Source organism: Humulus lupulus, chromosome 1 (genome assembly GCF_963169125.1).
Source record: "Humulus lupulus chromosome 1, drHumLupu1.1, whole genome shotgun sequence".
Lineage (NCBI taxonomy): Eukaryota > Viridiplantae > Streptophyta > Magnoliopsida > Rosales > Cannabaceae > Humulus > Humulus lupulus.
Window position 1 is genome coordinate 151,689,452 of NC_084793.1, and position 72,089 is coordinate 151,761,540.

The window sequence follows — 72,089 nt, forward strand, 5'->3', positions numbered from 1 at the left end:
AGAGTTTAGGCAGCTGTTTAATGAAAAGTATTACTATGATGTAGCCAAGACAGCTAAGATGAATGAGTTTCTGAATCTCGTTCAGGGTAAGGCAACAGTAACCGAGTATGTAAATAAATTTGACGGGTTGGCCAATTTGTCTTTTGATCTGGTACCCACAGATGTAGCTCGAAAGGAAAGGTTTATCCAAGGATTGAATCCTGGAATAGCTCAGGGCATTAGAGTTGCCCCATTGCATGAAGTCTCTACCTTTGCTCAGGTGGTAGAGAAGGCTCTTGCTGTTGAGAGCATAAGTGATGAAAAGAAGAGTGTTAATGAACATGGAGCTCAGATGGTAGTATCTCCACTTATTGGAGCAAGCAAGAAGAAAAAGTGGAAGGCTTATCCGACATGCACTAGGTGCAAGAGGCGTCATCTGGGAAAATGCCGAGCAAAGGCATGTTTCGCATGTGGTATGGTTGGGCATATTGTGAAGAAGTGTCCTGTGTTAAGAAAGGATGAGCAAAAGGGGATGGACAGCTCGACTCCAGCTCGAGTGTTTATTCCGAGGCAGTCTGAGACGAAGACTAGTTCCTCAAGGGTGGCAGGTCAGTTTTCTAGTTCTGATTTCTAAGTTATGCTGATTGATTTTGGTGCCATGTTGTTCCTTTGTTTGTTGTATATATAGAAGTATAAGGATGACATGTAGATCACATGGTCATGTTGTGATGGGAAGATGATACTGTATTGGTGACTTAAGAAATAAGTGGGGTTGTGATAAGAAGGACTCATCAGTGGTTTGGATAAAGCTGGTTATGACTGGCTTTGGGTTTGATCTGAGATATGGATAAGTTAAGTAAGTGTGGTACAATTTTGAATGGCAAGGAAAGAATAGTATTTCTTGGGCTTGAGAGTGGAAAGCCTTGTTGCAGTTGGCGTTGTGCATAGCTTTGGTATGCTGATGACATCTGTATTAAGAGCTAGAGTTTTATTGCAGAGAGATGCATAAAACTCTTAGCTAGTGTGGTAGATACCACTTAGATTATGCCAGTGAGATCAGGACAGACTGGACTAGTCTGTGAGTTTCTGGATGTGTTTCCAGGGGATTTTCCAGGGTTCTTTTATGTGAAAGAGATAGAATGGTGATTGGATTGGTACCAGGAATGGATTCAGGTTTTAGGGCACTGTATTGAATGGCTCAGTAGGGTTGTAAGAACTCAAGGCTTAGATATTGAGTAAGATGGAATTCTCTAAGGTGGATCTTGGATCTGGTTAGGACCAGTTAAAGATCAGGGAGAAAGTTTTTTAAAAGATTGTGTTTGTATTAGATAAAATCACTGAGGGTGCTGAGTATGTCTTGAGAATTGGCTTAATGCCAAGTGTTTGTGAATCAAATGAACAGAGCATTCAAAGGATTATTTGAATGGGATTTGTGATTGTCTTGGACAATGATTTGTGGTATTTTCTCAGCGAAAATTTGCCAAGGTTAGGGAATGCCTTAGGTGCAGGAGTGTCCTTGGGTGGTAAGGATATTACAGGTGCCTTGGGAAATAGTTCTGAGTCTTCTTGCAGATCAGAACTAGTTAGTGGGTTGTTATGACATCTCAGTGACAGAGAAAAGTAATTGCCTAAGCAACATGTTGATTAAAAGTATCTGACCAGAACTAGAGTAGAGTTTCTGGTGGGCCAGGTGGCCAATCTATTATTTGAGATTATTATTTTGGGAAGGATAAAAAGGAAAGACAACTAAGTGAACCACAGATAAGAAAGATTGAATGGAAATCTTGGCTGGATTAGCTAAGGATCTTGCAATATCAGGTATGCGCTTATTGTGGTATAGGGTCGGATGGTAGCCTTTGAGTACTTTATAATGGAAACAAGATAGCATCGCGATGGTTTTTGCGGTGGGATTGCCTAGGTTAGTGGGCCAGTATGAGTTGGCATTGAGTCAATGTGGACCTGCAGTCCAAGTGAGTTTGTTTTTGTCAGTAAAGATAAGTGACACAGCTGATTAGTATTCAGATCCCTTTGAGAAAGGAAGAGAGTTATCTAGTGTTGAAAAAGGGTACCTTATGAAATAAGGTATGGTAGAGTGTATTCGTCATCCATTCGTTGGAATGAGATGGGTGAGATGTTATATCTGGATCATGAGATGGTTCAAGGGACCATTGAGACTATGCTCACTTCTTAGAGTAAATGGAAAAGTTTTGCTGAATTGAAAAGCAGGAACATAGAGTTCCAGGTAGAAGGTTATATCTTCTCCAAAAGTATCACCATGGAAAGGGGTGATGAGTTAAGGGCAAGTTGAGCTCTAGAAAAGTATAACAGTTTGAGTCCTGAATAGGACTGGTCAGGTTGACTTGATTCGATCTTGTTTTTGGCACTGTCAGTTGTGAACAGTGTATTTTGTATTTACATGCTGAGGACATGGGTTGAAAGAAACTCATGAGTTGGGATATGAGAAATTGGAGATTGAGGCTAAGTTATCCCAATCCAGTTATGAGACAGAAAGAATAAGGTTCTGAGGAATAAAGTATACCTTGAGTCAAGGTATGTTGCAGAAACAGTGAGGTCGAGGGAATGACCTGGGAAACTGAAATCAGTTGTGTGAAATTCATATTCCGGGCAGTTCAAATAAATTTCGAGTATGAAATTTCTATAAGGAGAGGATAATTGTAATGCCTGATATCCCCAATGCGGTTTAATGGCTGGATTAGTAGGCCGGGAGGGTCATACTTGTTTAATAATGCCATTGAATGAATATATGCATGTTTATGTGAATTATATTATAATATGATGATATATACATGCATGTGGGTCCACAATTGTTTATTAAACTGTTTTGGCAATTTGGGCCGTTTAGAGCATAATTGTGTATTTGGGTGCATTTTGTGATTCATGAATGAGATCCCATCATTATGGAGATATATTCGAGCAATTTGGCATGAGACGGTCATATATAATGGATTAGCAGTTTTGTCATAACGGTGTCAATTATTGGGTAATAAGAATGTTTATTTGATGATAAATTGGGAGTATTTGAGATCAAGAGGAAATTCTGGAAGTTTTGACTATAATATCATCGGGGGTGTTTTCGGGACCCCGAGCACTAAGTTTTATTTGAGGTTACTTAAGCTTGAAGTAGCTTGTCAGATAGAACCGTACGTTAGAAAACATTTCCTCTCTCCTTCGTTAGCTCATTTAACCGTTCGAAGCCTTTTTGAAGAAATCTCGAGTTCTAGGAGTCGAAATCAAGCGAGGATCGAGGCATAGCGATCCTAGGAAAGATTAGAAGCGTCCTAACCGAAGGATTTGACGGAAAACAACTCAATTGAAGGTAATCTAAGTTTAATTTTTGAGTTTATAGAGTTTCTAAGCTTTGAATTGGATTTTGTGAATCGTTGAGTTTTTAGTTCATTTGAACCTTAGGTTTTGATGGTTTTGGACCATTGGGAAGCTTGGGAACTTTGATTTGATGATTGGGTAATGTTTAGGTATGTTTTGGAGGATTTGGGAAGTTGAAAAATCGAGTTTGGGTGTGTTCTAGGTTGGGCGTCGCGGCCCTGTTCTTGGGGTGCCGCGGCCCTAGCTCGAAGAAGCAGGTGGCTGGGTTTGTCCTTGTTGGGCGCTGCAGCCCTTGCTTCAGGAATGGCTGGGGGCTGCGGCACAAGGTGCCAGGGACGCAGCTCTTGAGCAGGGTTGAGCCCGTTTGAGTGTTTTGGCCTCGGGAACATAGTTTTAGGCCTCGGGATTGTTCCTACTACTTTGATTAGTTTGGATTGATGTCCCGGAGGCTAGATATTGGTTTGGAACCTATGTTGTTCATTTTATTGATGGTGTCCCTTATTTGGTTATGATTAGGTGACCGCTAAAGGACTATAAGTCATATCATTCTCAAGGGTCATTCTTTTATTCATTCTTGCTCAAATCAAAGGTAAGAAAACTGCACCCCATATGTGACATGCATGGTTATTCTTGATGCATGTTGGATGTTTAAATGTAAACATTGATAGCATATTGAATGCTTGGCAATCTTGCTCATTTGCATATGGCTATTATTGAGGCATGCTTGATGATTAAGTGTGATGCATGTGATGCACGAGAAACATGTGATTAGGGCATGCCATGAGTATCGACTGTGAGATTGATCAGAGCTTGAGTCTCTGTGTTTGTGCATGATCATAATTATGCTAGCAACTGTTAAGTAAGCATGATGAATGCCCTGCGCTTGAATATTCGACATATGACATATGTTTGGTAGCAATGCTTACTTGTGCATGGTACTGACTCATTAGTCAGAATTGGCAAAGGTGTTAGTATCAACTGTGAAGCCGTGACTCATTAGTCATGTTCTGTAATGGTATTGGGCACTTGTCACACGGTGCTGACTCATAAGTCAGGACGGCCTTAGCGTGTTCAACGCAAGCCAATAAAGATTAGATCTAATCGATACCTTCATTGAATGACTCAAAGAGCATTAATGCCGGACCGACCTCAAGTTCGTTGAATACTATAAGCGCTAGTGTGACTTACCTATCAGTCACTCATCTGTAAAGTTAGAGGCTTACCTATCAGTCTCGTGTCTGTTTAAGGCTAGTGGCTTACCTAGCAGCCACTCTTTTGTTTAAAGTTAGAGACTTACCTATCAGTCTCTTGTCTGTTTAAGGCTAGTGGCTTACCTAGCAACCACTCTTCTGTTTAAAGTTAGTGACTTACCTATCAGTCTCTTGTCTGTTTAAGGCTAGTGGCTTACCTAGCAGCCACTCTTCTGTTTAAATTAGTGACTTGCTTGTCAGTCACCCAGTATGGTTTTCTAGAACCTCAAAGTGATATTCACTCATCTGCTTAAGAGCTATAAGCTCTGTGTGATTATAATGATAATCATTTGATAATGTTTAAATGCAATGTTGAGTTTTCTTGTTGGGCTTCGGCTCACGGGTGTTATGTGGTGCAGGTAAAGGCAAAAGAAAGCTGGACCATCCTTGAGTTGGAGAGCTTAGGTGACGATGTGTACATATGCAGCTGCTCGACCACCACGGCCGAGGTTTGAAGGAGAGGAACTAGGGCTAAACCCTGCTTTGCCGCTTAGATCGGTTGGTTGTAAATATTTTGTTGTAATAAACCTTTAAATTATATTTTTGGGATCCCAATGTATACAATAAACGTTCTAGTGAAACGTTATATCTTAACCGAAATTTTTAATCCCTAAACCGATAATCATACTTAGTTACACGTTTATGGCCGAATGACTCGATTAGCGAGTTTAACACTGTTTGCAATGTGCACCATAACGGTCCCTGGAGTTGGGGTGTTACAATTTTGGTCCCTTATGTTAAGGATACGTCCATATCCTTTCTGGTGCCCACGTCGTTTTCCGAAGACTGTTTGTACCAAAGACAAGTCGTCATCTTCAGGTGCACTCGAAGCTGGTGTGGAGCTATCAGTATCAGTTGACTGTGTCTGTTATGTCTCGCGATATGCAAGAAATCCATCATATGATACAATATAATGTAATTATATATTGTAAATAAAAAATTACAAATTTGAAAAATGTTTAAAAACACTTAACGTACCCAGGTTTTTTTGGCTATTTCTGTCGCCCACCCTATGCCTGATTTATGGTGAGTATCCATCCAGCTATCTGGGATCGGCTCAAGTTGCCCAGTTTCTAAATTGTGCAGTCATGTAAATATTTTTTTTTTAATAATAATTAAACGTAAATAAGAAAAACAAACTTAAAAAGAATTCATTTACTAACATTTTTATAGCGAAACGCTGGGATTGACTAAGAACCTCGGTAGCTGAGCTCTTTTAGTTTCTTCCTGTTTTCCTTGTTGACCACAGAACATTTATGCAAAAAGTTTCTATTAGTAATATATTTAATTAAGAAAGTTAAGTTTAGCAAGAAATTAATACCATAATTTTTTTGCGTTGGAAAAATTTATTAGCTTTTTGCCACTGCATATTTGTGCAACCACCATAACGATTTTCTGGCCCATTAATCGTTTAATGTTCCTTAATATCGTACTTCCAATCAGAATACTTTTTGGCACATGATGTATCAAGATCCCAGGCATGTGCCCTTGTTCATATCTAGTACACCCAATATCAAACAAACCACCCTAAATTACAAATATTTATTAGTAAATATGATATATAATTAAATAGAATTAACATAAATATAGATATTACTTACCTCCAGATGTGTAAGTATTCTTTGTTTCGAGGCATTTGGTACTTTTGACCATTGAGGACAGTCTGGATTTGTATACTGTTGAACAAGTAATCCCAGCTCTCTTGAGAAATTTGAGTTGTAATCTTCGGTCTCTTTATATGTTCTCCCTCGCACTTCCCACTCGAGAGGGAGAGGATGACCCAACTCTTCCTTTTTTTCTCGCGCATTCAATCCTTTGTGGCGTCCACGCTTGTTTGGAGGCGCTATTGTGTGAAAATTAAGTATTTTTAAATTAATATGTATTAACTATTAAAATTTACGGAGTGCATCAATGTGTAATGTATTACCTCGTTCACAATTAGATGGGATATTTGACGACCCACATGGAGGATCGCATCCTCCACCATCACCCCTGTGAGATCGAGCAATAACATCAGCCATATCTGAAAAATATAGATATTAAAATTACATTTATACTAAACATAATAACTATAATAATCAATTATTGTAAAACATAATTACTTCAACATATCATAAAATTACCACTTAATCATCACTATAATAATCTTCACTACCACCATCGGTTTCTATGTGTTCATCTTCCTCTTCATCATCTTCTTCTATGAATTCAACTTCCTATTCCTCCCCCTCCTATTCCTCCTCCTCCTCCTCCTCAATTGCAACATTATCTGTCTCAACAAATTGTAACGGAGCCCCCGTACGTTCAAAACTGATTTGTGGCAACAGACCAAGATCAACGAATAATTGGAAATCAGAGGAACTAGTGTTGTGCATAACATCTAGTTCTACATCCTCTAGTTGTTCTTCAACTACTTTTACCTGCTATTTTGTACGCTTTTTTTTTTGTCCACCTTCTCTTACATGCTTACCAGTAAGAGAATAGGGTATAAAACTCATTTGTGTGAACATATCTTGCATGGTTAATGGATTTGGTGGTAGTCTTTTTTCAACAACACCATATGTCTTCTTGTCCCTTCTAATAGCATGTTTGATTGGTAAAAAATGTCTATGGTCATAAAAATCAACCTTCTTTTGTAAACGAATAGAAGGTGTTGCCACATTGCATGTAGAGCAAGCATGATAACCTTGGTCGGTCCATCCAAAAAGGCTACTCCTTGCTGGGTAATCGTTTATAGTCCACATCAAAGCTGCTCGAAGAGTGAAGAAACTACAATCGACTGCATCTCGAGTTTGTACACCGGTCACCCATAATTCTTTTAACTCACCAATCAATGGTCTTAAGAAAACATCAAAATCTTTTCCTAGCGAATGTGGTCCCGGAATTAATAAGTTCAACATGAAATTAGTTTCTCTCATGCACAACCATGTTGGCAAGTTATATGTCATCAACACAACTGGCCACATACTATAAGAAAGACTCATATTACCAAAGGGATTGAATCCATCTGCAACCAATCCAAGGCACACATTCCTGAGTTCCATTGCAAACGTTGGATTATTTCGGTCAAAGTCCTTCCAAGCTTTCCCATCAGCAAGATAACGCAATACACCATCTTCTTTTATACGTTGCTCGTGATGCCATCTCATATGTTGAGCAATGTGCCTCGATGCATATTTTCACATTAACCTAGGGGTTAAAGTAAAATAACGCATAACTTTATAAGGCACTTTCTTGCCCTTGGTGTTCTTGTCCACCCACAGATCCTCCCCACAAACAGGACATTTTCTTTTTCCAGCATATTCCTTCCAAAACAGTGTGCAATCATGCTTGTAGACATGGATTGACTCGTAGCCCAATCCAAGTTTATGCAACAACCTTTTCGCTGCATAATGTGATTTTTGAATCTTATTTGGGACTAGAAATGCATCATGTAACAACTCCAGTATTCACTCAAATATTTTGTTGGGAATTTTGCCCAACACTTTGAAATACATCAACTTCATTAGGAAATTCAATGATGTGTAATTTAGACACCCAGGGAATAATGGAGCCTCGATCTCAGGAAACAAATCGTTATAATGTTGCCCACCCCTGTAGTCTGCAGTAGGTATCTCTTGATCACGCTCATTCTCTTCATATTTGTCATTGTCAATTTGCATAACATCATTGAGAACATCCATCATTTCATCTTCATCATTTTGATCTATCACTTTCCTCATTGGTATTATTTCATCCTCTCCATGACAATGTCAATTGGTATATTTCCGTAGAAAACCATTTAGGAAAATATGGTTTTCTAATACATCAATCATCTAAAATTCAACATTGACACATCTCCTACATGGGCATTTCATCAATCCCCTTGAGTTAACACACTGCATAGCTCTCTGAAGAAAATCCACACCAGCTTCATACTCATCAGATAATCGATCTGTCAAATTAATCCAACTCTTGTTGATCGACATTGTATGAGTATATCATTGCACAGAACAGTTACCATCAAACTGTTGGTATTAAATGATCAAATTAAAGGTACGCAGCGGAATATATGGACCCATTTTAATAAATATTAATACCAGCCAGGATCATACACACACACACACACATATATATATATATATTAAATCACATACAAATAGATCAGGGTTTACCTATTGTAGCCTATCAAGTGCCCTTGAGTCTTTTTGTATAAATCAACAATCTTCCTATCCAATGTTTTGAGATCTCACACCCTGATCTTCCAAACCAATCCTCAAATACACAAGGACGTGCGTGGGCACGTAAGATTCAAAAGGTTGATTTATGTGACTTCCTAGATGTACTCAACACATGAGATCTGGAGAGTTTTTGATAGAGAGAAGGTTTAGAAAAGTGTTTAGGTTTAAAAAAAAATATCACTATTTTTAGAGAGTCTAATCATTATACTGAATATCACGTATATCAAATTTATTAAGATATTTAATCTAATTATATAATCTTTATTTAATTCAAATTAAAACTGATTAGATATTTTCATTTAATTATCTATTTAAATCATATTTTAAAAAAATAATTAAATAACTGATTAAACAAATTTATTTGAAATTCAAAATTCAAATCCCAAGGATAAAAAACCCTGATGCTAGGCGCCACACACTGTACTGTACATTGTCTGTCACACAACCCTATTACGGTTGCCCTAATTTTCTCATTTCTTTATTTAATCAATTTTTAAGACAAGATATTTATTCCAACATAAATATCAGTTAATTCAAAATTAACTTTATCTTAAAATATCAATTATAAATTAAATAAATACATATTATAAATAAGATATTTATTATTTCTCTCTTTATATTAATCCAAACAAGATTAATATTAATTTTAACCTATAGTTTTTCAAAATAAAAATTATATAGTTAAATAATTAATTAATTCACAATTAATCAATTACCCATAATTATCAAATAATTACTTCCTTGCCCTGGAAAATTAATTCCTTTGCAATTTAGTCATTTCTCTTAATAAATATTTCTTTTAACATCCTTACCCTTGACAGTGTAGGACAAAGGTGATCTGGGGACGATAGACCTATAATACGAAGCTCCAATAAACCAGATTATTAATTAAACTCTTTAATCTAATATTCTTATTTATTAATTACATGATTACTCCACTATAAATATGGAATTTCATTCTAAGTATTTATAGAATTATATTTACAAAGTTTTCTCTAGTAGTCCATTGATATAATAAATATATGTAGTTCTATACTCCATTATTGGTTCGTTAATTAGAGCTAGTCAAAATTATCGTTTTACCATTATAATTACCTCTTGATCCTTAAGTACCATTAATTCACTAGCAAATAATTAATCTATAATCTAATTATAGATTTGAGCTCAATAATTATTCAGTTTTATAATCAACCCTTAAGGGAACTAATATTTGATCCGTTTAGGAAAGCATGAATTCCATTATTGTAATTCATGTTCCCAACCATCCATGATATTCAATCTCCAAAACAAAAATCATTAGCCTCATTATTTTAAGAGACATTAACGAGTGAATCAAAAGATCTAATAAACATAAACAGGAGTTCATGAATACTCAGGATTTAGACTGATCTACAAATGATCATCTATTATGACAAGAATTAAATCTTTACATCAAACGGCAAGTTTATAAAGATAATTAATTCTCACCGGTCCTGCCATACATAATCTCTATTATATACAACACATTTACTAAGATGTCTATCTACATTAGTAATCTGAATCTAGATTACTTGTATCTCGTATGCTTAGCAAACAATAATAGTAACCATTCATTAAAGATTCCTTACTTTAATATGTTACTAACTATTTTATTAATTCTTTCGTACTAATACAATATCATATTCTCATGAATGAATAGGGAATTTTCTTGATATTATTATATAATTAATTCAAACAATAATTATAACATTCAAATATAATAAAATTGTACTTTTATTTAAAATCAATAAAATGTCTTTACATGCTTTTAGGGCATTAATCCTAACACAAACTTACAATCAATTTGTGTGTGTCCTAATCCACATTTTCACTTGATTTATATAAGGGTAAATAACATATCCCATTCAGGTTTACAATATACATACAATGTGATTTGCACTTATAATATTATTACATATTTGTAAAAATTTCGGCAACACCTTCCCATAGTTCTCATAACTGCGCAAACTAAAATTAAGTCTGCCCACTTACGAGAACAAAAGAGATGCATACCAAAATCTCTACAAATGAAACAAGAAATAAGTAACAAATCACACTGTAGGTATATAGTAATCCCAAACTGTTCGAACTGGACAATTCAGATAGAGGAAAATTTAAGAGTCATTAATGACTCACCTTCTCTGAACGGGTCTAAGGATTTTAATGAAAATAGAAATAAATAAAAAATTATAAAATTTATTTTCATCATAATTAAAAAATTATTAAATTTACTTGTTAACTCACTAATGAAATCAATTAAATGTTTTCTTTATTGAAAAATTATTTTATTAAACATTTTAGTTAATATCCTAAATTTATAAAAAAAAAATCGACAACATAACAGCTATATTTTCATCTATTTTAAAATTAAAAAACATACAAACAACACCCAGAAAATACCCAAACAAAACAACAGAACATTGCAAACTCACTTTTATAACTAAAAGTCAAATTACATACAAAAAATATACTATTAAAGCATATTAAATCTAATTACAAAAATATACTATTAAAGTATAAGACTAACTAAAAATAATTAACTTAAAGGTAATCTAAAATACAATTTATAGGTTCTATATCTGTTGACCCAAGATTTGGCCAACTGACACGGAGTCAAAACGTGATTGATATGGACGAATGTATAGAGAAGAACGCAATGACAAAAGTAAAGAAAACACAATAATTTATAGTGGTTCGGCCCCAGGATCTGGTAATGACCTACGTCCTCTTAGAATAATATTGATATGAAATCAGAAGGGTGATCAAAGAACCAGGGTTCAATGAGTTTCACACTCTTCTCAAGAACAATACAGATTTACTTGGAGAATTACTATTGCTTCCTATGATTCCAAAGTCCAAGGAAAAAAGCCCCTTTCCCTTGAGCTATCTCTTCTTATTTATAGGCTCAAGGAGGGTTACAAGAGATTGTTACAGATATTCTTCCCTGAATAATCGGGTATCCAGAAGATTGTATGAGATAATTTCAGGATTCATAAAGATCTTCCCATAAACGTTGCCTTGTACGCGGAACTACCGACCAGACTGGTCGCGGGTAAGATGGGCTTGCCCTGCTTCTACTGTGTCTCCTGGTCGATACTCTAGCAGACGCTTCCAAGTATCAGCCACGTGTCAAGAGATTATTTGCCACGTCACAAATGCTAATTTGTTGGATAACAATATCTACTTAGTTTAATTTTGTACATAATTTTTACCAAAACAACAAAGAATCTATTTTAATACCAAAAAATAATTACTAATTAACCATCTAAAAATTTTCTAATCCCTAATCTCATTTTCACTAGTAAACATTTTTAAAATCTAATAATAAAAACATTCACACCGTTTATTCTTGTGAAAATGTAGACTCGAATCTACAGGGGTTCTAGATACACAAAAATCTTCTTTGTTGAATTTCTCAATAATTTTGTGCACATAATGTGACTGACTTAGAATGATCTTATCAAATGTCCTTCAGATTTGAATCCCCAAAACAACATCTACTTGACCCATATCTTTCATGTCAAATTTTGAGATCAACATACTCTTGTTAGATTTAATCATCTTATCACTGCTTCCAACAATGAGCCTGTCATCTACGTAAAGACACAAAATGGCATAGTCATTATCTGTTTCTTTAACATAAATACATTCATCGCATTCATTGATTTTGAAGCCATTTACCAACATTGTTTGGTCAAACTTCTCATGCAATTGTTTTGGTGCTTGATTTAAACCATATAAAGATTTCACCAATTTACAAACTTTTCTTTCTTGTCATGGGGAGGAAAAACCCTCGAGTTATTCTATATAAATTTCTTCATTTAAATCCCCAATTAGAAAAGTAGTTTTCACATCCATTTGATGTACTTCAAGATTGCGCAATGCAGCAATAGCAAGTATCATCCTAATGGAATTTATTCTCATCACAGGAGAATAAGTGCCAAAGTAATCAAGGCCATCACGTTGCTTATAACCTTTAATTACAAGTCGTGCCTTATACTTATCAATTGAACCATCAACTTTCATTTTCCTCTTAAAAATCCATTTGGCCCCTAAAGGCTTACATCCTGGAGGAAGATCTCCTAGCTCCCAGGTGTGATTTTGAAGTATGGATTCAATCTCACTATTAATAGCCTCTTTCCATAAAAAGCCTTCAGTGGAGTTCACAGCTTCATCAAAGCTTTGAGGTTTACCTTCTAGCAAATAGGTCAGAAAATCTGGACCAAAATACTTTTATGTTCTAATTCTTTTGCTACGTCTAGGTTCATCCTCAGACTCTTGATTTTGAGCCTAACTATTTTCAGCAATAGTCTTATGTGTTCGTTTTAACGAACTTGAATCTTCTTTTGATTTACATGGAAATATGTGTTCAAAGAACGGCACATTTATGGATTCCATTATCGTGTTTTTGTGTATATCAGATATTTTAGACTCATGCACCAGAAACCGATACACGCTACTATTATGTGCATAACCAATGAAAATGCAATCAATAGTTTTTGGACCTATTTTTACTATTTTTGGGAAAGGTACAACCACTTTAGCAAGACACCCCCACACTCTTAAGTATTTGAAGGAAGGTTTTGTTCTTTTCCATAACTCATAAGGGGTCTTATCTTCTTTCTTTTTGGGTATTTTATTTAAAAGATGATTAGCTTACAAGATAGCTTCTCCCCACAAGTTATGAGGCAATCCAGAACTAATCAACATTGCATTCATCATTTTTTTCAATGTACGATTTTTTTGTTCAGAAACACCATTTTTCTGAGGTGAATAAGGTGCAGAGGTTTCATGGATGATTCCATGTTTAGCACAGAATTCACGAAATGGCGATTCATACTCATCACCTCGATCACTTCTCAACACCTTAATCTTTTTGTTAAATTGATTTTCAACTTCGGTCTTATAAAGAACAAATTTCTCTATAGCCTCGTCTTTTCTTTTAAGCAAATACACATAGCAATATTTAGTGTTATCATCGACAAAAGTAATAAAATACTTATTGTCTCCCCTTGTTTGAAATTTTTTTAAATCACATACATTGTTATGTATTAAATTTATGGGTTCATTATTCCTTTCAATCATTTTGAAGGATGACCTTGTTAGTTTTGCCTCAACACATGTTTCACATTTATGATTTGAATCAGTATGAAATTTTGGTATATGATTCAAGTTAATTAATCTCTATAGAGTGTCATAATTAACATGTCCTAGTATTCCATGCCAAACATTAGAAGAATCAAACAAATAAGTAGAAGAGTTATTAACTTTATTGATATTTGGTTTAACAACCATTACATTGAGCTTAAACAACCCATCAGTTACATAACCCCTTCCCCACATACATTCCACTTTTGGATAGAACAACTTTGTCTGACTCTAATACAATACCAAATTCATGTTTGTTCAGCAGTGAACCAGACACTAAGTTTTTACGGATCTCTAGTACGTACAGAACGTTGTTCAGAGTCAGCTTCTTTCCAGAAGTCATTTTAAGTATCACACTTCCTTAACCCGCAATTTGAGATGTGGCAGAGTTTCCCATGAAAATACTCTCGCCATTATCCACCTGTTCAAAAGATTTGAACAGACTCTTGTCTAAGCATACATGCCGAGTGGCACCAGTATCAATCTACCACTCCTTTGAGTTGGACTTGACTAGGTTTATCTCAGAAACCATGGCTAATATATTTATTAGATCAACATCCTTGGAGATGATATCCACCATATTAGCCTCATTATTTTGTTTCTTCTTTGGCAGTCTACAATCTGTGGACTTGTGACCCGACTTGTTGCAGTTAAATCACTTATCAAGAAATTTGAATGGTTTTTTAGAGATTCCTTATTTTGGCCCAAACTTGAACCCTTCATCATTGGATTTGTAGTTCATCTTTCCCTTAGAATTGTGACCTTGTTCCACCAAATTTTCCTTAGCTACATCTTGTTTAGAACTACTTTTGTCATAATTCTTGTTGTCTTCTTCAATGCGAAGTCTAACAATCAATTCTTCAATGCTCACTTGTTTTTGTTTGTGCTTCAGATAACTCTTGAAATCCCTCCAAGCAAGGGTAGCTTCTCAATCAATGCAGCCAGTTGGAAGGTCTCACTTAGGATCATACCCTCAGAGTGAATCTCATGCAAGAAAATTTGGACTTCCTGAGCTTGACTACTCACAGATTGGGAATCTACCATTTTATAATCTAGGAACCGTCCAACCACAAATTTCTTTGCACCAACATCCTCAGATGTATATTTTCGATTTAAGGAGTCCCACCGTTCTCTAGTTATTTTCTTTGTATCAAAAGACTCCATACAAAGAGTTTTCTAAACCATTCAAAATGTAGTTTCGACAGAGAAATTCATCATTTATCCAGTCTTTAACAATCTTAATGACATGGATATCTTTTTCATCTTTTTTGAGATTTTGTTCATCATCAGTAACGAATCTCGCAAGATTCATCGTAGTCAAATAGAACAACAATTTTTGCTGCCACCTTTTAAAATTCTGCCCCTTGAATTTTTCAAGTATTTCCCCAGCTCTCAGAGGATGGTTTGTACGAACCACAGTAGAACCCCATTGGGTATGAGCTTGAACTACCAAGGCTGGTGACTCAGCTGTCATTTCATTATTCCCCCCATTTTGGTTTGCTTTAGTTGTCATTTTGTCTGAAATCACAAAACCAATAGTGTTATTTTCCTAACAACGAAAAAATTATACGAGTTCGCTTAGATCACACTTAAAGATAATTCTCAGGTTAGCCTGGAAGGGTCAAAACCTAACCATTCGTAGTCTAGCATCTCGTATAATATTTCTATTGAGTATTTATCCAACCCCAAATACAAATATCTCTATTAGATAATTTCCAAAGAATACTTGAAAGGTTTAGCCCCTGCCTCAGCAGTATAATTTTTTTGAAAATATTCAGTTCCTAGGAAAGGCTGGAGGGGTCACAAAAGATCTCACCTAATACCCAGCTTTCCTAAACGCAACTTCTCTAGTGAGATTTAAGTTTAAACTAACTTTTCACAATAACAATATCTTTCAATATATAGAAATAGAAATATCACTAACAGATATATTAAAAATTATAATAATATAAAATATATATAACATTCAAATATTATATTAAACGAGAATTTGTTTTAAGATTGTAGGAAAAACTATAACGTAATAAAATATAATATTTGAATAAACATAATATGATAAATACAATATTTATATCTACTAAATTAAAGATACACAAATATTATAATTATAAATAAAATAATATAAATATCAATTATAATTAATCTATACAATAATTATAATAACCAATAATAACAACAAAATAAAAATTGTAATTAATCTATTCAATAATTATAATGAACAATAATAACAACAAAATAAAAATCGAAGCCTGTGTAGCACAAAGTTTCCTTAAAACAAATTCGTCGCCTCCAAGAGGTTTCGATGTTTAAAACAAATTCGTCGCCTTCAAGAGGTTTCGACGTTTATCTCTCAAGATAGAGATACAACGGAGAACAACAAGTAACTCAATTAATCTACTGAACCAAATATGTCTGAACTCTACACACTAAGAATATACAACTTTTAATTAAAAAATTAATATAAATATAATTAATATATTTATAATACCTTAAAATAAAGGATTTTGATGTGTAAAATACTAAGCCAAGAGGCTTTCTTATATAGGCCAAGAAGGAGGACAAAATCCTCTCATTACTAATGTGGGACTAATTCCCACTATGTTTTTCAATCCAAAAAAATTCTAACAATAATTACATAAATACATAAGTAATAAGAGATTGGAACTAATTCTGAATCTCCTTCCTTGATGATCACTTCTCTGTTGATTGCCGCCAAAGAAGAAAATAAAAGCCGAGGCCTGTGTAAGACACAGTTTCCTTAAAACAGATTCACCGCCTCCAAGAAGTTTCGACGTCTATCTCCCATAATACAACAAAGAACGACAAATAACTCAATTACTTCCACATTAAGAATATACTAACTAAAACCATAATATAAATATAATTTAATTATGATTATATACCTTAAAAAGAATTTGATGTGATTAAACTACAAGGCCTATGAAACCTTAAATAAGCCAAGAGAAAAGAGAAAAAAGTCTCTTACAACCAAATCCCAATTAGTTTTTCCATTCAAAATTCTAACAAATGGTACAGACCAAGCACTTATTTTCCCTTTCTGGCACTAATTGTCTCCTTACTTCCATGGTTGAATCCAAATGATTTGATGATAAATATGAGTCATTTTGGCTACGAGGTTTATTCTTTGAAGTCATCCATTCTTGTCGATATGAGTTGCTCCCTCTTGGTCCTCAAATGGTGGTTCAACAAGTCTTCCATACTTTTGAGTTGGCTTTTGTTGGTGTCGTTGCTGGTACACTACATGGAGTGTTATCCAATACATGGATTTTTGGGACAACATTCCTGGCACTAATTGTTTTACTCACAGGCTTACAACTTTGGAATGTTTTATAGGGCTATATGGGTTGTCAGTGTGATTATTTGGTGACACCCGCAACAATTACAATGAGTCATGGAACTAAGTCGCACAAGCATAGAACTCATTTCTTCTCCTTTGTTCTTTTCATATAGCGGTGCACCATTCCCTTCCGGACGGTAATGACTCTTCAGCAACTACAATCCCTTACTCCTGAGAATCTGCTAAGATCACTTCCGTCAACTTGAGGACAAGGTGACTTTTAGGGAGTGGAGTAATGTTAGGAATATGGGATATGGGATTTATGAGCCCTGACAGCTGGTTGCATTGTAGAGTAGAGTACAGGTGGAAAAAAGAATGAAGATTGAGATGATTCTGGAATTGGGTATGAATGTTCTAGTTTGCTGAGCATAAATAAATAGAGAATGTCAGGATAGTAGTGAGGGTGGAACTATTTTGTAACCAAGGGAATTCTTTAGAATTCATTGGGAGGCTTAAGGGATCCTCGAATTTCCCCTTCTATCTTTCATTTTCTTGTATTTTTGAGATTGAATGTCAATAGAGAAGGCCCAATAGCCAATTTAGAAATTAGTTCTTAACAATTGGTATCAAAGATTGAAGGGGAAATTTGAGGATCCCTTGAGCCTCCGAGTGAATTCTAAAGAATTCCAACAGTTACAAAATAACTCCACCCTCACTACTATCCTCACATTCGCAAACTAGAACATTCCTACACAATTCTAGAATCATCTCAATCTTCATTCTTTTTGCCACCTTTACTCTACAATACAGCCAGCTGCCATGGCTCATAAATCCCATATCCCATATCCTAACAGATTGTCACATAAGCTAACTGCTTTCAAATTTGACCTTACTTCTTGCTCTCATATCTTTGGTCATATTTTTTAGAAAAATCAAATATTTTAGGTTCTCTTGGTTTTCTCTGCGGTGTTTTAATTTTATAAATTGAAGAGTGCTTAAAGCGAAAAGTTGAAGCAAAGTGGTTGATGGGATATCAAGACTGATCTTGAGGGCAGCTCAAGATCTAAAGCTGAAAAGAGCTCAGCAATTGATCTGGAGGGATTCCATTTGCACGGTAGAGTGGGATACAGACATGTTGATGAAGAGAATTCATTGAAATTTGCAAAAAGGTTTTGTACAAATTTGATTCAATGTTGCATCGTGATAATCTGATTTGTAACTTTTGATTCTTAGTGGATTTACTCAACTAGACTAGGTCCCATGGAAAAAGAGTTCTTCACCGAACCATGTGAAAAATTCTCATGTCATTTACTTCCCTTTATCTTTTATAGCTGTATCTGAACCAAAGTAAATAGATCTAGCAAAATGGTAATCTTGATACACTTAATGTAGCAACCAAACTTTGAGTTATAGTAGCATACTTTGACAAGAGAGCGTCGGCAATAGTTTATAGTACTCTATAAGGGTAAATGTAATTTTAAATAAAAAAACATTCACCATGTACTTTCGAACGTGAAAAAGGGAGCTGTTCATCATGACATATTGACGTGTTCGGGGAAAAAAACAAGTGAAATTAAAGCAATAAGATTCTCACAAGTTAATATAACAAACAAATCAATACACATTGATTACATCATTGTAGTAGGCAGTAAATACTTTCAATAGAAAAGTAAATCGACAAACTAGAGAATGACATGTAAAAACTCTGCTCTGAAACTTGATTATGGCTAAGCAATCAACAAGCTCGAATGCGACAAGTTTGACTTTAGACTTCACTTTTACAAGAACGACAATAAAATATCATTGCGAGGAAAAGAGAATCCATACCCCACGATATCTTGTTCTTTTCCGACTGAACCGTATGACACTAGAATCAACGTACGGCGACTTGTCATGCAGTCTCCTAAACATACAATATTATATTGTACATGTATGTATGTACGTACGTAGAAAGTTTTCTGCCGCCAACAGCCATTTAAAGGCAAGAAGATGGTTAAAAAAACTTAAAAACTCTTTGCTGATGGATCAAAGATGGACAGATTTTCAAATTGGTGGCAATCAAAAAATGATTAGTAAGTTCTTGTCCTTCACTTTCTACTTCCAAATATCACATCAGATATAATCAATGCCTGCAGTATATTATCTTATCCAATTCGTATATAAGCCACAGAAGTATTATCAAGTGTGAAAGCACCTTCTACATGGCCTCAAAACTTAACTCAACCTAAAATCACATAGCAAATATATCCAATCAATGCTTATCAGTTCTGCTGGAGGCTTCTCAATCACACAAGCAGCAATTCCCCATGCATATCCTCCACATAAGTTTTCTAAAGATACCAATCCTAATTCAGGCAACTAAATCTATCATTTATGTCTTATACTTTCAATTACCTGGAATTTCCCTTTGTTCTAGATTCCACCCACCCTCTCAAAAAAAAATCTTACTTTTCAGCCAAGGTAGATTAACCGACTTTTTTTTTCTCCCTCTAAAGTTGTAGATTCTCTGCTTCTCTCTTCAAACAGTTAGACGTGTTTAATCTCCAATATCAAGTTAATATTCCTAGTACTAAAGTCATTGATATTATCTAAACAATTTGTAGGTAAAAAAAGAAGCCCTTAAACCATAAGAAAGTCCAAGATAATCACCTTCCCCAACTTGTGAGAGAGGACCACTCATAGAGGAATAGTTCTCAAAGGGAAGAATCCACAAACATAGATATTACTTTCTCTTGGTGATTGACTGGATGATAAGGATTCTAAAAATTAGTAGATGGGTGTATTCCAAAGCATCACCTTTTCTTTATACGTATAGATTCCTAGAAAGTTGCTGGATGTAATTTTCAGCTAATGATCACCGATAGCCCCAATAGCCTGTGGCCAGTATCCCATGACCGTGACTTGTGCAACTTGAAAATGCGGGCCACATTATTGTCCATGCCATGACCTATTACATTTTAATCAACAATAAAGTTGCAAATGTCGGGAAAAAGAAAAGAAAAACAATAATGAAGTGGTGAGCATACAGGCCTAATTTGTTGAAGCATTCCAAAGAAGTTGGCAAAAATGACAAGAACATGTGTATTGTTTAAAAATATTAGATTATAGAAGAAACTGCATGAACAAATAAAGGCAAATGAAACTGAAGTAGAATTTTCTATTTTATTTTTAGGGTACAGTTGTTTTCACTAGCAGAATAGCAGTAAGATAAGAAATACACGTAGGTCAGAGGATGGTTCATTTGACTTGCGGAAACCAAAGCTTAAGATTTTCTCATGTTAAGTTAATCTCACTTGATGAAAACAGAAGTTGATTGATTTTAACAACTGTATGATCTTATGCCACCCATTTGTTGTGGTTTTATCTTAACATTACTAGATTGCTGGCATTAACATAATCAGCTAGTTCATGGAACTGTGTCTACATAATTTTGATAAGTAAAGAGATTAAATTTGGACATCCACACTCTAGAACCACAGGATTATCATGTAATGAAAGAATCAAACAGTCTGAATTTTCAACCACCGAATACCATTGCATGCCAATCTTCTCTTAGTTATCTCTCAATATGAGGACTTGGTTTAGTGGATTCTATAATGCGTGAATAGACTAAAATGAAGTCTAGTTGCAGGATATTTGCTACAGACCTATGGGTATAGGTTGGGGCTGCCCCTAACCAAGTTGCAGCTGAAAGCCATGGCATCCCACCGCCTACCTAGCTCTAAAATCTGATGCTTTGTTTTGATTTATTTTTTTTATTCCATAAAGATATGACGTCTTGACCAAGAAAGTGTTGTCATTTTCTTGATTAGATCTGAGTCGTACAACATAATTGACAATCATATGGTACGAATAATTCCTCCATTTCTATAACAAGCCTAATACTAGGACCTACGACATGGTTTTATTTATCGGTGCTCATTTCACTAAAACGGCCAGACTACATAGCTGTGTGATTGAGATAAGAAAGACCTGAAAGCGTCCTTGAGGAGAGAAATTAACGTTTAACAATACAGACAATGTAAGGATAGAGATTAAAATAATTTCAGGAAATTCACCATCTGGTTGGCATTTAAGCTAAACCTTTTCCACCAATCAACTTAAGCAGCAAGCGCTGTCACTAAAACTGATACCAATATCTAGAGCCTTGCAAAAAAAGCATTATTTTTAGAGGATGCATGGGAACCGCTAGTCAATGTAAGGACCGGAGACAACAAATATTCTCATTTTACTCGATCTAAAATTGCCTTTCCTTATACTTATTCTAAAAAGATTAAATCAAAACTCATATTAAAGCTCCTTGCATTAGGACCAATAAAAGATTCTTCTCATTATTGCAGTTAGGATGCGCATGACGAGCCTGATAGCAGTTGGGATATTCCAGTAATCACCCAAAATAATAATAATATTAATTGAAAGTGGAAGGGGGAAAAAACACGAGTAATCGAGGTTAATCTAATGTTACTAGACAAGGTAGGACTTCAAATCACTTTCCCCTTTTACCAAAGGTATAACCAAATATAGCAATAGAAAACAATAACTCTACAAGTAAAGCGAGATAAAATCAAAGAACAAGTCGGCCATCATTACTAAGCAATCTATGTCTCTCCAAGCCTCCTCCATACGAAAGTAAGCTAGAGATGAAAGATAAAAGATCATAAGTAAGTATCTTTGTTATATATGGCACTTTGTATTTCTCAATGTACGTGGAACATCTGTTAAATCAGCAATTAATATATGCAAGTTTCCACCACCCTTAATTACACTTGGCTTTGCTTAACTTGCATGGCCTGGAGCCCATATTCCTTCATAAACTATACTAATATGGTTTGTACAGACCCTTCACCATATTTCTATTATCTATTTTGGCATTTACAAATCTTGTAAAATACGAGTAGTTTAGGATCGGAACCTGGTTCTGATACCAACTCAAAAATGGGGTAATTTTCTGATATATTTTTTCTGTACATAATACATACATTTATAAACATACAAGGCTTCCCTAATCAGTGAAAAGAATCACTTGTTTAAAACAGAAAAATCATATTAACTACTTTCCTAAAATACAAATAGCAGTCAACTAATTAGCTATTTTACAGCTCTACAAGAATCATTCCTAAATCATTAATCTTCCTAAATTAGTTTAATTTTTTCCAACATTAAACAATGACATCGATGCTGAGTTTCAGAGGTTGATATCAGGTCAGTATAGCGTTGCACTTGCTAAGAGATTAAGAACAAATCAAGAAATTATTAACTTGGCTTTTCCTGATTCTAAAAGAGAGTACTCACAGATCTTAATTTAGTTTTAATAGTATCAAGTAAAATAAATATAATTCTCGGTACAAGTTTTCGAGTAGTTAAAAGCCAATGGACACCAAAAGTATCTGCTAAAAGAGGTCTCAACTAATAAGAAAGGGCAATATATGTTGAAATTTTCTCAATCTCAGAAAGATTTTAGAGCTTAATCATTGTACAAACAGAACCTGCCAGCTAGAGTGCTTGTAATGTTGTTCAGGACAAAAGTACATCAACAATATCACCTGTTTAAAGATCACAGAGGCTTTCCTTACTGCAGAACTATTATAGGACAAAGGAAATGGTTTTGGGATGCACACGTGAAAGTTATTTACGTGCACAGAATTTGATTGTGGCTTGATCTTGGGCCCATGTAGATCCTTGTAAGAGTAGAATAAAACAGACGTGTTGATCTGAATGAATCCTGGTAGATGAAAAGGCTCTTCTTAGGGATTTTTATTTGTAAGAACTGGCATGCTTATCTTTTAAGGCTCTAAGGAAAATTACTGTTTTACCCAGGTGGTAGGCAATCTCTAAAAGCCGAACCACGTGAATTTGCCAGTTGAAGTTGATTTGTAATACAAGCAAACGCTTTATAGATTAAAGCGTTCTGACGTACACAGAATCTATTATACTATTTCTGTTTTAATCTACATGGCTTAATTAGCTATACTGCCACGAAATGAATACTAAAGAGAAAGCAAAAATACACTTATTTCTTTATTTATTAATCATAACAGTTCTTGATGATATTGATTCTCCTATATTCTTCTTCTTCACCTTTGTCCTGCTTCATTTTGTGGTTCCTAAATAGACAGATCATTTAAATTTTAGTCCATCTTTGCAAACCAACTGGCGCTACCACACCTTCCCTTACTCTTCTCCCGCTTATAAAAACAGGCACTCCTACCTCTTTGCTCATCAACCCTTGACTTGAGTCTTTATCTCTTCATTTCCTTTGTCAGCCTTCTCAGTATAAGCTTTTTTCTCATTCAACTTAGAAACGTCGTCTCTTGTGCCTCTGGAGAACTTGCACTAGAGCATTCCCTGCTTTCATCGCTGAAACTTCCCTAACAACCAGTCTCAGTAATGGCATCTAGCTCAATATCCTCTCGTGGCTCTTGGACTGCCAAACAAAACAAAGCCTTTGAGAAGGCTCTAGCAGTCTATGACCAGGACACCCCCGACCGTTGGTACAATGTTGCTAAGGCCGTCGGGGGTAAAACCCCGGAGGAAGTGAAAAGGCACTATGAACTCCTTGTGGAGGATGTCAAGCATATTGAGTCAGGCCAAGTGCCCTTCCCAAACTACAGGACAACTGGAGGGAGTGGCCAAGGCAACACAAACGATGAAGAAAAGAGGTAGCAGTTTCAAACTTTCCACCTAAACAGATATATTATATACTAACTATTACTATATTCAAAAAGTAAATATCTTACCATGCTGGCTTTATGAAACCCCACACTTTTGACACACAATGGCACCTCTATAGTTAAAAGTAATCTTTCAACAAACTCTCGTTTCCTCGTCTAACTTCTAACCAATGTTACAAAAAGAGACCTTTCACTTGACTTAATTAGCCTTATCCTACTTGAGTGGAAGGTGGCTATGTCTCAAAACCAGATTTTCAAGTCATTTAATTCGAGTTCCGATTTACATTGATTTAGTCAGTCTTAAAGAAACACCAAAGTACCTTTCAATAAAATCATTTATAATTACTTTTCGCTCACCAAGACTATCTCTCAAATTGTATTCTTCAACTTTAGCCTAACAATGCCTCCTCAATACGCAGTTCTTTCTATGAACCTGCTGGCATAGCTTATGGCCCAAGGGCACTCCTATCCTAGCTCTAAAATGACTGTTCTTCATTTATTTATTTATTTTTATCTTACACACACTAATTATTTCTTTATGAACAAGCACAGTAATCATAGAATGACTAATATCAAACAAACTCAAGCTATAATATCTTTCATATTCGGCTATAATATAATCCTAAAGCTGATCAAATTATGTTTTCCATTGCAGGATGAGAAACCTCAAGCTTCAGTGAAAAGACTGAACCCAATCAGTCAGTCCCCCCTTTTATTAGCAAGAATAAAGAACATAATTTAAAGCTTTCATGTCTAAAAATGTACCCTTATTCTACGTGCATGTTAAGAATCACCAATGGTGTTTCTTACTATATAATCTAGTTGATTTACAGTTCCTGTTGTAAGAGTTTCCTAATGGAAATTATAATTTTATGAGTCAATTGTGTTTTTTCTTTTTCTTTCATCTCTTTTCATAAGCCATCGGACATATATCCTACATCGATGAAAATTTTGAAACAGAAAATATATATATATATATATAAATATATAAATTGAAACAGGAACAGAACAATACAAAGAGTAGTATCAAGAAAAAGGAAAAAGTGAAAGAGTTAGGAAAAATGAGAGATGTCTGAGGGTCTGATTGGTTCGCGATTAGAAAACTGTATTTTTGAAAAGTGGGATTCTGAAATAAAAATCTGAATTTAGTGACTAAAAACATGTTTCTGAAAATGCGATTGGTTCAATGTCAGTAAACTGTTTTTGAGTTTTAAAAAACTGAATCTGTGATTGGGATTAAATTTGAAAATATAACAGATACTGAATACGTGATTGGATTAGCTGAAAGTAAAATTTAATTATATTGATAAATTAAAATTTAATAATAGTGCATTAATTAAATTCATAACAATATTGCATTGTAATTAACTTTGATTTTTTTTATAAATTAAAGTTATATTTTTTTATGGCATGATTGATTAGTGATTTAAAAATTGTATTTTGAAAAAGTATGATTCTGAAAAAAGAATCTAGATTTAGTGTTTGAAAATATGTTTATGAAAATGTGATTGAATGTATTGTCCGTTAACTATTTTTTAGTTTTATAAAATTGAATAATTTTGTGGTAGAAAATCTAAAAATTGAATATGTAATATATATTTTTTATTTTTTGTATAATAATAATTGAAGTGAAAATATTTTATTTATTTATTTGTTGTAATTTTTATTTGATCAATGAATTTTTTTAGAAAATATATTGTAAATTAGAATTAAATTATATTCTGTTATATGATTTTATAATTAATTATTTTACTAAATTTATATGGATAAAAATTTTAAAAAGTAGATTGACTTGTAAAATTGACAAAAGAAAAAAAAATCAAGACTGTAAGAAAAATAAAAGAAAATTAGCAAGAATTTTTTTTTTTTTAAACTCAATTTACAATTTGTGGACTTAGAAAAATATTTTACTTTGTTAGCTATTTTTATTTTATAATATTTAACTTTTAGTATAGAATTGAAATGATAAATTTATATTTATTTATTAATAGTAATTTTTTTTTGTAATCTATATTTTATAAAATATTTTATCATTAGCTGAATTTTATTTTAAAAAATATATTATAAATTAGAATCAATTGCATCCCTTTGTATAATTTTACAATGAAATATTTTAACAAATATATATAGTTATGGAGGTGAATAATAATTTTAAATTGAAGAAAATACCCTTTTTATTAAAAAAAATAGAGTAAATATTTTTACACTAGAATTGTAGAAAGAAGAAAAAAAATTGTCAGTAAAGAAAAATTATTGTACAACATAGCACCTTAAAAAAAATGTAAAAAGTCTATTAATATATAAATTAATATTATTTATTAGAAAATAATATAAAGAGAGAGATAGAGAAGCAAGATTCATGAGATGAGCCTTAGATGAGATGTTATGAGAGAGAGAGAAACATTATGAGTCCTTGAAACAAGTGGTCAGGAAAAAAAAAAAAAAAACAGAAAACAAAAACAAAAACGTGAAAACATCATTTCCTAAATCCTTTTATAAATTAGAATTTATTTTTAAAAATAGTTTTAAAAAATGATAAACCAAACAAGAATTTTGTGTAGGTCCCACAATTTTTAAATTTTAAAAACATAAAATCAGATTGGAATTCTATACCAATCACACCCTGACCTAGCTTCGGCCATGGGAATGGGAGTCAATTCTGATTCGAGCTTTCGAATCTGGTTGATACTAAGAATCCGGACTTGATAAGAGTGAATGAGACACTTTTTAATCTTTATGGCATTTTACACATAAAAATAGGCGGGAATTATTTATTTATTTTCTTTCAAAAATAGATATGTACATTTCCCGGGATTAACAATTTTGACACATGGCTTTCTTTCTTGGCTCTCACCCTGTGGAATGGACCAGCCTAGCCAGAATTTGGACCCCTAAACAAGGCCATACATAATCATCACATAAAAAGCTTTTTTATTTTTCATTTCTCAAAATCTCTTCATTTTTTTTTTGAAGAAAAAAAACTGGCATATTCCTGAATATACTTGTCTAAATTTTAATTTAATAAAAAATACTTATATGATTGGGAACTAATATATGCATTTATAGAATATTGGAGAAAATCACTACATGGAACCACTTATTCCTTAATATTGGATACTACTACAATTTGGACATCAACCATTGGCCATGAGAGGTCGGTTCCACTATAACCAACTTAACACATGTTCATAAGTCGGTTTATACAGAATCGACTTATCATATATTTTAAAAGTAAGCATGGGAGGTCGGTTGCGTGGAACCGACCTATCATGTGAACATGGTAGGTCAGTTCTGTGTGGACAAACCTACTATGTCCTACTTTGCTGAAATGGTAGGTCGGTACTATGTGAACCAACTTATCATGTCACATTATTATTTATTTTACATTATATGAATTTTAAAATATATTAAATTATTTAAATTATAAATATATATATATGTAAGCTATTAGTGTATGCAATAAATGTAAGTGATTTATATTTAGTAATATTACATTATAATATTTTGAAGTATAAATAAATGAATTAAATTCAATTAATATATTTTAAAATTCTAATAATGTAAATTTTATATTTTTTAATATTACATTATAATTATATTTTATAAATAAAAAAATATTTTAATTTAATAATATTTAAATTTTAAAATAAATAAATAAAAACTTGATAAAAAAATAGTATCTTAAATAATTTTTTAAAGGACATGTTAGTTCGGTTCCGTGTCATTATAGAAATGCATTATTAAAGATACTCTAATTTGTTTTATATTATTGAAAATTTAAAATATATTAATTTATTTAAACAATACTGTTGACCAGATTTTGGTCAACTGACACGGAGTCAGAACATGCTTGATGTGAATGAATGTATTGAGAAGAACGTAATGACAAAAAGTAATAAGAACACAATATTTTTATAGTGGTTTGGCCCCAGGATCTGGTAATAACCTACGTCCACTTAGACTGTTATTGATATAAGAATCAAAGGAGTGATCAAAGAACAAGGGTTCAATGAGTTTCACTAACCTCTGAAGAACAATACAATATTCCAAGGAGAATTACTCTAATCTCAAATAATTCAAAAGCCAAAAAGTATGATCAACGCTGGTCGAGTATGATCAACATTCTAAAAAGCTTTTAAAAATTCTTTATCCTCACCTCCCCATTCTTCTGTTTGCAGACATTGATGCCAGATTTGTGGGGAGGTGAACGACCCATCGACGACGATCTTCTCGCCCAGCTGCTCGAAGGCAAAGAACAACTGGCCGACCGAGTCCACGAGATTCCCTTCTCACGATCCTCTTCCAGACCTCGTCCTTCTCCTCCTCAAATGGCCCGTTCCAAATCCGTAGGCAAGAAAAGACCTGAGTCTGACGATAGTCCAAACCTTTCTGCCCAGCCTGATTTGCAGGCTAGGGCTCCCTCAACCAGCGGTCGAGACAATCCTGTTCCTGACCCTAACATCCAAATTAGAGCCCGCCCCCGCCATCAGAATCTGCCTGATGTCGAGTGGTATATTTCCCCGACCAGCGTAGTGACCCTTCGGATGGTTGCTAACTATTTCAGGAAGTATCCCCTCACAGGGGTTTCCATCAAAATTCCTGCCGCAGACCAAAGGGCTAACCTCCCCGGAGGTATATACAGCGCCTGGTCTCGGTATCACATAGAGGCGGGGGCTTTCCTCCCTCTACGTCCTTTTTACCGGGGGGGACTAATTATTTCGATGTCGCCCCCTTCCAGATTACTCCAAACGGATATAGAATGCTGGCCGCACTCTATATCCTGTACAAACTCAAAAAATGCCCAGAACCTACTCCCCACGAGGTCAATTATCTTTTCGACCTTAAATCCAACCCACAGCAATATGGGACGGGTTTCTTCCACCTCTGTCACCAGGAGACAAACCGGACGTTCCTGAGTGACACTACGCACATTTCTAACGTGGGGCAGTACAGTAAGGAGTACTTCCTTACTCCGGATATAACCAGCAACAACCTGGCCTTCACCCGAGGAGGTAAGTACCGTCTTTGACTGATCGATACTTTTAATCAAGGAGTTTCCTTTCATTTTTCTCAAACTGTACTTTGTCTTTCAGGCCCATGGTTACGTCCGACCCCAACACCAAACATGGTGTTGAGGTCCAATAGACTGGCCAGGATGACAGACGCAGAAAAAAGCATCAAGTCCCTGGTTACTGATGAAAACCTGAGGCTGTCTGGCCTCCTGGCTCCTCGCCATGAAACAAGAGGGTCCGTGGTAGCTGATGCCACTGCCGAGGGGGTTCCCGAGCAGCAACCTCCTACGTCCCCTCCTCGAAGGAGGCCGACGGGGGTTACAATTAGGGAGCCCACGGGAAATCCTTCCGCAGAAAGGCCTTCTGCTCCCCAAGGCAAGGGGAAACAAAAGGCCAAAGAGCCAGTTGTGGACCTGGGGGAATCCTCTGATGAAAATGGTAAAGTTATCTTGCTTTTAAATAGCTTGCCAATTCTCTGTCATTTGTTTGACGGGGAGGGCAACTTTACATATACTCCAAATCTAGGGCCAGACTTCTTCATGCCAGATAGTGAGTGTGTGACTAATATAGTCAATAGTATAGCGACCAGTAGTTATAGCTCAGGTACTAACTTTGTGACCTTCTTTTCCGTTGAATAAAGAGTTTTCATCTGCCTTTATCTTACCCTTTGTATGTTTTTACTTGTATGTAGATATGGCCACTCCCAACATCTTCGACCTGTACAATGCTGAGGAGGAAGAGGAAGTTCCTCAGCTCCGGCGAAAGTCGTCAAGGAGACAGGCCGGCGAAACAAGCCAGAGACCGGCCAAGAAGAGTCGAACAGAAGACGTTCCCAGGGATGTGCCAGCTCGGCAAACTTCTACTCATCCTCCGGCTCCTGCTGAGAAGCAGACTCCTCCTCCCCCGCCGAACCCTCCGGCTGCGACCACCAGGGAACAAGACAAGCGGGAAGAAGCTCTTGGGACCAAACTCTCGAGCCATGCCTTATGAGCAGCTAAAGACCGCCTCGCGCACATCGCGAAGAACGACCGCGTCAAAAATGCACTAGTCGAGGCAGAGAGTATGGCAGTCGACCAAATCCTGAACAGGACTCTGAACGAAATAGCCAGCGTAAGTGCCTCTTTATCTCTTAGGCCTTAGTCTTTTATTCTTTGTAATAGGTTCTAACTTTATCTCCTGTCCTCAGGCCTTGCTGTCTGCAACTTCTGCTCGTACCCGCACCCAAGCCACCATTGAACAAGCTCGGGCAAAGGCCATCGAGAGGCACCAGGTGAAGGCAGCCGAGGAACTTTCGGCTGCAGAGGCCAGGCACGCAAAGGAGTTGGAGGCGCTGGCTCAGCAGAGGGATGCCGCGGTGACAAAGCTACAAAGGCAGCTATAATAAAGCAGAGGGAGGAGTATCAAGATGCCAGCCGCACCCAGTATCGGGAAGTCAAGAGATTGGAAGAGGAGCATAAGTCCAAAGACGAGGCCATTGCTATTCTTAAGGGCAAAGTAAAGCAGCTGGAGCTTGACAACTCCAAGAATCTGGAAAGATATAAGAGGACGACGCTCCAGTGTTTTTACAATTTCTGGAAACACAATCAGGGTGCCGACTTCAGCTATCTTTCAGAAGATGTCAGGACTGCTGAGCTGGCTCGCTGCACTGCTCAACTGGCTGAAGAGGAGGCAAGAGTCAGGGTCCCTGCTTCCCCAAGCATTGCTGTCGTAGAGGAAGAAGGAGTTGCTGAGGATGCTGCCAACCAGAATGCTGATAAAGACCTTCTTGCTCCCAATGCCTCTTGAGCTTTTTTAATATTTTTTCCTTCTTTTGATTATACGACCCACGGGTCGTGATGTAAAGACAATTCCTTTTTTGAATTTCCTGCATGGGCAGCAAACCTTTTCTTTTATTTGAACATTTACATCCAAGCAGTGATGCTTGCGGTGTAAGAGATTATATCATTGATGGACCCAAAACGGGTATGTTTTAAATATTTATACTCGCAAGCGCACGAATCGTATTTATAGAATAGTTTTCGTGTAAGCACGAGATCGAACCCAAAGGAGTTGTCTAAAATCAAAAAGAAAACTATTTTAAATCAAAAGTAATAAATTCTAACCTAGCTCCAAAGATTGATGAGTTTTAATAGTATGAACATAAAATAAAATATTGAAAAATAAAGCTATTTAAGAGAATAAAAATAAAGCAATAATGAGTTGACAATAAGTGTTAAAAGAAAAGATTATTAAGATACTAGAATCCACAAAATGTAAGTTTAATAATATTTATTAGTATATTGATTCCCAAGTTTTAGTGATAGTTAAAATAATTTAAACTATCATTTTCCAAAAAGATTTATAATTTTAAGCACGAATTTCTTATAAAAAGATAGGATTTTTCTTCACTTTTCAAAATTATAATTTCAAAGCATTTAGTGTAAATCAATCTAATGAAATAACAAATAAATCAATGAACATTATTTATAAGGCAAAACATAATATTTTTGTTCTAAGCATGGATGTGTACAATTTAATGACACATCTTACACAAAGAATATTATGTTTATGCACTAATGAAGAACAAAGTGTAAATATGTTCTAACAATCTAAAATACAAGATATTTAAGATGAAAGAAATATATGAAGAAGAAAAACTCATAAACTTTGTTGCATTACAAGGGAAATCAACATACACATAAATATTACCTAGTTACAAGTTGCTTCATCGTGATCTTAATAATCTTATGAAAAAGATTAGAAGCACATAACTAGAGTAGAAATTACAAAATAAATGACATACATACTTGCAAAATACTCTTGAAAAACCCAAATGGAAGAGAGAATGGTAGAGAGAAAATGGGAGAAAAAAGATGGTAACCAAAAATTTAGCCCCCAAAAATGGTCTTCAAAACCCTTATTTATAGCCAAAATGACATTATTAAAATAATCAATTTAAATTAAGTAAATTGATTAAATTAATAATAATATGGTAAATAGGGGTAAATTGTAGGAGTGATGATGATTTTGGGGTAACAGTGTGTAGACAAAAGGGTAAAAAGGTTGGCATTTTTGTCATAGGGGACAAATGAGCAAGTTGATGGGCTCAAGATGATTTTGGTGAATGCAGTGACAGGCGGCTGGGGAGCTGGGCTTCGGTGGCAGCTGTTGGAGGCTTCAAATGATGGGCCACGGGTTGGGCTTGGGCCGAATTGCTGATGAAGATTGCTGGGAGGAGATGGGAGTCCCACGGATGATGAGTGATGCTTCTGTAGGAGCCAGGCGAAATGGCTTCATGCGGCTGGGGGCTTCAATGATGAGGCAGGCGGATTGAAGGCAGCAGGACAGCTGGCCTTGTTGGTGCATGGTTGGAGGTGGCAAGTTGGGCTTGGAGGGCTTGGGCCGAGTGGAGCTTAAAGGGGATGCTTGGGCCCTTGCTTAAAAACATCAGTTTTTCTTTCTTTTCTTTCAAAACTAACATTTTTTCTTCTCTTTTCAAGAGCATTAAAATGCAACAATTTATCTACAAAATAAGTAAATATTAAATTAGAATCAAATATTTTCAATTGTAAAATAACTCAAATTAAGTCCATGAAAATACTAATTGAAATTTAATCTACTTTGGAAATTAAGATCAATAAAATAACATTTTTTTAAACTTATAATCTAACAACACAAATTTTAAATAATTAAATTACAACATATTATGATAAAATATCTATAAAAACATATAAAAAATCAAGAAAACTACAATAAGACTAATAAATTAAAAATTACATAAAAACTTAACAAGTTAATTAAAAACTCAAGAACTAAGCAACAATTAGCATATAAAATATGGTAAAATAACTCTATTTTGCAGAGTTATCAATCATGATGCTATAACATTTTTATTTATTATAACATTTGTTCGTATGACCGAACTTAGCATAGTACTTTGGCTTGATTTAACAAAATATAAATTTTGAAAAATACTCTAAGTACCTTAGCATGCTTTCACTCATTTTGTTCATGTGTTTACATACCTCATGGTATGCTTTGCTATCGATGTGCCTTATATGCCCCCCAAGTGATCGAGGAGCTTTAGGTCCTTGGTCACTTTCCTTGACCACGACCTGTTCAAACATTTCTACTCGGGAGAAAAAGTAATACTTATAATACAGCAAAACAACACACGTAATGAACAAATACTTGTAAATATAAATTCACAAAGGTTGGCAAGAATGACTGGCTGTGCACAGTCCCTTATAATCTCGTATTAATAATGGACTAAACATGTCTTTACGAGTGATTCTAAAATAGAATCTTACATATACGAGCGATTAGCCATACATCGTGGCTAACCCTCTTTGCTAAACTTGTAAAAAGTAAAATTTAATACAAGCCAGTCCTTTAAAAAGGACTGTTCACTGATAGTACTTGCGCAGGTGTTCTCCATTCCAATAATGTGGAACGAGATCTCCGTTCAAGCGTGCAAGTTTGTAAGTGCCCGGATGAAGGACTTCTTCAATCTGGTAAGGTCCTTCCCAATTAGGTCCGAGTACTCCAGCAGTGGGGTCGCGGGTGTTTAAGAAAACTCGTCGTAGCACCAAATCTCCGACATTGAATTTTCTTTCTTTAACTTTGGAGTTAAAGTACCGGGCGACTTTTTGCTGGTACGCAGCAACTCGGAGTTGGGCTTTCTCTCGTATCTCGTCAATCGAGTCTAGGGATTCCATCATCAGTTGGTTGTTCTGGTCTTGGTCGTATGTTAATCGTCGGTGTGAGGGGGGATCTAATTCGACAGGCAACATCGCCTCATATCCGTAGGCTAAGGAAAATGGGGTATGTCCTGTCGCTGTTCGGTGAGACGTTCTATACGACCAGAGGACTTCAGGCAGCTGCTCTGGCCACGCTCCCTTAGCTTCTTCAAGTCTCTTCTTCAGGGTATCTTTAAGAGTTTTATTCACGGCTTCGACCTGCCCATTCGCTTAGGGGTGTGCAACTGAAGAAAAGCTATTGATAACTCCATGTTTTTCACAGAAATCGGTGAATAAGTCGCTGTCAAATTGGGTTCCATTGTCTGAAACTATCTTTCTAGGCAAGCCATATCAACAGACAATGTTCTTGATAACAAAGTCAAGAACTTTCTTGGTCGTGATGGTAGCGAACGGTTCAGCTTTGGCCCATTTGGTGAAGTAATCGACTGCTACGACTGCGTACTTTACTCCGCCCTTCCCTGTAGGTAGGGATCCAATCAAATCTATCCCCCATACTGCAAAAGGCCACGGACTTTGCATCTATTTTAATTCGTTCGGAGCTGCTCGTGGAATCTTGGAGAACCTTTGACATTTATCGCATCTTCGTACAAACTCCACCGAATCCTCGTTCATAGTTGGCCAGAAGTAGCCTTGCCTTAGAATCTTCTTTGCCAAACTCTGCCCCCCAGCGTGATCTCCGCAGAAGCCTTCATGCACCTCTTTCATGAGTTCCTTAGCTTTTTCCGGTGTAACGCATCTGAGTAGTGGCAAGGAATATCCTCTTCGGTACATAACACCATCGACCAGTATGTACCTAGCAGCTCGCCTTTGTAGAGTTCTGGCTTTGTTTCTATCCGTTGGTAGCGTACCGTTTGTCAGATACTCCAAATAAGGTGCCATCCATGTATCCTCCATTCGAATCTCCATACTGGATTCAACCGCTTGTATGCTTGGCTTACTCAGTTTTTCCACCGGCACAATGTTCAAAGTGTCAGCATCCTTCGCACTCGCGAGTTTGGCTAAGGCATCTGCGTTTGAATTCTGATCCCGCGGAATTTGCTGAAGGGTGTACTCCATAAATTGGGCTAGCAAGTCTTTTGTTTTATTCAAGTAGGCCACCATTTTTAAGCCTCGTGCTTGATATTCTCCTAGAACTTGATTCACCACCAGCTGTGAATCACTGTAAATATCAAGCGTTTTTATGCTCATATCTTTCGCCATCCTCAATCCAGCGAGGAGTGCTTCGTATTCGGCTTCATTATTTGGTGCAGTGAAGTCGAACCTAATAGCGCAGTGAAATCGATGCCCTTCCGACGTTATCAATATCACTCCCGCTCCAGCGTGGGATTCGTTGGATGACCCATCCGTGAATAACTTCCACGAAGGAGCTTTGTCTTGAGGCTCAGGCGCTTTAGGCTGTTCGCACTGTTCGCTGTCTGGGAGTTCGGTGAACTCTGCAATAAGGTCGGCCAAGACTTATCCCTTGACTGCTGCTCGCGGTGAATAAGTTATATCGAACTGCCCTAATTCGACTGCCCATTTTAATAATCGCCCAGCCGCCTCTGGTTTTTGGAGGACTTGTCGAAGGGGCTAGTCGGTTAGAATTGTAATAGGATGGGCTTGAAAGTAGGGGCGCAACTTTCTAGAGGCCAGGATTAGGCAATATGCTAACCTCTCGATTGGTGGATATCTCAATTATGCTCCGATCAGCCTTTTGCTTACATAGTAGACCGCTTTCTGTACGCCTTCTTCTTCTCGTACTAGCACCGCGCTCGCAGCAACTTCTGTAATCGCCAGGTAAATAAACAAAGTTTCTCCTTCTATTGGCTTTGATAAGATGGGAGGCTGTGCCATATGAGCTTTCAAGGCCTGGAATGCTTGCTCGCAGTCTCCTGTCCATTCAAACTTCTTATTTCCCCTAAGTAGATTGAAAAAAGGGACGCACTTGTCTGTTGATTTTGAAATAAATCTACTTAGGGCTGCGATCCTCCCGGTTAAGCTTTGTACATCTTTGATCCTTTCTGGCGACTTCATGTCGATCAGGGCCTTTATCTTGTCGGGGTTGGCCTCGATTCCTCTTGAATTTACAATAAACCCCAAAAACTTCCCTGATCCAACTCCGAAGGAACATTTGAGGGGATTTAACTTCATCTGGTATTTGTTCAATACATCAAAGCACTTTTGTAAATCCCTTACATGTCCTTCTACCTTCTTAGACTTTACCAGCATGTCGTCCACGTATACCTCTATGTTTACTCCGATCAGCTCCTTAAACATGTGGTTGACTAGCCGTTGGTAAGTTGCACCTGCGTTTTTCAGTCCGAAGGGCATTACTTTGTAACAGTATAAGCCCGTATCGGTCCGAAAGCTGGTGTGATCCTCGTCAGGGGGGTGCATGCTAATCTGGTTGTAGCCCGAATATGCATCCATGAACGAGAGGATCTCATGCCCTGCAGTTGCATCGACCAGCTGGTCGATTCTTGGGAGTGGGAAGCAGTCCTTTGGGCAGGCTTTATTGAGGTCTGTAAAATCCACGCAGGTTCGCCATTTGCCGTTTGGCTTGGGAACCAGCACTGGATTGGAGACCCATGATGGATAAAACGCCACCCTGATGAACCCATTCTCCTTTAACCTTTCAACTTCTTCTTTTAAGGCTCTCGATCTATCTTTATCGAGCAGCCTTCTTTTTTGTTGCACGGGTGGAAAGGTCTTGTCTATATTCAGGACATGGCTAATAACTGCAGGATCTATCCCAGCCATGTCTTTATGCGACCAGGCGAAAACCTCCTGGTTCTTTCGCAAAAATTCCACTAGTGCGTGCTTCGTGGTAGGCTCTAAGTTTTTTCCAACCTTTACGACTCTGGTCGGGTCTTTTTTGTCGAGTTGGACCTCCTCCAGGTCCTCGACGAGTCCAACATTTTCTTCAAAATCCCCAAAGCGAGGATCTAAGTCTCTATCCTCACTTTGGGCAACACCCTATTTGGTGACTTCATCACCGGATTGGGCTTGTATATCAACTGCCATCTGCAACCTATCTGAGGTAGTGCTCTTCGATGTTCCATTCTTCGCCTTTGTGATTGAGGCGTTGTAGCACTCCCTGGCTTCCCTCTGGTTTCCCAACACACGTCCTACCCCCGCGTCTGTTGGGAACTTCATGGCCAAGTGCCACATAGAGATGACGACCCGTAGATCAACCAGTATAGGCCTCCCAATGACGGCATTGTACGCTGAAGGACAATCGACCACTACAAAAGTGGCGAGTAATGTCCTTGTTCCAGGCGCTGTACCCGTCGTCACTGGTAGTTTGATTAATCCGGTGGGGGCGAGTCCTTCTCCAGAGAAGCCGTATATCATTTGGTTGCAGGGCTCCAAGTCCTTAACGGACAATTTCATGCGTTCCAGTGTTGATTTATACAGGATATTCACTGAACTTCCTGTATCGACCAGTACTCTCTTCACCATCATGTTGGCCATTTGGATGTCCACGACCAGCGGATCGGAATGTGGGAACCGGACGTGTTGGGCATCGCCATCAGAGAAGGTTATCTCACCTTCCTCTAACCGAGCCTTTTTTGGTGCACGGTCCTCCACAGTCATCATCTCGATGTCCTGGTCGTGGCGCAGAGTCCGAGCGTATCGTTCCCTGGCCTGTCCGCTATTTCCCGCGAGGTGCGGGCCTCCACAGATGGTTAAGAGTGTGCCAGTCACGGGGGTAGGCTGTAAGGGTGGCGAGCGCTAGCGTGTGGGCGCCTGCTCGTTGCTACCCGGAGCTTCTCGTTGGGAATTTCCCGAGGCCCGTACGTATCTTCTCAAGTGTCCTTGTCTAATAAGGAACTCGATTTCGTCTTTCAACTGGTTGCATTCGTTGGTGTCATGTCCGTAGTCGTTATGATAACGACAGAACTTGGTAGTGTCCCTTTTCGAAATATCCTTTCGAATGGGGCCAGGTTTTTTATAAGGCACACTAGAACTTGTGGCCTGATAAACCTCTCCCCGAGACTCAACGAGGGCCGTGTAGTTAGTGAACCGAGGGTCATAACGATTACCCTTGGCTCGTTTATTGTTGGAGGTGGAAGGCTCGCTATACGGTCGTTTTCCACCATTCTTGCCATTGCCGTTGCCGTTGCCTTTGTCGTTGCCATTAGGTTTGGAACCATTGGCGGCTTTGGCGGGTTCAGAAGCCTTCTTATCATTGCTTGAGGGCTTTCCATCGTCAACAATGGCTTCTTCGAGCTTGATGTAGCGATCAGCCCGGTCCAAAAATTCTTGGGTAGTTCTCACTCCTTCCTTTCGGAGACTTTTCCAGAGGGGAGAACGACGTTTAACCCCTGCGGTTATGGCCATCATTTTGCCTTCGTCCCCCACCGTTTTCGCTCCAGCTGCCGCTTGCATAAAGCGCTGGATGTAGTCCTTCACTGATTCTCCATCCTGCTGGCGAATTTCAACCAGCTGGTTTGCTTCGGTAGGATGCACACGGCCTGCATAGAACTGTCCGTAAAACTCCCTTACGAACATTTCCCAGGAAACTATGCTTGCGGGAGGGAACTTAAAAAACATTCCTGCGCGGCTTCAGAAAGTGTTGCAGGGAAGATCCTACACCGAGCGTCTTCGGACACTTTCTGAATGTCCATTTGTATTTCAAACTTATTGACATGAGACATTGGGTCTTCATACCCGTCAAAGTTTGGAAGTGTAGGCATTTTGAACTTGCTTGGAGTTTCGGCATTAGCTATCCTTTGTACGAAATGAGTGCCTTTCCTCCTATCGTGGTCGATATAAGATGTGTTGGAGTTTTATGCCCTAATTAAAACCCAAATTCTTTGTAATCTCATTTTATTATCAATAATAGAATAGAAATCATTTTTTGACTTGGTCAATCACTTTGCTCACATGTTTTATTTTCATGATTATTTGTTTAATATAAACTTCTATTAAATCCCGAACATATAGCTAATCTTATTTATAGTGACGTAATCACAGTGGAATATAAATATGATTATATGTTCAAAAACAAGTTAGTCCTAAGATTAGTCAGTGCACCGGATTTACACTGACTTGCCAATCTACGATATGATCTACTTACACATTACAGTGTTATGTTCTTTCCAGAACATTAGCAAAGTAGATAAGATCGAATGTATTTGTTACATCGGACAGGACCGATATTGACAGTTGATAAGATAAGTAAACATACCGTTATTATCTATTCTAGTAATATCATATAGTTGACCATAGGTCAATTCAATCTCAATTCTGAGTGGTTAGTATTCTAACTGATTGTATTATTTGAGTTCTTTGACTTGTTCGTTACCAGCTTACCCTACGGACTAGCCCATACTTACATCTTGGGAACTCGGTAGTATAATTGAGTGGGAGAGTTAATCATAGATATGAACATCTATAGCTTCTGATGAAGAAGTGAAACGATGGTTTCCTTTTAGTTTGGTTCAAGGTGATAAATGATAGAGATCTCATTTCAGTAATTAAATTAGTTTACTGAAATATCATTTACAAGGAACTAAGTGTTTTAAGGATAAAATACAATGAGGGGTAAAATGGTATTTTAGTCCTATCTCATTGTAGACCGTCTATAGAGGATTGAGTGACAATTATGGTTGTAACAATGGATAATTAATAGCGTATCTATATTTGTTATAGAGCGTTCTATGAATTCAAGAGTGCAATTCCAAGTCTATAGTGGAGTCACGAGGAATTAATAAGTTAGTAAATTTATTTGTTAGATTTATGATAACTTATTGGAGCTTGATTTCATAGGCCCATGGTCCCCATTGTACCTTGGATAAAATCATCTAGATAGTCTCAATTAATTGATTTAATTATCAATTAGAATTATCAAAGTTGACCAGGTCAATTTTGGATAGTTTCACAGAGTTGTGTAATTTTGAGAAGAAAAGAGAAATTATGGCAGATTTATTAATTAAGATAAATTTGTATCTAAATTAATAAATAAATTTAAATCAAGGTTCAAATTATAAATAATTAATTTGATAAAGGATTTAAATAATTATTTAATTAATTAAATCAATAGAAAATAATACAGGCCTTGATTTTAAGTCCAATGGGCTTATAATCAAATGGGAAATTTCACGGGCCTATAGCCCATGATAATTTCGACCTAGGGCTTCAAAATGGCTGTTATTTTATTGATTTTTTAATTAAATTAAATGGCCTAATTGAGTCTATAAAAGGAGTGCTTAGAGAGAAGATTTTAGAGACGACAGATAAGTCACAAGTCAGATTTTCTGATAGTTTTATATTCTCTCTAAACACAAGTCCTTTTCTAAGCCACTTTGTTATTTTCTCTTCTTCTCTCTATATCTATCTCATGTGTTGAGAATTTCCCACACTAGTCTAGGTGGTTCTAAGGATACATTGGAAGATCGTGAAGAAAATAGAAGATCGGTTCAGTTTCTTGATAATACTCTGCGACAGAGACGAACAAGAGTTAGAGAAACTGAAGGAAGGACTCTTTAATTTCGCTGCGTATACTGTAAGTATTATATTATTTGTTTCTCTTTGAATTCAATTTTAGAAACATGTTTTAGGCTATCTCGTATTAATTTGTTTAATATTAGATATACATGAAAATAAATAAAGATCTTGTATAAGTTTTTCTAACAAGATGTCCTTCCCCCGACCAGCTGCTGCACTGCTTGGTTGAGGGCATCTATTTGGGCCTGTGCAGCGGCAGGAATCGCTGTGGCATCTGTTGCTGGGGGGACGTTCTCGCTACAAAACTGTACTTAGATGACACATATGAGACGACGGTTTTAGTAGACCTGTCTTCTTATGTTAAAAATAAACATATGACGACTGACTCTCTAGAACCGTCATGCCATGCACAACAAAACTTACATTAGACAACAGTTCTTAGAAGAATGTCGTCACGTGTTTATTTTTAACACAATTAGATAGTTCTACTTAGACTGTTGTCTTATGTGCGTCGTCTTATTATTATTATTATTTAAGACTTATTGAGATTTTTTCCCCCGAACTATTACCGATCCAAATCGTGCCCCCCGAATTTTTGAACTGGTTAAAAATTCCCCCTTAATTATTCACGTTACTGAAATGTGGGACTTCCTTCCAATTTCGCTAATGGAATGGTAATGTGGTAGTTTGGTGGCCGATGTGGTATTCCCACGTCAATGCTTCATTTATAATATAAATAATAAATAGTATTCTTGCCCCCGAACTATTACCATTATTAAATTATGCCCCCTGATTTTTAAAAATTTACAATTAAACAATCTTTTGAATATTAAAAAAAATGAAAAAATCATTAAAATTAAAAAAAAAAATTGATGGTGACAAAAAATTGGCTTGGGTGTTGGGCATGCGTCAGAATGAGGGTAGTGACATCGTCGACAGATTGGGCTCATGCGGGTCCCTTGCGACATTCAACTTTGGTGTCGCCTATATCGCTTTAAGTTTTTATTTTATATGATTTAATTTTTAAAAAATGATTTTTTTAGTTTAATGTTTTTAATATTTTCTTTTAAATATTCAAGATATTGTTTTAATTTTAAATTTTAGAATTCGATGGGCATAATTTGGTAACTGTAATAGTTTGGGGGGTAAAAGCCTATCTATTTTTTAAATTATACAAGTAGCAATCTACATCAGCACTCCAGTGTCGCCATATCACTATTCTGTTAGCAAAATTGGACGGAAGTCCCTCATTTCAATAACATGAATAGTTCAGGGGGAATTTTTAAGTGGCCAAAAAATTCAGGAGGCACAATTTGGTAGTCGTAATAGTCTGGAAAAAAATCCTAATAAGCCTTTTTTTAAAAGGGTATTAATATATTTAATATTATTGGATCACATATATATTTTAATATTTATAAAAAATATTGTCTAGACATATCTATTAATACTTTAATTAGTTGTTAAATTTTTATATATAATATTATACTTTTAATTAATTATATTATATTAATAATACTTAAAACTTAAATCAAATATTCAAAATATCCTTTTAATTTTAAATTTTAGAATTCGATGGGCATAATTTGGTAACTGTAATAGTTTGGGGGTAAAAACCTATCTATTTTTTAAATTATACAAGTAGCAATCTACATCAGTACTCCAGTGTCCCCATATCACTATTCTGTTAGCAAAATTGGACGGAAGTCCCTCATTTCAATAACATGAATAGTTCAGGGGGAATTTTTAACAGGCTAAAAAATTCAGGAGGCACGATTTGGTAGTCGTAATAGTCTGGAAAAAAATCATAATAAGCCTTTTTTTAAAAGGGTATTAATATATTTAATATTATTGGATCATATATATATTTTAATATTTATAAAAAATATTGTCTAGACATATCTATTAATACTTTAATTAGTTGTTAAATTTTTATATATAATATTATACTTTTAATTAATTATATTATATTAATAATACTTAAAACTTAAATCAAATAAAATCATGCATATGTCTAATATTAAGATATATTACTCATGCATATGTTTCTTATTTTTTTTAAACTAAAAAAAATTTATATAAAAAAAATTTAATCCACTTGTAAAAAAAATTCCTTAAAAAAGAAAAAAATGTTTGCATGTTTAATATGTGATATAAATTTTTTTTTTTGAAAGTAATGAGTCATATACACGAAATTAATAAAACAAAACAATAAGAGACTCACTCAAAATAGCCCTCAATCGTCAAAAATAGCCCCAAATGAAATTTAACAAAACAAGAAAAATCCCTAATCTTTTAATTCTACCAGTTGGCTTCTCTGAAACTCACTCAAAATAGCCTCAATCGTTTTTCTCTCACGCTCACCAGCTCACCCGCTCAATCTATTCTCTCTCACACTCAGCCCTCTCGATTCGTTCTCTCACTCAGCCTCTGCAAGAACTCAGCTCTCGTCTCTCTCCATAACGTCGAGCTGCTCTCTTTCACACTCAGCCTCGGCAAGAACCAGGCGACCCCGCCGACGCAAGAACCAGGCGACCCCCCCATCGACGCAAGAACCAGGCCACCCCCCCGTCGACGCAAGAACCAGGCCACCCCCCCGCCGACGCAAGAACCAAGCCACCCTGGGGTAAACTAGGCAGACCTCCAATTGTTTATGAGGTAATTTTTTTTTATTCTTCGTACATTTTTTTCTCAAAAATCTGAGAGTAGTATTTCCTTTGTTTCACCATGTACATGTGCTTTTAAATTAAAGACGAGTTTCCCATTTCTTTCTTTTTGTGATCTTGAACTTTTTAAACTTTGGGTCTCTTTGTAGAGTTTTGTTTTGTTAAATCTTGCCTTGATTTGTTTATAAAAATATAGAAGTTGTCTTGTATAGTAGAAGAGCTACTATTGGTACAAGGGCTAGTCATTTAGAACCTGCTTGGTTTAATAAGTAAGACTGTATGTATGGGTGTACTCTAAATCTTGAATATGGCTTATAGGTTTGCTCTTTTGTGTAATTGTTCTTTCGCAGACTCTTTCTATTAATTTAGGAATGTATTCACCAAATTTTATGAAAAATAAATTATAGGAACATTGCTTTCTACTTATCATAAACACCTACAAAGATAAAACATACAAGTTTTGCTTTGCTTAAATGGAATGCAGACATTTTGATGATAGAATTAATGTGCTAGAGACTAGTAGTATAGTAGTGGGATGATCAAGAAATCTTGTGATTAGCAACTGTCATATATCTGTTTGGAGTGTAAGAAAGGGGGAGATGTCGGTCAAAATGGCGAGACACTGAGACGTATAGAGAAACACGGTTGTATGTGAAAATTATTTATTAGAAGTGATTTTGTTTGTTGCGCTCTGTATTTCTTTTGACATTGGTTTTAACACAATGAAATTTACTTGGTCAAACTTATGGTACGGAAGTAGAAAATAGAAAGAAAGGGAAACTTGTAATAGCTACTTTCAAAAGATCTATTGGGTCATTAGGGTCTGAGGTACATTTGAGTAGAGTGTACGAGTTTTTAACAAGGGAAGCATGGATCAAAATGATAAGCATCAAGCCAAACCAAATGATAGAGGCTAGTGAAAATTGACAATGAGATGGCTGCAAAGATTCATTGGGTTGAGTTAGCTTTCAACTAGTTGATTTGACCGATCCACTTTAAAATGACTGTCAAGTTTGCACGCTAATGTAGATACATCTAACCTAGCTACCTAGAAAAGGAAAAATTAATAATAATGAAGAGTGGTAAACAAAAAATGTGGAAGGACTACTGGGCCGTATTCATAATAGAAAATGTTGAAGGACTGCTGGGCTGTAGTAAACAGCTGTGTTTATTTTACAGCTGTATTTATTTACCTAATTTCTTAAATAGATACTAATATGATTAGGACCAGACTTAGAAGGATCATCTGTTAGGCATATGAATCCTATTATTTCCTGATTTTATGTTTTCTGCCTCTTCCTTTTCCGTGTGCTTTCCTCTATTTATTAGTGGTTTGTGATGAATAAAAGATAGATTATTGAGATTTGAGACCTAATAGCTAAAAGGAAATAAACATGAGACGATTTTGGTAAAAGCCAAGATGGTCTGAACTTTTAATAGTCTTGTTGATAGCTTTGGCAAACTTCATATTCAATTTGGCAGCTCTAATGACATTAACTTTTTTTTTGTGCATGTTGTAGCTCTAGAGAACAGTACTACTCACACCCTTTAAGCTCATCACAATGTTCTTGCATGAAGCAAGTCATGATATTGCTTGCAAACTCACATGTGGTCATGTTAGAAGCTCTTCACCTTTCCCCTCTTTTGTACTCAATGCTTATATTGTGAAGCTAGTTCATGCACTTAATCCTCATTTCCGTGGTTCCTGAAGTCAGTCATGCAAACTAATATGATCTCATGAAAATGAGGGTGGCGTCACACAAACGCGTGGTGGTGTATACTGGTTGATATTACCTGCAGGATGTAATACACTTTTTTCCCTAGCAACTATTTTTTCTATGGTCCACGCCCTACTTTCAAGTTTGTTAAGTGGAAATGAAACATTGCATGCTTTTCTTTGATAGAATATTCATGAATGTATTTCCTCTATCTTTGCATTCCTTAGTTCAATTGATTTTTTTTTTCAATCTGAACAAAAAAAGCTTCACTTCAATAGACCTTTTTTTTTTCTCAGTTCTTTATGTATTCAAGGTGTTTCTTACGTGTGTCAATTATACATGTTGGCCTTGCACTTGGTTTCTGGCACTGAACTACCCTTAAGAATTTCTTATTACTGATTATTCTTTCAAATTGCATACACCAAGTTCAATTGTAGTAAAATTGAAAATGAGGTCTTTGTAAAGTCAGTAGAATTTTTTATTTCTTTTGATATTGGTTTTACAATTCTTGTCAATTAGCATGATGTGTTTCCATGTGTTGACTGCATTTTTAGCCAACGACGTGAGAACGTCAAATACGACAAGCCTTCAAGAGAAATAAAAACGACACAGACGATTTAATAAAGAAAATAAAGAACACACAAGATTTTTATAGTGGTTCAGCCCCGATTGTCGGTAATAGCCTAATCCACTTAGAGTTATGATTTATAGGTCCGTACTCAAGATCAGATGGACTGAGCCAACTGAATTTCTTCAGTACAGATTGCAAAAATACAAGAATTCTCTCTTATTTCAGCACTTTCTCTCTCTAGAATACTCAGACCCAAATTTCTCTCTCTAGAAAGAAGAAGCAGAAGCCGCCCCTCTCTCATCCATAAACCCTCTATTTATAGGCCTGAGATACTCAACTGATATCCCCTTTAGATAGGGATATTTTATTATTCATCTTATATTTATATTACAAGAAATATTTAAAATACAACTGATTCCTCAATTTGAGTGAGGAATGAGAGATTCCCGGATGCTTAGACCAACTCTTACTGAAGTCGTTCCGGGGATTTTGACGTAGTCTCACATGCATGTTGATTACTCCTTCAAGCTTTCCTCGGACCAAGGTGATACAAGCTTGGCTTTCCTCAGACCAAGGTGGTCCGAGCCAACTCCCTTGGCACCTCACCTCGGGCAACTTTGAGGCAACCTCCTCCATGACATGTCCGATCGGACATGATGGCCTTCTCCTCGGACCAAGGTGGTCCGAGGCATCCTTCTCTCTTGTTTCTCTCCTTGGACAAGTCCGAGCATACCTCCTCTATTCAAGGTCCCTTCGGACCTTGTGGCCTTCTCCTCGGACCAAGGTGGTCCGAGGCATCCTCCTTGGCATCTCACCTTGGACAAGTCTGAGGCACTCTCCTTTATCATCTCCCAACTATATCCGATCGGACATTGTGTAGGCTCTCCTTGTCAAAATCTAAGTCTCCATTCTTGACTTGCATGGGACTCCTCCTCCTTAGCTATTTACCTTGGACACTTTCGAGCCAACACTTAGGAAACCTTGGGAGGCTTACCTCGGACACACCCTTGGGGTATCCTAGGACCACATCCTCCTTGGGGTCTCCTAGGACCACATACTCCTTGGGGTCTCCTAGGACCACTTTCTCCTTGGGGTCTCCTAGGACCACTTTCTTGAGTTCTCCTAGGATGCATTTTGTCATCTTTATTGCCATGCCATTGATCTCCAATTTTTGGGTATAACACCATGGCTTCATGCTTTATACGAAATTTTACATACTCAGATCTTGGCTCATCATTCTGGGGAATGACTTTGATACTCGCATCAACAAATCTCCTCACTGCGAGAATTGCTGCTGGTTGTTTAATTGTTGCTCTATTTGTGGTGCTCTGTATTGCTAAAAACGTAAGATTGCTATTTCATATATTTCAGTGTTGAGAAATGCAAACATTATTGCATATTGTCTTCATCAGTTACTATGAAGTGAGCACTTATTAATTTTTCCTTTTAATCTTGTTCATTATATAGTGGACACTCCGTGGACTTTGTATCGGTAAGAAACTTTATTGAGTTGTTTAAAAGTACTGTCAATTTTATATATTCAAATGCTTCCTTACCATTTTCTGATGCTTACTGGTTGACTCTATCAGGATTCATCATTTTCCTTGCTTTAATTTGGGTTATGCAAGAAATGACAACCGTCCGTATTCTCCGTTACGTTATTCTCTTTATAGGTACTTTTTTATCTTATTATTTTTGTGGCAAAACTCCTTTATTAGTTTTTATACTTATTATTACATCTTTTTGGATGGAGATTTACAGCTGTAAATGTTTGATTTGGTTAATTGCAGGTGTGATGAACAGCTTGTTTTCAGTATATGGTATGTGCCACCACTCATCTTTAGCAAGTAACCTATTGATTACCAATTCTACACTTGTGTTTGATATTCAAATACATATGACAGATATCTATGATGATTTAATATCTCGAAGAGTCAACTCCAGTGATGCTGAGAAGTTTGCTGAAATTTGTCCTTGTTGCAATGGAGTTGGATGGGGAGTCATATGGTGAGCATGTTGTTTAAAACTCATTTATATTAATCTTTTTATTAGTCCCTAAGCATTTGTAAAAAGTTGAGTTGGTTCAGAATTTTAAATTCAACGACATACCATAACTTTCAAAAAGTCTTAATCTTGAACATGGCTTTCCTTTAAAAAAACTTAACAAAAATGGCACATCATTAGTCTCTACATTTTGAAAAAATCATTTAATTATTCCCCAAATTTTTGAAATGTTGTACCTTTAGTTCGTAAGATGTGTCATTCTATATTAAGCTTGATTGAAACTGTGCTATTATCTTGGTCTGCGAATATTTGGTCGTCAAATTAGTTTTAATGATTCTAAAGTTTAGGGATTAGGATGTAATCATGTATCATCTTGTATAGTTGAGATCACATTTCAATAAGGTAAACTTGTAAAGAGAGCATGTATATTTTCTCCATGTAAAATTATATTTTGCTAATCTTAATGCTTTGCTTACACTTGCACGGGAATGGTATCATTTACATTTCTTTGTGGATCAATGTATTTGGGACTTGTCATCTTATCATGAGGTACAACCTGCTTTCTTCTAGTGTTTGCAATGATTTAACATATATTTATATTTGATGAGAGCAAACATATATTGCATTTATAGCCTATAATTTATAGGTAAAATGTCATTTGTGAAATTCCTTTCTCTGATACTTGTGGCATAATTGTATTAAATTGTTTAGTTCACTATTACTGTCATTCAACTTTATTTGTAAACTGACCAGTACTTTGTTGAAATTGTTTGTTGGTTAGTGTGGATACTTTCAATTTATGCTGGATAATTGAAATTCAATACCATGTATTACATTGTTAGGATATTTACTATTAAATTAATGTTTTCAGCTTAAGAAGCTTATATATTTTTTCTCCCCACACATTTATGTTGTTTGAAGAGACCTTAAAATTTTCTTAGTACTTGATGTGTCAATGGTAATATACTTTATAATTGTTGAAAATATATTTTCCAATAACAACCCTGGACAACAATAAAATAAATAATAATAATAATAATAACAATATATGTGTATGTTCTCCTATTTAAATCATTTCATTGGAATGGATTTATGTTCCTCAACCGCACTACTAGACTTGTTTTGTGCTAGACAGCAAATTAAAATGGAAAGCAAACGAGATTGTGTGATTTGCTTAGAACTTGGAGATTTATTATTCTTGCAGTTTTCTGTGAAGAATGTTAGCTAATATTTAATAGCTTCGCTGTTTAAAGATTTATTTTATGGCTAAATTTTGTTTTTTTCTTTTTTCTTGTTCTTTCCTTTTCAGGATTAGAGTCTTGGGTCCAAACTCATCTTGGGGTTGCAGAGAACTCATATATCTGTGTTTCATTCCAAATTTTGTAGCTTGATTCAATTGATACTAAAAAATATTTATGCCTTCATTCTTTTAACCAGGGTTACATGTGATTATTTTCATAATTTTTTATAGGAGCTTTTTATTTTACTCATATATATCTATTCTTGTAGAGGCTGGAGAGTGATTTAAACAATTGACATGAACTACTTAATCCAATGTGTATTCATATATTGTAGAAGAGCTACTATTGGTTTGATTCTTCTTTTGCTTCTTGTTCATGTTGTAGTCCAAGTTTAATTTTATTGATTTGGTTCTCAAGTCTTGCTATCTTACCTTCCACCATAGCTATTAATCGAACTTCTCCTAAATTTCTTTTGACAGCTAATTATGAAGTTCTTTCTTTTGATAGCTTCTTTGAAGTGTTCCGCATTTTTGTAACTAAACTGTAAAAGTTTTCTCCATCTTTTAAAGCTAGACTGATAATTTTTTGTTCTTAGTATTTTGCTTGTGACAACAATAATCCTGACTGCAATTTTGTTGGTGTAATTTGTGCAGACCATCATGGTTAGTAGATGGTAACAGAATCTCTACAAAGATCAAGAGTGCCTCTAGCAACCATGATCTTGAAAGAATTAATTGGAAAAGCAACCCCGCTAGAGCCTGTCCTAATTGTGAATTTGTGATTAACAACAATGAAGTAAGATTTCCACTATTTCTTTATCCTCTGTGAATACAGATTGTGTTTTGTTTCGGACAATAGTAAGCACTAAATAAAGACTGCAGTCAATAATAACTAACTACACATGACTTTACAATGTCGTCAATGATTGTAAACTACAATTTCACTTTTATATTTCTTTGTTTGTTTGAAACATTAGTTGGATATATTAGTTGGTAAAGAAAACTCCTCTGCCCCTAGAAAATTGCATTGAGATAAGGACTTGTGCAAGTACTGGTAGTAAATACTCTCTCTCTTCTTCGCACAGATATAAAAATGATCTCTTCATCCTTCTCTTCCTTACTCCTCTCTGCATTTTCACAGAGGCGCTCTTTAATTTTTCACAAACTATTCGACCTTCAAGGCCCCCCTTCTCTGACCTCTCTCTCTGCTATGAGTTCTCCAATAGCCCAATTCTCTTTTCTTGATTTTAGAGAGCCCCTCTCTCTCTCAGTGCAGTGAAACTGTTCGGCGTTTACTCTCCTCACTGCAAAAAATATCGATTTGATAAATCTCTCTTCATATTTCACCCCCATAGACGAGAACAGTATTAGTTGAATTTATGTCTCTTCATTTGTAACGTGTCGATTTGATAAATATCTGAATGGCTCTAATACAGGAACAATATTCGTTGAATTTTTATGGTTGCTTTATTTATTTATTTGCTTTCATTTTACTCAAACCAAAAAATCCATCTAAATGAAAAAAACTATTCGTGAATAACTTTTGGTTTGTCTATAGTTATATTAAAGTTTTAGTTTGCTTACCTAGTTTGGGCTCCAATTTTTGCTTTTCCTATTGATTTGGGCCTTGATGTTTGTGTTTATTTTCTTTTATCTCATTTAATAGGTTGGAAGATAAATGGTCATTGCTTCTCATCTGACTGTTTCTAAGGCTTTGTAAGATTATTAATTTTTTTTCCATGTTTCCTATAGTCTATTTCATATTTTTTTTGTCTTAAAAAATGTATATTTTTTATGCATAAGTTCTCAGATGTGGTAGTGAATCCTAAAAAAATGGAGGGTGGGAGAAAATAGCACATAGAATTCAGAAAAGTGAAATGATTTCTTGTTCTTTACACACTTTGAATCATCAAACAAAAATGAGCCCTTAAATTTATAGGTGATGTTTATGCCCCTTTCATAAATGCCCAATTACAACTGTCATCGAAAGTTTTTGCTCTTGATGGTTACTATAATTTAATGTTTCTATTGTGTAGGAATTTTGGTACAATAGCAGACTAGCAGTATAAAGGCCTTGGCATATTTGCATCTACAGTTAGTATCCCTTTGCATAAAGAGTTTTATTAGATATATTTGAGTATCAAGTAAACAGAAATCCAACTCAAGTGGCAAAATTGATTTTTTTTTAAATCATTAATTGGATAAATCATATAGGTGTGCCAGTTTTATATGTGTGTCTTTGTTTTCTCATACCCAATAGCAAGTGTCCTGATTTTTTGCTCTTGGTGAGTTCCACAATTTGAGTGCTTTTGTTGTGTAGGAATTTTGGGACAGTAGCTGTAACAAGGTCATTGAATATACAATTGAAGTATCCTTCAAAGGGCTTTATTAGTTCTATTCAAATGGCAAATATCCATGGCTTTAAGTCAACTTGCAGCAGTGGCTCAAGAGGTGCATTGATTGTTCTAGAAGGCTTAGATCGCTGTGGAAAAACAACAGTCTAGTAGTCTACACAAGTACTTGGAAGGATTGGGGCATTCAGCTGAATTATGGCGATTCCCAGACAGAACAACAAGTGTGGGGCAAATGATATCATCCTATCTTTTCAATGAATCTCAACTTGATGATCATGCTATACATCTTCTTTTCAGTGCCAACCGTTGGGAGAAGAGGTTAGCTATGTCATTCTAAATTTTTTATATGCATTGGAGTTCATTATTGCTTTATGGTTGATTTAGATAACGAATAATTTTTTTCTTCTGTTTATTTAGCCTTTTGTATTATTTATTGGTTCTTGAAACAAAAATTGGCTGAGTTCATATCTGTAACTGGTTTAATGTGGTGATGGATGATATGTTGAGTTAACAAAAGTCATGGCACTGCTCTTATCTTTCAGATTATTCAGAGGGTAAAGACAGTCCAAATGGATGGCTAGTGGTGAAATAGTAAACTATTTGTTGAATATTTGGTTTGTTAAATTAAAAAATTATATTAAGATTATAATGCTTCCTATCATTGCTGTTGTGATAAATGTTGGACTTTTCATTAAAACCATATTGTATGACAGAAGCAAACGTGGGATTTTTGAAAAATTCCTATTCTTTGCAGATCCTTGATGGAAAGTAAATTGAAATCTGGAACCACCATCATTGTTGACCGATATTCTTATTTTGGGGTGGCTTTCTCTTCTGCCAAAGGACTAGATTTTGAGTGGTGTAAGGTGAATATATGCTTAGTTGTTTTTATAAACAATTGTTTGTATTTAATTTCTAACAAACCAGATCATTTTTGTAGGCTCCAGAAAAAGGGTTATTGGTTCTAGATCTTGTAGTATATCTTGATATACCACCAGAGGTAATTAAGTTATATAATTTTCAGGCTAGTATGTAAATTCATGAATGTACCAATTTTGGTTACTGCCAATTTTGAGGTTATAACTTTTTTACAATGAATGATACATGGTTTTGGACCATTTATACAATCTAGATACAAAGCTCTCCCTAATGTTCAATCTGGCTTATTTTAAGTTTTAAACCTCCAGGAAGACCTTTAATTGTAGTTTCTCACATGATGAAAAGGCATCTATATCTTTTCTTTTTTTTTTTTGGTCTAAACTTTGTGCTGATGAGTCATAGATAGAGTAAGGGTCTAAGAGGCTTGCTAGAGTTACCTTTTGAAATCATAGCTAGAGTTTCTTGAGTGGATGAGTTATAGCTAGAGTAACTTTTGAAATCAGAATTAAAAAAATATACTAACTGTAGTATTTAGTTAGCACTTACATAGTTATCCCAAGTGAGTTCTATATTCCAAGTGAGTTAGCACTTACATATTTTGATCTTGTAATTTTTAGATTTGGAACATACTGAGTTCTATTGATTTTGTCTGCCTGTTGATTCTATCTGAACTATATTGTAATTACACAGGAAATTATGAATGAATATAGTTATTGAAAATAGATAAATGAAAAAAATTATCATATTCTACATGGGACGTCGGTCTCCACAATATTGTCGTCTTATGTATTGCAGGGATCGATGCTTGCACATAAATTGTCATCTCATGTACTGTAGGAGGATGACGCTTGAGTAGGAACTGTCGTCTCATTTACTGCAGTGGATGTCACTTACACAAAAACTGTCGTCTCATGTACCACAAGAGACAACGTTTGTATAGGAACCATCGTCTCATGTACGACAAGAGATGACACTTTTATTTAAACCGTCATTTCATGCTTTACATGGCATGACATTGCATGGGATGACGTTATTAGAACCGACGTACGAGAGTCCATACGACGGTTTAAAACCATCGTCCCATGTCAATTTTGTAGTAGTGATGTCGCTCCCGGCGATCGTTGAGTACATCTTTCAAATCCTCATCTCTTCTCCGCTGCTCGCTACCCCCGAGCCGGTTGAAGACATTATTTTGCCTGGGCTGCCCCCTAGCATCCCGTCTATCGGGTTGGTCATCTTGAGGTACCTAGCTCCTGCCTTTACCTCTTTCTTCATTCCTTCGGCCATCGTTTCCCTTGCCTGAGTCGGCCTCATTATACCCATGGCCATCTCTGAACCTTGATTGGCTATGGTGGGATTGACTGTTCCCTCGATTTCCGTCCCTGGCTGAAACGTTCCGAACGTTAGAGGGCGGCCTGCGCTGGTCATGGTGTCCCCGTGCATTATTATGCCGTGGGGGACCCCGGACCGCAGAGCCTAACTCTGAGTCCCTCTTGTTACGAGGGGGATACTGACCTCTGTTCGGTAGGTTTGGCTCATCGCCCCTACGGCGTCTAGGACTACGAGGCTGATGCTCGGCCCTATTCTGCCTCTGTTGTGGGGGATTGCTGCGACCAGCTTGGGATGATGGCTGCGCCTCAGGGTCCAGTGGGACATTGTCATGGGGCACCTGAGGCTGCTCGGGCCTTTACGGACTCGAAGGCTGGATTGGTGGGCTGGGATTAGGACCCCTCTGGGGTGGCCCATTGACAGGTTGGTCAGGCTGCGAAACAGGTGCGGCCTGATTCCTTGCCAGTTGCAAGGTCGCCTCAAGGGCTGCCATGGCTTCGCTCTGGCGGCGGTCCATCTCCGCCTGCCTTTCGCTTAATTCCGCGCGCTGCCGTTCAATCTCCTGCTGCTGCCGCGCCACAACTTCGGCAGCAGTCTCTTGACTGGCTTTCAGACTAGCCAGCTCCTCCTGCAATGCCCCCAGGGTACTCTTCAGCGTTGCATCATCCATCTCTTCCTCCTCAAAGTCCAGATGTGGCTCATCCTCTGCCACGCTCGCAGGGGGAGGAGGAGGTGGGTTTGATGGCGTAGCAACGGTCGCCTGTCCAGCTTTCCTTCCAGTTTTCGCCATTGATTTTCTCAACAATGATAAATCAAGCTCTCAATGAAAGCACCAGAATGTTGACCCAGATTTTGGTCAACTGACACGGAGTCAGAATATGCTTGATGTGAATGAATGTATTGAGAAGAACGTAATGACAAAAAGTAATAAGAACATGATATTTTTATAGTGGTTTGGCCCCAGGATCTGGTAATAACCTACGTCCACTTAGACTGTTATTGATATAAGAATCAAAGGAGTGATCAAAGAACAAGGGTTCAATGAGTTTCACTAACCTTTGAAGAACAATACAATATTCCAAGGAGAATTACTCTAATCTCAAATAATTCAAAAGCCAAAAAGTCCCTTCCTCGAGCTATTTTTTCCTATTTATAGGCTCAAGGGGGATTACATGATTTAGTTGCCAGTATTCTCTCCTAAATAATCGGATATTCAGGAGATTGTGTGAGTTAAATTCGGGATCTACAAAGATCTTTACAATAATATGACATTGCATGCGGAACTATCGACCAGACTGGTCGCAGGTAAGATTGGGCTACTTACTACTTCTAGTGCGTCCTCTGGTCGATACCCTAGCAGAGCTCTTCCAGGTGTCAGCCACGTGTCCAGGGATCACTTGCCACGTCATCAATGCTAATTTTTTGGATAACAAATACATATATATAATTTATTTGGGTATGAAATAAGTATCTATATACTTATTAATATTACATATATTATAATTTTTGAAATATAAATAAATAAATTATATGTAATTAAAAAATTAATTTAATGTTTATAAACAAGAAAATATTTTAATATAATATTATTTATAATTTAAAATAATTTAGAGCATATCTTTAATAAAATTTTTTTTAGATTACATAGTAGGTTGGTTGTGTGGGAAATGACTTCTCATGTTACATGGTATGTCGGTTGTGTAAAACCGACCAACCATGTCATTATAAAAATACATTATTAAATATACTCTAATTTATTTATATTATTAAAATTTTAAAATATATTAATTTATTTAAACAATACATATATATAATTATTAGGTATTTAATAAGTGTAGAAGTGATTTCCTACAATTGATTAGATGGGCACCAGCAACCTGTCAATAACAAAAAGAAGAGAGACGAGAGTTCAATTGGGAGCACCGGTGGGGTGTCAGCCAAAGGGACTCCGACGCTCAAGTCAGTCGGGTTGTAACGAGAGCTAATAGAAAGTAATAAAATTAAGATATAAATAGTCGAAATGATGATGGATGAAGGAGTCGTAAAATGGTCAGAGTGACGGTGGCGATGACGGAGGAGTTAAGCGACTAGGTCAGGTCCAATCAGACTGACTAATTAGTCTTGCTTGACTGGATTGCTCAGAAATAGAGTAGCCTTCGTTTCAATTAGAGAGTAAAGAAAGTTCAGTGATTATTTTATGCCTTTTCTCAACCTCTGATGGTCTTATTTATTGTCCTCCTTCTCGTTCCGTCCTCCTCCGTCTTTCTCCTTCGTTTGACTCGCTCCAAGTGGTTTTATTCCGAGATTCTTGGCGAACGTGATGGGAGCCTTGACTGTTTCAAGGTCCCTGGCTGACTGAGTGTATCCGAATTCGGGTCCGGGTATGGTTTTGGGTAATTGGATGGTACTTTGCATATGCGAGCCTATTTTACATGGGCTTTGGGCCTTCTTGGCTAGTTAGATAGCTTATTGGGCTGACTGACTGCTTGTTGGACTATTATTTTTCAAGTATACGAATTTTGTCCACTACAATAAGTATAAAAATTATATATAATTATTAATATTACATATATTATAATTTTTTAAATATAAATAAATTAATAAATATTTTAAATTAAAAAAATTAATTTAATTTTTGTAAACAAAAAAATATTTTAATTTAATAATATTTATAATTTAAAATAAAATAATTTAGAATATCTAATTTTAGATGACATAATAAGTTAGTTGTATGAGAAATTACTTCTCATGTGACCTAGTAATCATTATAAAAATACATTATTAAAAATACTATTATGTTACACTAAAAGAACCAAATAAAATATATTCTCCCTATTTTCCCATTCTCACCATTTGGATTCTGAATCCCTAATCGCCTCCTCTTCGCCCTCTAACGTGCACCGCCGCTTCTTCCTCAGCTTCTTATCGTGGGCGCCTGCTGCCACAACTGCATGACTTGGTCAAGTGGGTTCGAAGGCAAGGAGGGTTCGTACACCAGGCATTGAAGAAAGCCAAAGACATCAGCCATGGTCTTGGGATTCTTGCGTCTGAGGAAATCCCAAAAAGGTCTGAACTCATTGTTTTTCCTGAACATATTCCTTTGAGGTTTGAGTCTCTTGAATCTGACGAAATTAACTCTGTTATGATCGATTTGTCTCGCAAAGCACTTGGTGAGTTTCCTTGTTCTTTATCTATAGCTTTGATTATTACTTCAATCACTTTGATAGCTTCTGCCCTCTTTTAGTAAAATTGGGTATTTCGTATGTCCATTTTTTTTATTTGAACTTTGAGTAAAAATGTTACCATGATGTTAAAAATTAAATCTTTTAACGTTGTTAAAAATATGATTGATGACAATGCTTGTCTCTAGCGTTACAAGACATTAAACTATCTGCTAATCCTAATATTTCTTATATATTCACCTGTTTGATATATTTATTCTACTAGCGAGGCATTGTGGCACTAGGAAAGTTTAATGTTTTTTTTTTAAATGTCTCAATTTCTTAGCTTAGGTTGATCTTTTCACATGTGTCAAACTTTGAAGATTTTGAGTCTGACAACACTTGTATAGTAAAAAAAATTTGGATTTTCTTTACCAAGAATAGGTTGGTAACTTCAAGTTTTGTACATTAGGCTATACTGGATTTTGAATATGACTAAAATGGACACTGAGGAAGCATTTGGCAGAGGAACTATGTGCAATAAAATTGGGTTTGAAGCTTCTGCAAGAAAGAGCAAAGGTCGGATCCTTTTGGTGGCCATACATCAGCAATCTCTCGGAAGCTTACAGCATTCCAATTTTCTTCCCTGGTGAGGATATTAAGAACTTGTCATATGCTCCTCTTCTTTATCATGTACTTTAAATGATCACCCAAGCCCAAGTGATACGAACCACACCAACATTGTGATGAAACCCGACACCAAATATGGAACAGCCATACCAAATATGGAACAGCCACCAAGAACATACGAGATTGGAATGGAACCGCGACCCAATGCTTAGCCAAGCACGAAACTTGGTATGAGGAAGACGCCACAAACGGGGATGGAATCCGTTTGATAAGTCAGGATGAACGCCACAAGGAATCTCCTTGATAAGTTCAAAAGTTTCTTCAAGAACTCAAGAAGAAATAAACTCACAATTTAATTCAACATAATCTGATCTTTTTTTCCAAATGTTTTCAAGGCCTTATATAGCCGAAAATTACATCAATACAAGCCCCTTTGTCTTCCTAAAAACCGAAATATTAAAGACAAGCCTTTTGTCTTCCTAATGAAACCGAAAAATAAAGACAACCCTTTGTCTTCCTAATGAAAACTGAAATTTAAAGACAACCTTTTGTCTTCCTAATAAAAACCGAAAATTAAAGACAAAAGGACTATTGGACTCACACAAGTCAAATGTTTGACTTATCACAAAACAAAGACTAAATAAAAAACGTGATTAAAAATAAAAAGACTCATTACAGGAAGCTAAATATTGATCAAGCTCCTAAACTGGTGTCCTCATCATTCCTCCCCTCTTGACTTGGATCAACTGGAACTTGACTTGGATTTTTAGTCTTGGTGTCCTCATCATTCCCCCCCTCTTGAGAAAGATTTGACCTCAAATCGTCACCTGCATCAAAAGGACTCAAATCAGAAACATTAAAAGTAGCACTAACAGTATACTCACCTGGTAAATCGAGTCTGTAGGCATTGTCATTGATCCTTTCTAGCACTTGAAACGGCCCATCTCCTCGAGGTAGCAATTTGGAACGTCTTTGTGCTGGGAATCGCTCTTTCCTCATGTGTAACCATACCCAATCACCGGGATCAAAAACCTGCTTGTTAGCATCAAGTTGGTTAGTGTTTAAAAGAGCCTTAACCTCACTTTTTTTTGCATAAAAATTATTTTGTTTTCTCTCTAATTTTCCCTCATTGATCGAACTCTTCTCTTTCTTTTCTCTCTCACTTGATTCGACCCTTTTCTCTCTTTGTCTCTTTTTTTTCTCACTCTCATTCATCTTTTCACTCTCCTTCTTTTGCTCACTCAATTTTTTTTTATCAATCAATTTTTGCAACCGCACTTGGTCTTCATATACTTGCTTTGGCGTCAATGGAGCTAGAGTGATTGTTCGTTGACAGAACGTGAATGAGTACTTGTTGGTGAAGCCATCATGCTGGACTCGCCGATCAAATAGCCAAGGCCTTCCTAGAAGGAGGTGTCCAGCTTGCATGGGAACCACATCGCACAATACCTCATCCTCATACTTGCCAATTCGAAATGATACCAGCACCTGTTTTGTAACCCTCACTTCACCACTATCATTCAACCACTGCAACTTGTATGGACAAGGATGTCTAAGCGTTGAGAGCCCTAGCTTCTCAACCATGGAAGAACTAGCAACGTTAGTACAACTACCTCCATCAATAATCACACTACATACCTTGCCTTTCACATGACAACGAGTGTGAAAGATGTTTTCTCGCTGCACCTCTTCTTCCTCTTCTTTTGCTTGCAAGTTTAAGGCTCGTCGTGTGACTAGTGCAAGCATCTCACCAGATTCTGCCCCAAACTCCTCATCATCAATAGAAACATCTTCCAATGGTGGCATGTCATCAAGATCATCTTCCTCTTCGGAATCTATCTCCCCATTATCCCGAATTACCATAACTCGCTTGTTTGGACATTGGCTAGCTATGTGTCCTCGCCCCTGACATTTGAAGCATTTTATCTCACTAGAATGGGACGAAGTAGGGGCTGTTTTACCTTGAGGGGTCGTGGCTGGTTTTGGTGTAAAGGATGAAGTAGGTTGGTCTTCTTCCTTTTTTGGATAGTTCGACTGCCAAGGTATTGCACTTGAATGGTGTGGGCTCGGTCTTGGCTTTGAACTTGTACTACCCCTCTTGAGCTGCCTCTCAACTTTGATTGCCATATGCACCAAATCTTCCAATTCCACATAATGGTGTAGCTCAATTGGATTAGCAATCTCTCGGTTCAACCCATTCAAAAACCTTGCCATGGTTGCCTCCCGATCCTCTTCAACATTGGCTCTAATCATAGCCATCTCCATCTCGTTGTAATACTCATCAACACTCTTGGAACCTTGACGAAGGCCCTGCAACTTAAGGTATAGATCTCGATAATAATGAGGTGGTACAAACCGTTGCCTCATCACCCTCTTCATTGCCTCCCATGTGTCAATAGGTCGATCTCCACTCCGCCTCCTGTTGATGCACAACTGATCCCACCAAACAATAGCATAATCAGTAAACTCAATGGCAGCTAGTTTTACCTTCTTCATGTCGGAGTAGTTGTGACAATCAAAAACTAACTCCATCTTCTTTTCCCACTCAAGGTATGCCTCAGGATCGCTCTTCCCTTGAAATGCTGGAATTCTCATCTTTATATTTCCTAAATAATCATCTACCTGGTTCCTAGCTTCTCTATCCCGACCATACCTCCTATGGTTACCCGCCGACATCCTATCAAACTCTTCATCAGAAACTAACCCTTCCAAATCCCCTTCATTCTCATCCTCCCTTTGGTACACCCTATTCCTCCGTGGCCTCCGTTGTGTTCCTTCTTCTACCCTATCCAACCGCTCATGTATTTGCTCACACTCCTCCCTCAACATCCTCCTCATCTCCCCCATTAAAGCTTCAATTTGTAGATTTGGAACTGTAGGTGGTGGAGCGTCATTGCCTGCATTTCTTTCTGTATTTTGTGACATGATGGAGAATCTGCAAAATAATAAGGTTAGACAATTATAGAAAGGACCTCACTGCACTCCCTCACGTGTTTCACTCAAAGAAAATGGTCACTCAAGTACACTCGTGTTTGCACTCAATGATGGCTTTTACCCTCAAATAAGCTCACACCTCTGCCTTTTTCCACTCTATTTCCTTCTTTAAGCTCTTTGAAAACTAATGAAACGGTGATATGGAGGTTCAAGCAGCCAATTCTACCAAACAATTCAAACGAAAACCGATGAAAAAGTGGCGAAAATTGGTGATTTTTGGAACACTTGTGTGGGGTTTTGGTTAAAAGGCCTCTAGAGCATGGGGAACAAGAATAGAACAAAATTTTTTAAGAGAGGTTTCCAGACTCTTTTTTTTTTTTTTTTTTTAGGTTCGGATCCCCTTTGAATTTTTCTTCTTCTTTCTTTCTGTCTTTATATTTTTTTTTTCTCAAATGCAGATACAAGGAACAATTCAAAAACAAAATGAATCGGTTTTTCACAAGAGAAACAATGGAGACTCAAAAAGAAAAGAGAAATAATGCAGATTCGGATTTCACAAAAAGAAAAGAGACAACCCAACCCACTTTCGGATTTAACAATAAGAATAAGTGAAACTCAATCCCAACTCAGATTTCACCATAAGAACAAGATAAAACCCAATCTCAATTCAGATTTCACTATAAGAACAAGAGAAAACTCAATCCTAATTCAGATTTCACAATAAGAACAAGAGAAATCTCAAACCCAATTTCAGATTTTACAATAAGAACAAGAGAAACCCAAGGTAAAATTCGGATTTCAAAAGCAAAGCAAGAGAAACTCAATGAAAATTCGGATTTCACAATAAGAACTAGAGAAAACTAATGCAAAGTCAGATTCCACAAGTAGAACAAGATAAAACTCAAAGCCCTAATTCACGTTAAGAACCCTAATTCATGATTTTAGAAATGAAAAGAAAACAAAATAGGGGATTACAAAGGAATTGAAACTTTGTGTAGACTAGTTTCAGATTTCAAGGGATTTCACAAAGAAATAATGGGAACTAGGAAATAAGAACACGATTTGAACAAAGAAACAATCTGGAATAAAGAGATTAACTATAATGGTTTCAGATTTTTAGAAGGAAAACAGGAACAAAGACTAAGAAAATCAAGAACACGAATAGATAGATTTTTTTTTTTTTTTCAAGAAATCCTAATATAATAACACGAACTGAATAGAAAAAAAATGAAAAAGGATAGGCCAAACCGGATGATCCTAATCTCTGATACCAACTGATACGAACCACACCAACATTGTGATGAAACCCGACACCAAATATGGAACAGCCACCAAGAACATACGAGATTGGAATGGAACCGCGACCCAATGCTTAGCCAAGCACGAACCTTGGTATGAGGAAGACGCCACAAACGGGGATGGAATCCGTTTGATAAGTCAGGATGAACGCCACAAGGAATCTCCTTGATAAGTTCAAAAGTTTCTTCAAGAACTCAAGAAGAAATAAACTCACAATTTAATTCAACATAATCTGATCTTTTTTTCCAAATGTTTTCAAGGCCTTATATAGCCGAAAATTACATCAATACAAGCCCCTTTGCCTTCCTAAAAACCGAAATATTAAAGACAAGTCTTTTGTCTTCCTAATGAAACCGAAAAATAAAGACAACCCTTTGTCTTCCTAATGAAAACTGAAATTTAAAGACAACCTTTTGTCTTCCTAATAAAAACCGAAAATTAAAGACAAAAGGACTATTGGACTCACACAAGTCAAATGTTTGACTTATCACAAAACAAAGACTAAATAAAAAACGTGATTAAAAATAAAAAGACTCATTACAGGAAGCTAAATATTGATCAAGCTCCTAAACTGGTGTCCTCATCATTCCTCCCCTCTTGACTTGGATCAACTGGAACTTGACTTGGATTTTTAGTCTTGGTGTCCTCATCACCAAGTATTTAAATAAACTTTTGTGTGGACTATAAAGAAAATCAACCAACCAAGTATGCCTCACTTTTGATACGTGGCTGAATTTTCTTGACCAAGTCATATTAAATTGCTAATCTAGTGTTGGAGTAATCTTTTGTTTGATTTTTTTTAAGAATTGGGAGTATTATTCTGAACTATGATAATGCCTTAGTTGTATCTTAATGTTGAGTATTTATTAAGGCCAAGGAAGTACCATTGTTTGAGCTTTGAAATGTATCAAATGATAAGATGCTTCGTGATGTTTTTTTTATAATAAGAATGTCTATAATTTGTTGACAACCTATTTACATATAAATTATGGAATATCTCTAGATAGACATGTATTCCTATTGAAGTGGAATATCTAAATGCTTATTATGTTGGTGATTATGGGACTTGTTGTGTTCCTTTTTAGGGTATATCAAGTATCATAAATGCTTATAATAATTCATATATTTTTCTTTTATGAAATCCTTTTGATGATTAAGTTGGGGATATTTCATTCTATTGTAATTTTAGTCCATATATGCAATCACAATCTATGAATGTGATCAAGGTGAACTAACAATTTGTATATTTGCTAAGCTGGGTATTGACATATTGTAACCCTTCTTAAGGTACTTATTATCTTTCTTCAAAATCTAGTCAAAGTAATTTTTTTTTTGCATATAGACTAGCGACTCTGTTTAAAATCTATTTGAAATTGTTTCTATAATTGATAATATATAAAATAGTTCTTGATAAAATGTTTGAAATCATCTTTTAATCTTTTTTGTAGAGTCTTGAACAACTTTTACAAAAAAACTCAACTTATGCAATGCTAGGCTAGGTGGGAGGTATATGAATTTAAAATGAGATTGGATGATATTGAACTCTTAAGTTTTCATTTTGAAAACTTTTAAATATCTATTTTTTCGTAAATATTCATTCAATAAGGGAAAATAACTAGTGGAAATACACTAGTGCATATCAGTACATTTATATTTCATTTCATTTCATTTCATCTCATGTTATGGTTATTTGGATTCTCATTAGGTACTTTACTACTGGTTGCACCACTAAATGCCTCTCTTATTGTGGGTTAATTTGGGAAAAATGCTAACAATGTTATGCGGCCAAGAAACAACTTCAACAATTTGTTTCAGCTCTACGCGGTTGTGAATTAATGGCCCAAGCCTATTCTTCACTTGGAGCCATTTTGGAAAATGTTGAATCTAGGCAATTTGGTGCCTGTGGTGATCATGAAGCCTGTTGCTCTGCTTCTTATGGTTGGAGTTGAGTATTTGTATTATGTATTATATATGTAAACTTGCATAGATTTGAGTATTCTATATTTGTGTATATATATTGTATATTGTAAAATTGTACATATTTAAGTTTGTTTTTTCAATGACTTAAAGATTGTAAATTTATTTAGATATATTGGTGATATTAAGTGTATTTTTATATTCGTGACTATAGTAATTTTGATACTGATTCTATTTTATTTGGTGCTCGATTTCAATAGTTTGAGGATTTTATAAGTTAATATGAAAATATATATATATATGTTAATTGGACAATCGATTTACCATGCTGTACACCATAGGTGGGTTGGACAAATGACCTACCATTTTGTACACCATAGGTCTCTTGAACAACTGACCTAGCATGTTGTACACCATAGGTCGCTTAAACAATCGACCTACCATGTTGCACACCATAGGTCGGTTGTCCAACCATAGTTCGGCGCCAACCGACCTACCATGTGTTTACATGGTAAGCCATTGCATGGGAGGTCGGTTCCAAACCGACTTATGAACGTTTATAGGTCGGTTTTTAATCGACTTCTCACGCATTTTTTGTAGTAGATTGACAAATTGTTAGTTTTCTTAATTAAATGTATGAAAAATTAATATCATATATAAAAAATATCATTAATAAGACGCACTGTAATATTTATTCTAAGAATAATGATATGTGTTATCCCCAAAAATGGAGATTGACGACGTGGCAATAGATGTGACAAATGGCAGTACATGGTCTGTAAAAGACACATTAAATAGTCAATAAATACATTGACTCCTCAGAGTTGTGATAAAGTGACCCGGTAGACTGGTGAAGAGTTTGGACTGCTTGAAAGATGTCATAACCAAGCCAAGTGCATCCTAGGAGATCCCAAGAGTGTGGTCCGAGGAGACCCCAAGGGGGTGGTCCTAGGAGAGCTAAGGAGAGTGCATCCTAGGAGATCCCAAGGGTGTGGTTCGAGGAGACCCCAAGGAGGTGGTCCTAGGAGAGCTAAGGAGAGTGCATCCTAGGAGATCCCAAGGGTGTGGTCCGAGGAAAGCTAAGGAGAGTGCATCCTAGGAGATCCCAAGGGTGTGGTCCGAGGAGACCCCAAGAGTGTGGTCCGAGGAGAGCCCAAGAATTTGGTCTTTATACATATGTCCAACAAGTGCATGGTTGCCCAAATAAAAGAGTGTCATGTTAGAGGAGAGATAGGGCATGCTAGAGGAGAGTGCCATGTTAGAGGAGAGATATGGCGTGTTAGAGGTGAAGAGTGCATGTCCTACCACCATGCACTTGCCCGACCAACAAAAACATGTCCTACGACCATGCACATGTCCGACCAGCACTTGCATGAGTGGTCAGTAGAAGGTGGATCAACTAGCTAGAGGAGGACTAAGTCAAGATTCCCAGAAACGGCTTCAACAAGATACGCAGGAATCTCTCATTCTTCCCACAAATGGGGGGTTTTGTTACATTTTGAATGTTTTTTGTAATTTAAATGTAATAAATATAATAAAATATCCCGGTTTTAGGGGATATCAGATGTATGACCCTCAGCCTATAAATAGAGGGCTTATGGGATGAGAGAGGGGCTTCTGCTTCTTCTTTCTAGAGAGAGAAAATTTGGATCTGAGTATTCTAGAGAGAGAAAGTGCTGGTATTTGAAAGAATTCTTGTATTTTTGCAATCTGTACTGAAGAAACTCAGTTGGCTCAGTCCATCTGATCTTGAGTACAGATTTATAATCACAACTCTAAGTGGATTAGGCTATTACCGACTGATCGGGGCTGAACCACTATAAAAATCTTGTGTGTTATTTACTTTTCTTAATAAAACTGTCTGTGTCGTTTACATTCTCTTGAAGGCTTGTCGTTATTGACGTTCTCATGTCGTTGGCTAAAAACACAGTCAACAATATGTGTTATATTATTTTATAATATGATTTGTAGATTGAATAATGTGACAATGAAAGCATATAAAAGAGAGTTACAATATTTAGATATATATGAATATTCAAATATGTAACATATTTGGAGTTACAAATTCAGCTACAAGTTTGTAATCCTTAAATATTACCCAATAATATGTAAATTTGATGTTACACATTTTTGTTTGAATTTGTCAAAGCCATAAGAGATATGGCTGTTGGACACATGATTTTAAACCATATAATGTGTTTGGAGGTTGCAAAGTCATGTGGGAAGAGTGTAGAGCCATTTGAAAAAATACCTAAAAATAATGTGTTGAAATTGCACTGTGGGCGCAACCACAAGTGTTCCTGGCTGCGACCTGGAGAACAGAGACTCACGGCTGCGGCCAGAGAGGCTAACAACCTAACCCATTTTCCATTTTCCATTTTGAACGGTTCTAACAAATCATGTAACTCTCAAAACTTCTTTTTAATTCCACAAACATCCAATTAAGCATTGATAGTAGCCATGGGGGTTGGTAGAATTTGAAATTCAATGGGTATCTCAAAACTCTATAAATAGGAGCCTATTGCTCACTTGTAAGACACTTTTTTCTACCCACTAGAGCACTTTGCTAGAAAATTACCTAAATGCTTGTTTATTCCAGAGAGTTATTTCCATATTGTGAGAATCCCTTAGTACTTGAGATAAGGGAAATAAGCTTTTGGACAAAGTGTAAAAATACCCTAATCTATTACATTATAAAAACGTCACTCAACTCATATTTATTAGAAAAATACAATTTTAGAGAAAATGTTTAGTAGGGTCTTGATAAAACATGCAATTTGGGCCCAATAGTTTGAAATAAAAATGTTGTGTCTTTATACAGTCTTTGAAAGTTTACCCAAAAACAGTTCCTGCAAGATTTTCTTACATGTGGCAGTTTCGAGTGGATGGACCATGTTCGACCATCGACCAGACAATTATTGATTCGTCAAATCTCGTGATTAGGTGCGACCAATCTGGTCGCATACTTTCATTTATTTCCTTTGGGATACGCAATCTTGTAATAAGTATATTTATTATATTTCCTTTTATTACCTTGATACACAAATCTTAATTGTAATTAAGGCCCGTTGGCCCATGTAACCCCCCTGAGCCTATAAATAAGAATGAAAGAGCTCAAGGGAGGGACTTTTGAACTTTTGTTCTTTGTATTTAGAGAAAAGAGCACAGTGTGATTATCAACCGAAATTGTAATCATCTCAAGGCTTGTGAAACTCGCGAACCCTAGTTCATTGATCACAATATTAGGATTTAATATCAATAAGAACATTAAGTGGACGTAGGTCATTACCATCTAGTTGGGGTCGAACCTCTATAAATTGTTTCTGTCATTTGCTTTCCATTTGATTCTCTTCTTGTTTTCCTTTGGTTCTTTATCGTTTATTTGACTCCGTGTCGTTGGCCAAATTGAGGGTCAACAAAAATAAAATAATAAGTCCCACTGACGTAATTAAAAACATAAACCATAACATAAGTTCATAATTATTCTTGGTACTTATCTTGATCGTTAATCGCGCATAGGACACCCCGCATCATACATGCCTAGACATCGGAATTTCCCACATTATTGTGCGTGCCAAGGAGAAACTCTATTGCTTACCTGAAAGGGGGGAAGTAAGGGGGTGAGCTAAAAACTCAGTACGAAAGAACAAACAAATGCAACAATATTCAAGAAAAAATACAAGGAAACTACATACTTATCATAATCTCATGGAAAATCATATCGTAACCATATCATATTGATTCATATTCATATCAAATTCATACTCATATTTGTAATCATAATCATAATCTTACATCATGTGATCATGGCACCCCTATTGTCCATGTCACATCATGAGGTAACCAGCAAAAGCATAAACCAGTAAAACCTCCTCTATGAGGTAAACAGTAATTCTGGTCCTCGAATAACCTCGGCGCGTCCACTCGATCAGTTACGTCATATACTTAGTAACTCCTTTATTGTGTTTCATTTAGCACGCTAACAACCTACTGTTTTTCATACAACATACAAGCAGACATACAACAATTCATATCATAACATAGTAATTCATACTTTTCACAACACTTTAGTTTACCATAGCTCATACTTTGCATAGCACCATAACTCTTGCAATCATATTAGTTCATACTTTACAAAAGATAATTCATCAAAAATTCTAGCTAGCTTCCTTACCTCAAGTCCAAGCAATTTAAAAGCGGGATAACTTCACAACGAGCCTAGAATAACAATCAAACACTCATCTTAATATCATGTAAAATAACACATGAACATTCAAGCAAATCCCACGTGTGCATGAGCCATGCACATGTGGCACCTATCTCACACAAGTTGCACCACAACTTAACTCTAATAGAATTCATACATCAAGCCTCATATAAAATCTCAAAAAGAATAATGTCGTTTTTAACAATAAATTCTCAGTGACTTTTAAACAAGAACCATAAATTTAATCAAATAACATGTAATTGTGTGTAAAAATACACTTGCATGTAACATGCATATGTGAGACCATTCTGAAAACTCAATTAAAGTTGGAATCATCATACTCTTTATTTTCTTGGTAATTTCACAAAATTCAGCAAACATTTTCAAACTCAAAATTAATTACAGACTTAGTTCGCTATTATTTGTCTTCTTAAAATCATACCAATTAATAGGCATAAAATTCTTTTCAAAAATTTTATACAACTCACAATAATCGTGGCTTAAATCCATAAAAGCACAAACTTGTTTATTATCTAATAATTTATTTTAGAAACCCATTTTTTAAAATAAATACTCAACTTAAATTTAAGCTCATTTTCGAATTTAACAAAATTAAGAAAATAACATTTTTCTTTAGACTAAATAAAATGTGACATTTTTATATTCTTTTTGTAGAACTCATTATGTCATAAAATCACACTATTTATGTTTCCCTAAATATTGGCATGATGACGTGGCATGTTAAAAGAGGCACATTAACAGCACGTGGCTTATTATTTATGAAGGTCTGGTTGACTGACGACCAGATTGTCAAGAAGAAATTAAGCCGCTCAATAGGTGTACGATTATGCTGAGCAACAGGAAAAGGAGGTATACAAAAGCATACGACCAGAGATGCTCGTGGAACTGAGACAAATGCTCAAAAATGGTTATAAGTTAGATATTCCTGAGATATTTAACTATTTTATACGTAAATATCATTATTTATGTTATGCTTGTAACGCAAGTTAAGGATGGCCCACAGGCCCATATGTACATCCATGAGCCTATAAATAGGACTCATAGGATTCATTTATGACATGCGCAATATTTTGTATTCAGAGAGAAATAGTGAGTTTATACACTGGAGTTGTATCTATCTTCGAGACTTGTGAAACTCAGTGAACTCTTGTTCACCGATCGCAGGTTTTGGAGCTTTACATCAATAAAACACTAAGTGGACGTAGGTTATTACCAATCTCTGGGGCCGAACCACTATAAAATTCCTTGTGTTGTTTACATTCATATAGTCAACTCTATTATTCTTATCGTTTTTCATGACTCTGTGTCATTGACTAAATCCAGGGTCAACATTTTGGTGCTTTCATTGAGAGTTGAACTCAAGAATTCCAAGCAAACAATGGCTAAGAACTTTAGGAGAGCGGGCCAAGCTGGACAAACATTAGAAAATGTGCTAAATCCACCTCCCCCACCAGGTGTAGCGCAGGACGAGCCATAGGTTGAATTGGAAGAGGAGGAGATGGATGCTATAACCTTGTGAACAGCTCTGGGAGTGTTGCAAGATGAGTTAGCTACCCTAAAAGCTAACCAAGAGAATGTGGCTAAAACTATGGTAATGAAACAAATGGAGATCGACCGACAATGTTGAGAATTGAACGAAAGACAGGCGGACATGGATCGTCAACAAAGAGATGCAACGACGAATTTAGAGGCAGCCATTCAGTTGGCTCGAGGACAACCACCTGCACCAACCTCTCAGCCAAATCTACCACCGAATCCTCATCCTCAACAAAATCTGCGATCATATCACCCCTAATGTCCTCCAAATCCACAAGACCCAAGGAGTCCATAGCGCCTAGAACAACATCTAGCTGCTCAGCAGAAAAGGCAGCCTTAGAATCTTGCTAGAAATAACGAACAGCAACAACCCTCTCGTGCTGGTCGAGGTAATACGTAGCAGCACAGATAGAATAGGGATAAGCAGCATCCCAGAAGCCCTAGACGTCAGGCGACAGATGAACAAAACCTTCCTGGCAGGGGACAGCATCCCTTAGGAAGTAGGAGACAGACTCAGGCTCTGCGGTCCGGGACCCCCCACGATAGGGCAATGTCTGGGGACCCAACGACCAGCGCATGCCTCCTCCTGTTTACCGAGACGGGCTAGGGAGAAGAGAGGGTGACAGTGCATACAGCAGGTCGCGTACTCATAGGTTGCAGTTTAGAGATGGCCATAATTACAATGAAGGGGACCTGGTTATAATAGGAGAAACAGTGGTCGACAACAAGAGGAGAGGAACGAGCAGCAAAACCCTCATCCAATGGACAACCAACCAACAAGCCATAATGCTGAGGGGCAGCCTAGAAAACCCAACATATTTGATCGACTAGGTGCAAGCGAGTAGAGGTGAAGGGATGAGGGCCTAAGGGACATACTTAATGGCCGAAGAGAAAGGCACGATGAACACGTCCCACTTGTAGCGCCCGCTCCTGCCCCTGCTATACTAGATGTTTTTTAGGCTTAAATAGATGCCTTGAATCAGGCTGTACAATAGCTGGTGGGGAATAAAATGTCTGGTATAGTAGGGGCAGGAGCGGGTGCTACAAGTGGGACGTGTTCATCGTGCCTTTCTCTTCGGCCATTAAGTATGTCCCTTAGGCCATTAAGTATGTCCATCGTCCCATATTGAGTATGATCAAAGAAAGGGCACTCCATTCATCAACAGAATTGTTGTGGCGGAAATCCCAAGCAAACTCAAAATGCCACTACTGCCTAACTTTACTGGAAGAGAAGACCCGATCTCTCACGTGAATAAGTTTGAGATACAAATGTGTTGGAAAAAGCTTATACATGATCTTTATTTATTTTCATGTAAATCTAATATTAAACAAATTAATACGAGATAGCCTAAAACATGTTTCTAAAATTGAATTCTAAGAGAAACAAAAATAGAATACTTACAGTATACGCAGCGGAATTAAAGAGTCCTTCCTTCAGTTTCTCTAACTCTTGTATCCTCTCTGTCGCAGAGTATTATCAAGAAACTGAACTGATCTTCTATTTTCTTCACAATCTTCCAATGTATCCTTAGAACCACCTAGACTAGTGTGGGCAATTCTCAACACATGAGATAGATATAGAGAGAAGAAGAGAAAATAACAAGGAGGTTTAGAAAAAGACTTGTGTTTAGAGAGAATCTAAAACTATCAGAAAATCTGACTTGTGACTTATCAAACTTCTGTTTTGACTTCTCTCTAAGCACTCCTTTTATAGACTCAATTAGGCCATTTAATTTAATTAAAAAATAAATAAAATAATAGCCATTTTGAAGCCCTAGGTCGAAATTATCATGGGCTATAGGCCCGTGAAATTTCTCATTTGATTATAAGCCCATTGGACTTAAAATCAAGACCTGTATTATTTTCTATTGATTTAATTAATTAAATAATTATTTAAATCCTTTATCAAATTAATTATTTATAATTTGAACCTTGATTTAAACTTATTTATTAATTTAGATACCAATTTATCTTAATTAATAAATCTGTCATAATTTCTCTTTTCTTCTCAAAATTACACAACTCTGTGAAACTATCCAAAATTGACCTGGTCAACTTTGATAATTCTAATTGATGATTAAATCAATTAATTGAGACTATCTAGATGATTTTATCCAAGGCACAATGGGGACCATGGGCCTATGAAATCAAGCTCCAATAAGTTATCATAAATCTAACAAATAAATTTACTAACTTATTAATTCCACGTGACTCCACTATAGACTTGGAATTGCACTCTTGAATTCATTGAATGCTCTATAACAAATATAGATATGCTATTAATTATCCATTGTTACAACCATAATTGTCACTCAATCCTCTATAGACGGTCTACAATGAGATAAGACTAAAATATCGTTTTACCCCTCATTGTATTTTATCCTTAAAACACGTAGTTCATTGTAAATGATATTTCAGTAAACTAATTTAATTACTGAAATGAGATCTCTATCATTTAACACCTTGAACCAAACTAAAAGGAAACCATCGTTTCACTTCTTCATCAGAAGCTATAGATGTTCATATCTATGATTAACACTCCCACTCAATTATACTACTGAGTTCCCAAGATGTAAGTATGGGCTAGTCCGTAGGGTAAGCTGGTAATGAACAAGTCAAAGAACTCAAATAATACAATTAGTTAGAATACTAACCACAAAGAATTGAGATTGAATTGACCTATGGTCAACTATATGATATGACTAGAATAGATAATAACAGTATGTTTACTTATCTTATCAACTGTCAATATCGGTCCTGTCCGATGTAACAAATACATCCGAACTTATCTACTTTGCTAATATTCTGGAAAGAACATAACACTGTAATGTGTAAGTAGATCACATCGTAGATTGGTAAGTCAGTGTAAATCCAGTGCACTGACTAATCTTAGGACTAACTTATTTTGAACATATAATCATATTTATATTCCACTGTGATTATGTCACTATAAATAAGATTAGCTATATGCTCGGGATTTAATAGAAGTTTATATTAAACAAATAATCATGAAAATAAAACATGTGAGCAAAGTGATTGACCAAGTCAAAAAATGATTTCTATTCTTTTATTGATAATAAAATGAGATTACAAAGAATTTGAGTTTTAATTAGGGCATAAAACCCCAACAAAATGGACATCCAGAAAGTATTCGAAGATGCTCAATGCAGGATCTTTCCTGGTACTTTATCTGATGCTGCCCATAAATGGCACTTCAAATTTCCACCGGCCAACATAATTTCATGGGAGATGTTCGTAAAAGAGTTCTACGGACAATTTTATGTTGGTCGGATACATCCAACAGAGGCCAATCAGCTGATCGATATCGGATAAAAGGAAGGAGAGCCTCTCAAGGAGTATGTAATGACCCAACTAATTCTAAGACTTTGTGCCATTAAAACTACTATACATAGACGTTATTCTTAAGAAAACTTACATACGAAACATTCATAACTTTATTAAAACTATAAAATAAATGTTGAAATTCATAAATTCGGGGTATGGGATTCCATTG

The 72,089-nt window shown here is 36.2% G+C and overlaps 2 protein-coding genes and 2 long non-coding RNA genes across 5 annotated transcripts; 3 read left to right on the forward strand and 1 right to left on the reverse strand.

The window, feature by feature from the left end:
- Positions 1-18,831: 18,831 nt before the first annotated feature.
- LOC133799111 (uncharacterized) lies at positions 18,832-26,652 on the reverse strand. The gene is made up of 2 exons (XR_009876319.1): positions 26,558-26,652; positions 18,832-20,205 (listed from the first exon to the last, which is right to left on the reverse strand). It is a non-coding gene; the product is annotated as an uncharacterized LOC133799111 (long non-coding RNA).
- On the forward strand, positions 23,428-24,810 carry LOC133799095 (protein RADIALIS-like 1). The gene is made up of 2 exons (XM_062237277.1): positions 23,428-23,917; positions 24,585-24,810. Exons 1-2 carry the CDS (start codon positions 23,646-23,648, stop codon positions 24,607-24,609), a joined length of 297 nt encoding a protein of 98 aa, XP_062093261.1. The 5' UTR covers positions 23,428-23,645; the 3' UTR covers positions 24,610-24,810.
- Positions 26,653-44,518: 17,866 nt separating the features above from the next.
- On the forward strand, positions 44,519-51,467 carry LOC133799122 (uncharacterized). Its single transcript, XM_062237278.1, has 7 exons — positions 44,519-44,578; positions 46,287-46,408; positions 46,532-46,556; positions 46,654-46,737; positions 46,855-46,884; positions 46,969-47,071; positions 51,417-51,467. Coding segments are annotated over exons 2-7 (342 nt in total). The 5' UTR covers positions 44,519-44,578; positions 46,287-46,309; the 3' UTR covers positions 51,418-51,467.
- Positions 51,468-55,686: 4,219 nt separating this feature from the next.
- On the forward strand, positions 55,687-62,963 carry LOC133799139 (uncharacterized). Of its 2 annotated transcripts, none has more exons than XR_009876347.1 (3): positions 55,687-56,040; positions 56,476-56,680; positions 62,600-62,963. It is a non-coding gene; the product is annotated as an uncharacterized LOC133799139 (long non-coding RNA). The 2 variants fall into 2 exon arrangements; XR_009876341.1 differs by having other exon boundaries at positions 55,688-56,040; positions 56,504-56,680.
- The last annotated feature ends 9,126 nt before the right edge of the window (positions 62,964-72,089 follow it).

Bases quoted from the DNA above. Each gene is read 5' to 3' on its own strand.
- LOC133799095 (XM_062237277.1), top strand. From the start codon at position 23,646: ATGGCATCTAGCTCAATATCCTCTCGTGGCTCTTGGACTGCCAAACAA. The intron at 23,918-24,584 runs GTAGCAGTTTCA...TTTCCATTGCAG, and splicing joins ACAAACGATGAAGAAAAGAG to GATGAGAAACCTCAAGCTTC.
- LOC133799122 (XM_062237278.1), top strand. From the start codon at position 46,310: ATGACTTTGATACTCGCATCAACAAATCTCCTCACTGCGAGAATTGCT. The intron at 46,409-46,531 runs GTAAGATTGCTA...TTCATTATATAG, and splicing joins TGCTCTGTATTGCTAAAAAC to TGGACACTCCGTGGACTTTG. The intron at 46,885-46,968 runs GTATGTGCCACC...TACATATGACAG, and splicing joins CAGCTTGTTTTCAGTATATG to ATATCTATGATGATTTAATA.